This window comes from Culex pipiens, chromosome 3 (assembly GCF_016801865.2).
Source record: "Culex pipiens pallens isolate TS chromosome 3, TS_CPP_V2, whole genome shotgun sequence".
Lineage (NCBI taxonomy): Eukaryota > Metazoa > Arthropoda > Insecta > Diptera > Culicidae > Culex > Culex pipiens.
The window spans coordinates 132323929-132396017 of NC_068939.1; positions in this window are offsets into that span (position 1 = coordinate 132323929).

A 72089-nucleotide genomic window follows, 5' to 3' on the forward strand; every position below is an offset into this window, starting at 1 on the left:
TTCCCATAAAATGACATGTACCAAAATTTTTTACAGTCGAGTAACGGAAAATGGGAGAATTTTTAAAACTTTTTTAGTGTTTTTTTCGATGTAAAATACTTTTTTTTCGGAATTCTGAGTACGCCATTAAATTGGACGTCTAATTTTACATTAAAGTCTCTTTGACAACAAATTTCTATCTCATCGCCGTTTCAGGCTGCAAATTATTGAAAAACACTTCTTTTTTGCATGTTCAAAAATGGAAGGGGTCGTACAGCCCCTCCGCCACGAGATATAAAAAAAAATGGACCAGGAACAAAAGTTACCCCTTAGGACAAAGTTTCACGCAAATCGAAGAGGGGTCGGGGCAACTTTTCCCGATTTCGTGTGAGTTGGTAGAGAATTACCCATTTGTTATTTGTTATTGGGTTATTTGTTATTGGGTTATTTGTTATTTGTTGTTTGTTACTTATTATTTGTTATTTGTTATTTGTTATTTGTTATTTGTTATTTGTTATTTGTTATTTGTTATTTGTTATTTGTTATTTGTTATTTGTTATTTGTTATTTGTTATTTGTTATTTGTTATTTGTTATTTGTTATTTGTTATTTGTTATTTGTTATTTGTTATTTGTTATTTGTTATTTGTTATTTGTTATTTGTTATTTGTTATTTGTTATTTGTTATTTGTTATTTGTTATTTGTTATTTGTTATTTGTTATTTGTTATTTGTTATTTGTTATTTGTTATTTGTTATTTGTTATTTGTTATTTGTTATTTGTTATTTGTTATTTGTTATTTGTTATTTGTTATTTGTTATTTGTTATTTGTTATTTGTTATTTGTTATTTGTTATTTGTTATTTGTTATTTGTTATTTGTTATTTGTTATTTGTTATTTGTTATTTGTTATTTGTTATTTGTTATTTGTTATTTGTTATTTGTTATTTGTTATTTGTTATTTGTTATTTGTTATTTGTTATTTGTTATTTGTTATTTGTTATTTGTTATTTGTTATTTGTTATTTGTTATTTGTTATTTGTTATTTGTTATTTGTTATTTGTTATTTGTTATTTGTTATTTGTTATTTGTTATTTGTTATTTGTTATTTGTTATTTGTTATTTGTTATTTGTTATTTGTTATTTGTTATTTGTTATTTGTTATTTGTTATTTGTTATTTGTTATTTGTTATTTGTTATTTGTTATTTGTTATTTGTTATTTGTTATTTGTTATTTGTTATTTGTTATTTGTTATTTGTTATTTGTTATTTGTTATTTGTTATTTGTTATTTGTTATTTGTTATTTGTTATTTGTTATTTGTTATTTGTTATTTGTTATTTGTTATTTGTTATTTGTTATTTGTTATTTGTTATTTGTTATTTGTTATTTGTTATTTGTTATTTGTTATTTGTTATTTGTTATTTGTTATTTGTTATTTGTTATTTGTTATTTGTTATTTGTTATTTGTTATTTGTTATTTGTTATTTGTTATTTGTTATTTGTTATTTGTTATTTGTTATTTGTTATTTGTTATTTGTTATTTGTTATTTGTTATTTGTTATTTGTTATTTGTTATTTGTTATTTGTTATTTGTTATTTGTTATTTGTTATTTGTTATTTGTTATTTGTTATTTGTTATTTGTTATTTGTTATTTGTTATTTGTTATTTGTTATTTGTTATTTGTTATTTGTTATTTGTTATTTGTTATTTGTTATTTGTTATTTGTTATTTGTTATTTGTTATTTGTTATTTGTTATTTGTTATTTGTTATTTGTTATTTGTTATTTGTTATTTGTTATTTGTTATTTGTTATTTGTTATTTGTTATTTGTTATTTGTTATTTGTTATTTGTTATTTGTTATTTGTTATTTGTTATTTGTTATTTGTTATTTGTTATTTGTTATTTGTTATTTGTTATTTGTTATTTGTTATTTGTTATTTGTTATTTGTTATTTGTTATTTGTTATTTGTTATTTGTTATTTGTTATTTGTTATTTGTTATTTGTTATTTGTTATTTGTTATTTGTTATTTGTTATTTGTTATTTGTTATTTGTTATTTGTTATTTGTTATTTGTTATTTGTTATTTGTTATTTGTTATTTGTTATTTGTTATTTGTTATTTGTTATTTGTTATTTGTTATTTGTTATTTGTTATTTGTTATTTGTTATTTGTTATTTGTTATTTGTTATTTGTTATTTGTTATTTGTTATTTGTTATTTGTTATTTGTTATTTGTTATTTGTTATTTGTTATTTGTTATTTGTTATTTGTTATTTGTTATTTGTTATTTGTTATTTGTTATTTGTTATTTGTTATTTGTTATTTGTTATTTGTTATTTGTTATTTGTTATTTGTTATTTGTTATTTGTTATTTGTTATTTGTTATTTGTTATTTGTTATTTGTTATTTGTTATTTGTTATTTGTTATTTGTTATTTGTTATTTGTTATTTGTTATTTGTTATTTGTTATTTGTTATTTGTTATTTGTTATTTGTTATTTGTTATTTGTTTTTTGTTTTTTTTTTGTATTCATTTTTTTAACTTTACATTTCGAATAACTGGTCCACTGTGAACTTCTCCTACACAACGGTCTCAGTCCAAATCCATATGAATGGGTAGTTCCCAGCAACCTACACACATGCGAGCATCACACCGAACGATCCCTTCTCGGCGAGTAGAGTTGATCGCGCAGGTCTTTGAAGAAACTTTCGACCCGCGATTACTCGCTTGCATGCAATACTCTCTGTAGCGAGACAGCGAAATCATACACGGTATAAATATTGAATTTGCACGACTTTGCACTGAAGATGCTTCCTTTCTCTCCTTTCGGCGGGTTTCGGCACTCCTTAACTGCCCTCGGAGACAATTGCCCGGCCCGGGAGGTTCCCACTCTTGTTTCGTTAGTTGTTTATTTTGTTTTCTCCGCCGTTAATTTCGAGCTTTCCGCTGGACCAGAGCAGGACCCTCGGACCCAGCGAAAGCCCACGAGTTCGGCTTCAATTATCGCGGCTTGAATTTGTTAGGATAATTTGGACTAAACATGCACGCGAGGAAACTTTGGAGCCGTAGTCGTAGTTGCGCGGGTTGACTCAAAGTGGAAAATTGCCATTTGTTTGGGACCCTCGACGGCGGAGTATGGTCATGTGGCACCTTGTCAAATTAATTGAATTTCAGCGAGCTCAGCGAAGACGACGGCGTTGGAGTCACGTGGTCCATGCAAGTCCACGAGACCCCCACCTGGAACGTGTTCTATGCACTAGGAGTCCGTTGTGGGTCCCAAGTGAGTGGGTCAGAAAGATTTGTCCGACGACGTCGCGGTGCAAAAAAAAACTAGAGGTAATTGGATTGTGGCTTTCAATCCACTTGGCGGAGTGACAAATTGGCTGTTTGTCTAGATGTCACTACGATGGATGCGGCTGCGGTGGCGGGTCGTAACGTTTGAATTCGAGATGGAGTTGGTGTGATCTGGTGCGGACTCATGAGTTGGTTGGGTACTGTCGGTGGTAAACGACCAATATAGATCGTATCTTTTCGATGAAGTGATTGAAATGGAGGCAAGTTGGAGCTGATGGGTTTATATTATGACATGATTTTATCGATTTTGCTTAATAATATGCTAGCATTTTGTAATAACTAGAAATAGAAATTGAAAGGAGAATTGAGAAGGACATTCAAGTTTTAAGAAAACTAAGCTTTGTAAAAAAATAAGGCATTTTGTGATAGTATCATAATGATCATCAATTCAACGTAAGATCCTATCAACGCATCTTTCCAAGTAGCAATACCCGCAATCAATCTTCGATCGTCTCCCAGCCCAGTCCAACCCCTTTGCCGATTGCATCCAACTATCCCACAGATGCGCGTGACCCTTTCCCGGACCGGGTCCACCTAATCGTCCAGATTTATACCTAGACATAAAAAACAGATGTTTTTTCAGCTTCTTTGTCAGCACCTGAATAGGCGCACCCAAGAACGAAATAAAAAAGAAACTGCATCATCCCCCTTTTCCTTCGACCCAGCACAATTTTATTTCTCTAACATTCTGTTGCGCAAACTACCCCTTAAGACCATTTCGAGTAGGGTAGTAAAGGACACACAAAAAAAACTCATCTTCGCACACAAACAGCCACATCACGCCTTCCGGACCTATCCTCACAAGAAATGCCATCAGGCCCATCAGGGACAAGACACCACACTGCCGCCGAGAGAGTGAGTCCAGGATGGAAGGGTCCTGAAAAAAAAAACGGGATTCACTCATTAAAAAACCATGTGAAAATTTCGTACCGTCGCCTGGACGCGCTGCACAGAGGAGGGCAAACAGAAGCATGTCCTGAAAAGGACCCACGAAAAGGATGGGACGTGAACAACAACAACAAAAAAACTGCATCTCCTCCTCTCTATTCAGTCCAGAGGACCTTCTCCGAGTGCACATATGTCGACTAGAGAGAAGAAAAAATCCGATCTATTTTCGTGTGCACCGTTAAGGTGCGTTCCGCGGAGGCCTCTTCTTCTTTCATCTTTTCTCGCACGCTGAAGATTGAATGATCACCAACAAAATGTGAACATTTTCGATAAAGCCTTTCCGTTTCAAAGGTCTGCCCCTCGAGAGTGTACAGTTGCACAGGAGCAGCAATGCATCAAAGAAAATGGATCAAAATTGCATCAAAAGGATGCTCTCGATTAGGCCAACTATGGTGGCTTTGTTCGTGGTCGAAATTAAAGTTGGGAGAGAATGAAAAAAAAAAAAATTAGGACCCACAGGAAACCACAAGGATCCGCGTTTTTTTTCCTAGCGGGATTTGGGAAAGGACGTGAGAAGAGGATGCGTTTTTTTGTTGGATTTTCATTAGCGATTGAACAAGGTGGCTGCGGTTTGCTACCTGATTAAAGATGGATAGTGTAAAAAATAGTTGTAAATATAAATAGAATCAACGAAAACAGCCAGGGCTGCGGAGTCGGGTCATATTTCAAGCGACTCCGACTCCGACTCCGACTCCGGCTTTCTGGGATTAGCCGACTCCGACTCCGACTCCGGCTCCGGCTTTCAGATCCAACCGACTCCGACTCCGACTCCAACTCCGGCCCACCAACTCTAGCCGACTCCGACTCCGACTCCGACTCCAGCTTTAAAAAAATGGTTGGCTCCGACTCTGACTCCGACTCCACATATTTTTTAATATTTCAAAAGTTAGTTTACTATTATTTCAAAAACATTGATAAATAGGATTATTTAAAAACTCTTTAAGTGGAAAAAAACCGGAAAAAAGATTCTAGTTTTACAAGTTTTAGACGTTATTGAAACAGAAATAAAAAAACGCCAGTTTTGAAGGAGTTTTCAAAAGAACAGTTTGGTAAGTAAATTTGGATTTATTTACTTAACCTCAAATTTTCATTTAATTGATCAAAAGCTAAAATATTAAATTGTTATTTTTTCAATGATCATTAAAAGAAAACTGGCCTTCAGTGTTGCAAATGAGTGATAAAAAAGCTATCAATAGATTATCTCTGCACCAAAAATATCCGAGAGTATAGCGGCCGTCACTGTAGCTTGTGAGATCTCTTCTTGTGTCTCGTGATTCCCAGCGATGTAATTCTCTCTCTATCACTCCTCCCCTTTTCCTCGACTATGCGCTCTCACCGCTGAGTCTCTCAATCTCTCCGAAAACTGCAATGAGAGAACGCGAGATGGCGATTAGGAGCCGACCACGCATGACGTCCCGTTAAACTGCGTTCGCGAAATTGGTTTTGTGGCGGCTTTTTTGGTTAAACGCTGTTGCGGTAGCATGATCGTGGAAGCGGGAATGAGAGAGAAAAGGAAAATGTCAATCGCGAGTGGGTAAACACGAAAACGTGTTCGGCTATGTTCGGCGCTGAGAGTTTCAATGAAGAGAGAAGAGCAGTTGTATTTGAGGCATGAATATTCACGCGAGATAATTGTAGTTGCTGAGAGCTGATACTTTGATATTTTAACAACCCTGCTGGCCTTAATGATTTATTTAAAATATAATTTCAATTTGCTAACTTTTAAGTTGACATTTATAAGAAGCACAGTGACTATCATAGTCACCTTTTATTTTTAAATAACAATTATAAATGAAACTATTTTTTAAAGCTCCATTGAAATTTTTAGACGAACATGGACATCACGCCATGGTTGAAGAAGCTTATTATTACAAATCAATGTATCTAAAAAAATCTTCGTGGTAAGAACGCTTAAGGGGTCCTTTTCAAACATCCGTGACCTAGAACATATTTTACCACGGAATTTTGGATTGATTTGCATTTTTAATTTTTTTTATACATTTAAAAGGAGGCGCTCGACACTTCTTGCATCTTCACCTAAAACAAAGCTCGGTCGTGTGCCTCCATGAAAATATATGAAAAAACTTAGAATTGGATAAAAAACTAAAATCCACAGGATAAATATTTTCTAGGTCACAGATATTATTTTATCTTGAAATTCTGTCCTATCCTGAAATCTTGAAATTTGTTCAACGATAATTTGCAACAATAACAAAATAGTTTGCCTTAGGATCAACATTCTCAGACACTTTTAATTTTTTGTACAAAGTTATAAACAAAATGCGCATGTTGAGTTCCAAGTAATAGATTGTTATAATCGTTGAATATTTGTTGGAAGAGTTATCCTGTCAGTGATTTTTTTGTTTTCGATTTCCATAAATAGTGATTATTATTTATATTTTTTGATGTACCTCGTCACTTTTTTCCAGAACATTGATATACTTAAAACCACCAAGACATTCACTATCGGGGTATAAGATGACTGTGTGTGTACTTTTTTTTCAGAAAGAACTAGATTGAATTTGGTCAAATTTGAGTTTAAAGGGTACATAAATATTGGCAAAAGGATGCAGTCAAAAATCAATTAAATATTTCTGACTACAAAACCAATATTGTTTTTTTTAGCTATGATGATACTACATACTTGGGTAAGAGCTGATTAACAGGTTATCATTTAGTGATCTCTAAAAAAAAATAAAAATGGCAACGCAGCGCATGCAACTTGAAAAAAATATTAAAAATATAAGATGTTTTGTAAATTAATCTGTTTTATAGCAAATACTAAAAAATAAACATATTTTTTGTTGAATTTAAGATAACTCCGACTCCGACTCCAACTACGGGTAATCAGAAATTTTTGGCTCCGACTCCGACTCCGACTCCAGCTAATAAAATTTAGCCGACTCCGGCTCCGACTCCGGCTCCGACTCCGACTCCAGCTGTTCGAGTTTTTACGACTCCGACTCCGACTCCGACTCCAGGCTTCCCAAAAAGACCCGACTCCACCGACTCCGGCTCCGACTCCGACTCCGACTCCACAGCCCTGAAAACAGCAACCTCATTGATCACCCAAGTAACATTTTTTCCAGGAGTTCTACAAGAGCTCTTCAAGATAGGTACAGCATAGCAGTTTGGACCGCGGTAGGATAAAACTCTCTTCAAGTACTCCTCCAAACTCCTGAAGATGTTTTGAAGAGAATTTTATCCTACCGCGGTCTAAACTGCTATGCTGTAGCTATCTTGAAGAGCTCTTGTAGAACTCCTGGAAAAAAATGTTACTTGGGCAGTGATTTGATCATTTTTTAAGCATTACACGAAACGTCATCAAATATTGCACATGTTCAAATCAATAGGTTAGCGAGTGCATGAAATTTGGTGAAAAAATTCAAAAAAATCACTATTGATATAACAATTGTTTTAAGTAACCATTTAGTCGTGTGTGTGTTTTTTTAACTGATTAAAGCAGGTAAAAAATCAATGCTGACACGATCATCAAAAGCATGGATTAATTGATGTAATGATTATCGATAGATTCATTACAAAGGATGTATCTATGATCACATTTTTTTATGTTTAGAGATTCTTCGTGCATGGGAGATTCGGACATGACTTCTGCACACAAAAAAAAATGGAAGTTTACATTTGACGTAATACTTTATCAAACCTATTATCAAATCATGTAAACGTCTTTTCGATGTAATATTAGGTTTTTTTAATGTAAATCGATAAAATTCCCATTCGTATTCTTTTACATCTTTCGTACCCTAAAATTACATTAAAAATAACCTAACTTCACGCCTAATTAGATGCACATATCTGGAGCATCAAATTTGATGAAATGTTGCATCTAATAAAACCCAATATCACGCTCCTTAGCCACTACACGTTTGTCAGAATGGTGAAACGTCAAAACGTTAGCAAGGGTTCACGTTGCAGCGGGAATCAATTTTTCGTTCAGATTTTTTTGCAATTGTGTCGTTTACTGACTGAAACCTACTACAGTTTAAGATAAAAACAAGCAAATCGCTCATAGAGGTGATTTTAATCGATCTTGAGGTGATACAGAACAGATTGTTTTATCGATTTCTTAGATCGCGGACATGGAACGTGAGGGAAAATTTCGGTTCAAGCCAAGTTCAAGCCGCTGTTCCGATGAAGCTGGCTGGATACTTTCTGAAAACGTTTCCACATACAAAGATGTTCCCGAAGTGAAACGAAACTGTCACCTGCTTGAGGGTTGGCCAACATGCTTCAAATGGCTAGTGGAACAAAAACAATAGCCGTGATTGAAATGGAGCAATTGTGGTGATTATTCGTAGTTGAAAACAGAAGGAAAGACAAGTTTGTGTCATGAATAAACATTTTTGTAATTTTTTAAGATGCACTGAGTGATATTTGCAATAAAAACGTATTGTTTATAGACAATTTAAACACGTGTTTTCTCGTCCAATAGGAATGACAAGATTCCAATATGAATTATGTCCGACCAATATTACGATTAATGTAATTTCACACGATCTTCGAAGCACTTTGGAACGTGTAATATTACGTTTCATTTGACCCAGCTTTGCGTCTTATTTGATGCTCCAGTTATGTGCATCTAATTTAACCGAAAATTACACGCTTTTTTCGTAGTGCTCCAAAAAGGTTTGATTATGGTTATTCTAAAATTTAAATTGAATTAATTACCTCAAAATCGAACCGGGATGACATTGATAGAGATTCAATTTAAATGTTTTTTATAAAAATCAGGTATTCAAACTTTATTTTTACGTTAAATTTACCATCACTTAGGTTGTTCATATAGTTTTTAAGAAAAAAATCAATTTTTATATTTAGTTAACTATGTTTATAAGCTTTATAACAGAATACATATACATTGCAGGTAGAATTGTGAAAAAGTCGTAATTTTGCCTGAAATTCGTTAAATCTAGTTTTGTTCATAAAATTATCGATTTATATTACATTTCAAACTGGATTCGAAGCACGAATCACAAATTTTCTCATTTTATATGAAATTTGTTCAACTGAAATTGCCTAAAAATTTGGATATTTTTTTGAATTTTGTTTCAAAGACACATATCATTTAATATTTACAAAATTATTTTACCTTCTTCTAGTGGAAAATTGTCGAAAGAATCTGAAAATGAAATGAAATTATGAATAAAGCATTTTGTTGTAATTTTTTGCAAAATTTTGGAAAATATGGCTTAAAGTTTGTGTTTTGTTATAATTCAACAACACACTCCGTCCTCTTAACCTCGACCAAAGCCGATAAAACGTACTTGCGCTCTGTTTACTTTTAATGATTCAAAATTTTTTAGAAATAGCTTCTCTCGGTAATTTTTAGACTTCCATTTCAAGCTAAAAATAATTCCGTATAATACCGTTTGTAAGTTTTACAAAAAGCTGTTTTCCTACACCAGTGAAAAACTTTAATATGAATTTCTTCATCAAAATAAGTAAAACTGTGTCCATAGATTGGAGTTATTCCAGGATTAATAATTTTGGGGTGAGTTTTGGTCCAAAGCTACACATTTTGAAAACAATTACGCAACTTTGGGTTATGTGATAGTTTTTATGTGATTTATTAAGATAAATCGTCACATATGTGCGATCTTATGATATGTCTGTTGTAAAAATATAGGACGTGTCACAAGATGGCACACACGCCATGAATTAGTGAATTAATTCACTAGAGTTTCACAAGAACCAGCTGATTTAAAAATATCTATGACATAATCCTTTGGAGACAAGCACTGACAAGTACTTTTTTGATTTGAATGAAACTTTGGCCATGCATTTCCTATGTCAAAAGATGTTATTTTGCATCATTAGTTTTTCCACACAAGTCGCCATACAATTTTTTGAGACTGATCATACAAAATGGTAATTAGGGTGATCCAAATCAAGGCTTTCTCGGGGCTACCCCCTGAAATGAAAGATTGACCCATCACTTTTCATCAAAAAATCCTAAAAATATGGTGTCTTCGGGAAAGTTGATCTAAATTTAAAGAAGATTCTACATCTGAGAATTGATAAAGATTGGACAACTGTTGCACCCTCCACAGGAAGAAAACTGAAACAGTTGCTTTTCTCCATACATTTTGATTATTTTTACCATACAAACTTCAGGCGATTAGAAGGAGGGGTTCCCGTGGTCAGGATGAGCTCAAATTTGGAATTTAGCCTAGTAATGGGTCAATCTTTGATTTAAGCAAAAATATCTGAAAACTAAAACAAAAATATACCCTTCTATTTTTAACAGATTGTACATCATCACTTATAACGCGACATACCGACTCGCAGATGCATCCCGCGTATAAAAAATGCATTTTCTAAACTTAGTTTTTTCCTCCCCTTCCGGTAGTCGATTTCCTTCTAGAACCGCACCGCTCAAAAGTCCCTCGCTCTATTAGTCACGTTATCGCCTCTTTCACCCGTCCAAGTGGCAGATCCTGTCGGCAAGAAGCAGTAGAAAAAAAAACATTTAAGGAAGTAGCATTTTTAGAAAACGCTATTTTTTCTCACCACCAATCGGCAAACAAACATTTGGAACAGAATGCATTAAGAAAAAAAATCTCGAGGGGTCGCACTCCTCACGTATGGGTCCATTTGTCGGAAGATATTAAAGAAAAACGGAAAGGAACAGGAAAAATGCAGATGATCGCAATTTCCTTTTGTCACCCCCAGATTTTTTTTTTATTGCGTCCCGGGGATAGTTTGGTAAACAATGGTTTGGAAGACGCCGATCGATCGAGGGGTTGAGGGATTGATTTGCAAATCAGATTGCCCAGGCTGATGCTGGGCGATTTCTCACGTTTTTTAGTTAACGTGCCGAATGGTCGCAGGACTATTTGGGTGATTTGGGTAACAAAAAGAAAAAAAAACTATTTCTGTACATGTGATGCACCTGGAACGGAGGAAAGTATCGTGGGAAAGAAGATTGGACAACGAATATAAATTATTTTAATTGAAATCTTTAGAATGTTGATTCTAAATCTTTGTAAGATTATAAAGATTTTTTGTTGTTTTTTTCTCAAATTCTCATAAACCTTTAAGAAATGTTAGACCTCACCTACCAAAAACTAACCAACTCCTGCGCTCGAAGCAACATTGTCCCACGCCGCCGCAGAGGTCATCGTTCGTTGTCTTGCGCTACCGTGTTGGTCGTTGTAGCAAACCTGCTGCAAGACCTGCAGCAGAACAACAACATCGGCGGACTTCATGTTCTAGCTGCTGTAGGTCGTGCACTTTCCGTCAGGTCTTGCCAACGCCAAACAACGCCGTGTGGGCTCTAGAACAACAGCCATCAACGAGGCTCAACCGGGATTTCGGAGGGAACGGCGATGAGGTTAGGAGGTTCTTCCGCCACGACCACGACGACTAGCTATGACGCCCATTGCATGTAAACGTGAGTGTTACTAATCTACTCTCGTTTTTTTTGCTCTCTTCCTCTCTTGAGCCCAACTGCTCAACGGTACCGTCCCGCGCGCGATGCACCTCTTGTTGAACTTCTAAAACATTAACTAAACATGTCATTAAGGTGGAACTTCCCCCCTCTCTCCTGAGGTTGAGACTCGGACACGGACCTCCTAGCGTTCCGGGCCAAGCCACTAATAGATTTGGTTATGTCGAAGTCGTGTCCGTTTTTCCAATTTGGTGCAGCAGATTCGGCCGGGTAAGGTCTCTATTTGGTGCCTTGTGTCAGCGCGTCTGATTAGAACTGGAACTGGAACACGCCGAACTGAGGCAAGGGGGGGAAGGGGGGAAACAATCAAGCTGGACATTGACAACAGCACTTGGCTTGTCTTTCGTCCCGGTGAAGGTCTTAACTTGGCCTGTCATCACGACCACGACGACGGTGGAATCGTCGGCGTGGACGAGTGACATGGATTTCGCGCGAGTTAAGACCTCGAGACTTTGGGGTTGGGGGAACGACGCGCTCTTGTTTGACTAGTTGGTAATTATGTAATAAATGATTTTTAACATGTGTCTCTTGGCCGACCTGGTGGGACTCCCTAATGCATGATGCATGGTTTTAGACTTGCTCACCTGATTGTGTGAACGACCTACAGGCTTGAGCTGGTAATTAGATAAAGTGATTTTAAGTTTTATTAAAACCTAAAACATGTTTGGATAATAGCTCGTTGCTGCAAGCATTCTGCAATTCATTACTTTTTTACAGCTTTTTTATGATCACAATTAATATTTAATTTACTACAAAAAAAAATCAAACCATCCACATTAACGACCCCCGGGTCTTCTGTGGTCTCTATTGCAAGTTTCTGCTCGAACCTAGGAGTCCGAAGGCTTGAATGGGGAGAGCACCCAAACCTCTTTCTACTCCAAGGAACCTTCCACCCCAGTGTTTGAACTGACGACCTTCGGATTGCGAGTCCAACCGCCGCTAGCGATTCCACCGGAGTAGGCTTGGTTTGGTGTGTTGTTTGTACTTATGGCATGGAGACTACTCCTACACCTGGAATGACTTAACGACCTAACAACCAAGGCCGGGACCGACATTTTACTTCCTCATCCGATGGAAGGTTGCAGCAGATGGGAATCGAACCCAGAATCATCCGCTTACAAAGCGGACAGCGTAACCATTCGGCCACGCACTGCCAATTTACTATAAGCAATATTTAAAAAAATGTATTGATTTAAAAATTTAAGCAATAATTGATATTTTTATTTTGACAATTTTGAAAATCAATCGGAATCTAAAAATTAATATAATAGTTGAATAGTAGAATATATACCGATGCTGATGAAATTCATACCCATGTATGTTTTCATCACAAAACAAACACTTATAAATTGAATCTATTCCAAAATGAACTTTCACCTCTCCCACGACTTGCATCCCAACCATTTGGTCCGAATATTCACAGCTTTCCCTATGCCGAGAGAAGAGCAATCTTTCGTGAGAAGTTCAAGAAAAAAAAGTGTGAAAATATTACGAAAAAAACCGGAGCGGAAGTAATTTACTTTCCCAACAAACGAAGGCGGTGGCGATCCCTCCACAAGAAGTCACTTCCCGCGTGAGAAAACCGCCCTAACGGTTAGACCCGCGGCTTTTTAAGTTCGGTTTCGCGTTTCCCGTCAGAACACTAACGCAACATTCAAATGACGGTTGGACCTTTTCAATCATTTCCACCGAGCGTCCCAGCTGCCGTGGTCCACGACTTTTCGTGGAAACTTCTGCCCAGTGATCCGGGCTCGAGCATCGATGAATTATTGATTTTCCATATCGAATAGCGAAATGTATCCCTTTTTTACCCTTTTTTTTGATTAAAATTGAAAAGTGCCAACAATGTGGGACAGAAGCGAAACTAAACTGAGAAAAAAAAAATGTTGGACTAACCCGTGTCCTCTCGCGGCGGGATGAAAATTAAGACCTGGGGAGGGGTACTCCGGACAGGGAAAATGATTCATTATGTAAAGCAGATGCAGATGTTTTTTTCTAACTCGTGAGGGGTAACCAGGGATGGACCACAGTCAATTTATGTGCGGCATCACACTGGTGAAGAAGAGGAAGAAAAACATGGTAAGGAAATTTTAAACTTTTTTTAACCCTAAACGTCGCGTCCCACAGAATAGTGCGTAGATCCCAGGGAGATGTCCCCTGGTCCTTTTTGCCTTCCTCACCTTACTGAGGAAAGGCTATAAAATCACTCGGAAAATGAACTTCTTAATTCGACCTTGTAGACCCACCTTCACGTATACCTATCGACTCAGAATCATGTTCTGAGCAAATGTCTGTGTGGATGTGTGTAGGTGGGTGGACAAAAAAATTGTCACTCGATTATCTCCGGACTGGATGAACGGATTTTGACCGTAGTAGTCTCATTCGATCCGTCTTGGGGTCCCATAGGTCTCTATTTAAAATCAGCAAGTTTAGTTAAGTACTTCAAAAGTTATGCTAAAAAAACGATTTCGGCGTATGTCCGGAAGATTGTAAAAAGGGTGGTTTTTGCAAGAAACCCTATCATGTTATACATTTTCAGAAAGGTATTGAAAATACCTTTCCAATGAGCCCAAAACATTGAAGATCTGACAACCCTATCAAAAGTTATTAGTACTTAAGTGTTATTTATACACTTTTTGGAGGCCGGATCTCAGATATTTCAATGATAATGATGTCCGGGTCCATCATGCAACCCATCGTTAGTTAGATAATCGAAAGACCTTTCAAATGAGCCTAAAACATCAAGGATCTGACAACCCTATCAAAAGTTATTGGCACTTAAGTGTTATTTATACACTTTTTGGAGGCCGGATGTCAAATATTTTAGTTAAAATGATGTCCGGGTCCATCATGCGACCTGTCGTTAGTTAGATAATCAAAAGACCTTTCAAATGAGCCTAAAACATCAAGGATATGACAACCCTATCAAAAGTTATTAGCACTTAACTGTTATTTATACACTTTTGGAGGCCGGATCTCAGATATTTCAGTAAAAATGATGTCCGGGTCCATCATGCGACCTGTCGTTAATTAGATAATCGAAAGACCTTTCAAATGAGTCTAAAACATCAAGGATCTGACAACCCTATCAAAAGTTATTGGCACTTAAGTGTTATTTATACACTTTTAGGAGGCTGGATCTCAGATATTTTAGTAAAAATGATGTCCGGGTCCATCATGCAACCTGTCGTTAGTTAGACAATCGAAAGACCTTTCAAATGAGCCTAAAACATCAAGGATCTGACAACCCTATCAAAAGTTATTTGCACTTAAGTGTTATTTATACACTTTTTGGAGGCCGGATCTCAGATATTTCAGTAAAAATGATGTCCGGGTCCATCATGCGACCTGTCGTTAATTAGATAATCGAAAGACCTTTCAAATGAGTCTAAAACATCAAGGATCTGACAACCCTATCAAAAGTTATTGGCACTTAAGTGTTATTTATACACTTTTAGGAGGCTGGATCTCAGATATTTTAGTAAAAATGATGTCCGGGTCCATCATGCAACCTGTCGTTAGTTAGACAATCGAAAGACCTTTCAAATGAGCCTAAAACATCAAGGATCTGACAACCCTATCAAAAGTTATTTGCACTTAAGTGTTATGTATACACTTTTTGGAGGCCGGATCTCAGATATTTTAGTAAAAATGATGTCCGGGTCCATCATGCGACCTGTCGTTAGTTAGACAATCGAAATACCTTTCAAATGAGCCGAATACATCGAGGATCTGCCACCCCTTTCAAAAGTTATTAGCACTTGAGTGTTATTTATACACATTTTAGAGGTCGGATTTCAGATATTCTGTAATTCTGTAATTTCGGAATACATTCGTCCGGCTTCAGCTGAAGATTCATGCTGTCCCTTGCCGCGAGGAGAGGTGAGTGAACCAGTACATGAGCCGAAAAACGAAACTATTGGCACTACGCCCCCCGGGGCATGGCCTTCCTCTAACGTGGGATTTCTACTCCAGCGCCTCTGACGAGACAGGAGAAACCGGGACCGACGTTTTACTTCACCATCCGATAGAAGCTCAGTGGATAAGGCGGGAATCGAACCCGCGTCTCATAGCATCATCGGGATCGGCAGCCGAAGCCGCTACCCCTGCGCCACGAGACCCACCCACATGAGCCACCTACGACATAATTCCTCGGGCGGCCCAGGTCAACTCGAAGTTACCCCAGGCACCCCCAGTGCAGGACACATTGGGGGTAGAAAGCGGATAGAATAAGCAAAAGATCAAAGCAGGCCGCGAGGCATACTTTTAAAGTGGTTTGTATCTGCAAAGGAATTTGTATTAACAAAAGGATCAAACATAAAAAGGCGATACTAATTAATACTTCCCTGCGACCTTGGAGGTCTCTCGGTTGGACATCTAGTCGTGAACACCAAGCTTGGTATCAATCTTCGTCAGTCGGTGTGGTATTGATCACAGCTGGTGTTAGTTTGACGCTCCGTCGTCGTCTGTTGTATCCTGTGGCTGCGTAGCAAGTCAGATGCTCGCTCATTCAGTTTGAAACGAAAAGAACAAAAGAGAACACAAGAAAACATTAGATTCTGATAGTGAGTTTCAACTCAGATGTTAAGTGTTAAATAGTTCACTTCATGATTCTTTATAGACACATTATTTATTTTGCTTTCACTATCACATTCACTATTTCTTCGGGTCGTCTAATTTTCGTCGTGTTCCCCTACTTGGAGAATTCCGCATAACTAATCACTGCTGGTTCGTAGTGTAATGTCGAACATGTTACTAGCTAACACAACAGTGACACAGAAACAGAACTTCACAAGCACGGGAATTTCCACACGACCTCCCAGTGAATTAATACCGAGCTTAAACTATTTTTATACTACTATTACCTAATATGTCCAAAGCAGCTCAGCAAAACTACTGGGAGCGGTCCACAATTTAGCCCCATCCGGGGGGAGCTTATCCCTTTGTACCCTCGTGTTTGTTTCCTTTGATCAGTAGTCTAGGTATTCCAACAATGTTCAGCACAAGTTTGAATCGAAAGAAATTGCTTCAACAGCTGAACGGATCAAACTATTGCTTCCCTTGCTGAACTAACTATGCTACTGTTACTAAGGAAACAAAAGGATAAAACATCATGATTTGATGTTCTAACAGGTACGTTCAACTAGCCAGCTGCGAGACCCATCAGCCCGGCCAGGAACCAGTCCATATCTGTCGAGTACAGCATACGGTGTGGTTCACAAAATATCAAATACAGTGAACACAACACTAATGCCATACATATGGACTGGCGGGATGGAAGCACGTGGACACCTCCCCCCAGGTCGGATTTTAGATATTGTGATAAAAATATTGTCTGAATCTTCCATGCGAACTATCGTTGGAATGTTTTTTTTTTGCCGATGAGCCAGAAAAATTGAAGGTCTGCGAACCCTATCAAAAGAAATTAGTAATAAAGTTGATTTGTACACCCAAAAGAAAAATATATCTCAAAACCTGCAACATTGGATTTTTGCCCGCGTGTAAACATTTCAGCGATCTGCAGTTCTCACCAACACATATAATGCTGGCCCGTCCCCGAGCAACACTCCAAAGAGAAGAATATGTTGGTGCTCTTTCACTCACTCTTCATCAAGCTTCCATGGCGCGGTGGTAGCGTGTCGGATCAATAACCAAAAAGTTGGTGGTTCAATCCTCGTTCTGCTGAGTGTTTTTTTGTGAAATACAACCAAAAAGCCGTCGGTAATGTCGATAATTGTCGGTAACGGGCAAAAATGTCATACTCCTATATCGCAAAAAATGCATGAGGACAGATTTCATGCAGATTCTGATATACTTTCATGCCGCCATGCATCACAATCATGCGACTGCCAGTTGGGTGTAAAACATGCATGTTAAGGGAATGTTGCTATTTTTACTGAATGTATTGACTTTATGAATGTGAGGAAGGCACCAACCACCTAAAGGTGGATTAAGTAACGTTTTTTACATATGAGCCTGTTAAAAGGTCGAGATCTATGGTGCCCAGAGGACCAAAAAAAACTGACGGTGACGGTTGCATTTAGTTACCCCTATCGGTTATTAATTTTCGTATAGATAAAAAAATTCAAGCGTGTCGCGTTGTAGTGAATATGAAATATAATACATTTGACTGTCATGGTCGGTGATGCACTTTGATTTATTTTTTGTCGAGTTGGTAGTGGCTGCAATCTATCTGTATTTAAAATAACAAAGTGCGCAAGTCAATGATTTTTTTTTTGCGATGTTGAAAAAATTTCAATCCTACGTAACATTACAGTTTTTTTACAACTCTATACGATGTCCAAAAATAGTTTATACTTGTATATTGTGATCAGCATAAACATTGATATTCATTTGTATCCTCAAGTAATTTTACATTATTGAACCATCCAAACATGTCACTTTACTTATCTTTCAACAGATTTCTAAGAATAATACTATATAGTTGAGCAAATAGTTCAAAACATTCTACCTTAATAGGAATTAGTACAACATTTTTCAAAAAGAAGATGTATGTGGTGAAAACGCCTTTTGAACTAGATTTATACAGTGAAACATTTGTTTCCCCGCTTTAAAGACAAGATGAGTATCAAACTCCAAAGAAATATCGAAAAGGATTAACTCGAATTGATGCTGAAAACAACTTTTCGGCACTGTCGTTTTTGGCTATGACGATTTCTTCAAAAAATATTTTTTAAATTTTGGTAGCAGCTCTAACATTTCTAAATGGCGTAATATTGAAAATTTGACCTTTTTGAAATGTTAGTGGTGAAACCAAAATTTTAAAAAATATTTTTTCGAAAAGATCAAAAAATTCACAAATTTTTAATATTTAAACATTGAAAAAAGGACCGTTACTTTCTGAGATATTGGTACCAAAAAGTAAAAGGCTGTTTGGATGAGACTTTTTTTTTTTTTTGTAAAAACGTTTATTCAGATTTTTGAGTTACAGCATCATTTCATACATTACAATCTAAGTGGAAATCAAGTGCGGTAATTGATAGCGAGCTTTTAGGGTCTAGAAAAAAACTTTAATTTTCTTGTTCCTTTTTTTTTAATTAGCAGTACTTAAGCAATTTTAAACTAACATTATTTATGATGGTTCTGAAACCCCTCAAACGACCTAAACAGGGTTTTATGGGCTACTTTTTCCTGAAAACATAATTTATTTCATTGATTTTTCAGTAAATTACATGTCATTTAAGTTCCCTTATAATAATTCCACGAGTCCCTTTTCTTTTTCAACTCTTCTTACTTTAAATCTAAAATGTTACTAGGGATGTCAATTTAATTTAAATTCGGTTTTATTGGTGAATAATCAAGATACAATAAGTGCTTTTGAGGTACATAACAGAGTTTAGGAGAAGGGGATAGAAATAGAGAAAGCTTAGAACTTGATCACAGATTTTTATCCTTTATAGATGTGCTTGATCATCAGCTCCCCAAGGGCCAGGAATTGCTCCGCTTTGTTACGGCAGGTCCGAAACCGCGTCATCATCTCCCATGCGAGAGCAAAAAACTCCGGCAGGGTAAAGAGATCCTCCCCGGTGACTTCTTACTGGGTCGTATTGCCACTGCCGGCAGCGACCACGCTGGCGAACGATCGCCCCCATCCAGGAGGGAACGCTGAGCTGTCCGCTGGAACCGTACGATGACCAGCTGCCGGCACGGTTACGCTCGTACTTCGCTGAGGAGGGTGGGACGCTGCTGCTTTCTTCTTCTTTTTTCCCTGCTCCTCGAGGTAGTTTTTCCGTGCGCTGCATCCACGGTAGTTGCTAGTATGGTTACCTCCACAGTTGGCGCACTTGATGCGCGCCTTCGTTTGCTTTGTGAAAATTATTCAAAATAATTTAACGGATCGTACTCTGCAGGTATGTTATCAGAATAGCAAATCTGATCAACTACCTGTGCGTGCCGGCGTCCCTCAAGGAAGGATTTTGGGTCCAATTTTATAAAATATTTTTACTTCTGACTTGCCTAATTTGCCCCCAGGATGTCAGAAATCACTTTTTGCTGATAACACAAGCATCTCCGTCAAAGGTAGAAGCCTTCGTGTCATCACATGCAGATTACAAAAAAGCTTGGATATTTTCAATTCTTATTTGAAAGAATGGAAAATTACTGAATGCTGCAAAAACTCAACTTATTATTTTCCCTCACAAACCACGGGCTGATTTTCTTAAACCAAAAAGTCATCACATTATAAAGATGAATGAGGTAAATTTAAAGTGGGAGGATCAAGTGAAATATCTTGGACTTGCTTTTGACAAAAACCTTACTTACAAGGATCACATTGAAAGTATCCAGGTTAAATGTAACAAATATATTAAATGTTTTTATCCCCTTATAAACAGGAATTCTAGACTTTGTCTCAAGAATAAACTGTTAATTTACAAACAAATTTTCAGACCTGCCATGCTTTATGCTGTGCCGATCTGGACAAGCTGTTGCCAGGAAGAAAAAACTCCAGAGGATTCAGAACAAAATTCTGAAAATGATTCTGAAACTTCCTTCCTGGTTCAGCACCAGTGAACTTCATCAATTAGTCGAAGTTGACACTTTGGATGTTATGTCCAATAAGATAATTGATGCATTTCGACAAAAATCATTGCAGTCTTCAGCTGCATTGATCCACTCTTTATATAGTTTATAAGTTAGTTTTAAGGTATCCCTTTTCCATTTTGTACATGTAGGACCTCCTACATTTGAAATCACTGAATAGCGAATGCTACAATATTTCATGAATAAATGAAAGTTGCTAGTATTTAAAATTGAGGTGAAAAGTCATCGATTGTGATTGGACACACAATAATATTTTAACTGAATGAATGTACATGTAAGAGAAAATCTGAATAAAAATAAATTTAAAAAAAAAATATGTAGAGGCATGTCTGTAAATATATTTCCGGTTTTCGTGCAGAACTATTCTACCTATAGCAATGATTGGCAAACAATATGAGTAGCAAAAATGATTAACATTTGATTTCGCTAATTACTCTTTTAAACAAAAAATCCGTTTTCAATCGTTACAAAAGCATTAAAAAGTTTAAAAAGTAGTAAAAATAGGTTCTCACTCAATGCAACAATACGATAAAAAATTACAGTTTTTTTTTCCAAATTTTTAAAAATTTTATCAACTGTTTGAACTTTCAAGATCCTACCTATTATTTCTAAACATCACAAAATCATACCAAGACTTACCGACCCCGATGGGAACAAATCTGCGCAACCTCCCCTTCCCAAATCGAAAGGTCAGTCCAAGACCCCCGGTCTGACCTCGGTCGTCCCATGTGGTTCACTGTAGCTCCACTCCTCGTTGCAACCTCGCAAGCTCTATTACTGCCATTTGATACAGATTAAATGGATGTTTTATGAGCCGCCACACAAGCCGGGCCTCTCCGAATCGTAATAAAAAATGAAAGCTCTGGCAAAACTGGCGGACGAATTTAAATCAAATCACGAAGTTGATGTTTTCCCCCCGCTCGCCAAACTCGTTGAAATCGTTCTGGGGACCCTGGGAAGATGGGTCCGCTCTTGGATCTTTTCAGCCAAAAAGGTTGAGCAATCCGGTCGATTCTTGATTCAAGTAAGTGGGCTTGTGCAGCAAAACGCCAAGACCACACCGCCGAAAATTGCTAATCCACGTGTTAATGGTAGCCACTTGAGTGTGTGTGGGAAATCGTTTAAATCTTCTCCTCTTTAAGCCCAAACGCCTCTAAAAACATTTGTACCATTCGGCTTAAGATCTGTTTTACAATCGAAACAACATAATAAAATTGTTTTGCCCTTTTGAGGACAATAATGGCAAATGCAATATCGATGAAATCACGCGCCTTCTTCGCGGCTTGTTGATCTTGTCTTTCGGTGGGCGACTTGGCCGCCGCAAGAGAGGAACCCCCGGCTCACAAGACGAAGGGGGCAGCGGCTGCAGTCTGAACATGGTCCATGGAGCTTCGAAGAAGAGGCTGCACTGCAGCCGGTGGATTACACAGGCATCAAAACACGAAGAACAATGGCTCGAATCGATGTTTCATTTGCATAAACACCAATCGATGCACCATTAGAAGTGGGACCGGGTGAAGGCTTTTCACTTGGGGGATTGTTGTGGGTGGCAATGAAGAGGTTTTGCTAAGAAATTTTCAAAATTTCGGGGTATTGCTTTTTTTTTAATCAACGTTCACTAAACATTTTATGTTTTGATATCAGACATTTGCTTTCATGAGTAGAAATGATTGTCTAATTTGCAATAGAATTTGTATACCTTTTTAGAATTGGATCACAGTAATAATGATAAATCCTTGAAAAAAAGTTTGGAGCTAATCAACCATGTGAGACTAAAATTTGATAAAACTTAATTTATTTTGAGGAATTGTCCAATGCAGTGAATTCATTTATGAGCAATTCTCTACGAAATCGGTCTTTTTTCTTAAATTTTAATTTTTGTATTTTTTAATCCGACTGAAACTTTTTTTGTGCCTTCGGTATGCCTGAAGAAGCCATTTTGCATCATTAGTTTGTCCATATAATTTTCCATACAAATTTGGCAGCTGGCCATACAAACATGATATATGAAAATTCAAAAATCTGTATCTTTTGAAGGAATTTTTTGATCGATTTGGTGTCTTGAAAAAGTTGTAGGTATGGATACGGACTACACTGAAAAAAAATGATACACGGTAAAAAAATTTTTGGTGATTTTTTATTTAACTTTTTGTCACTAAAACTTGATTTGCAAAAAACACTATTTTTATATTTTTTTATTTTTTGATATGTTTTAGAGGACATCAAATGCCAACTTTTCAGAAATCTTTGAGCGAGTTATACATTTTTGAATCAATACTGATTTTTTTCAAAAAATCGAAAAATTGGTCGCAAAAATTTTTCAAATTCATTTTTCGATGTAAAATCAAATTTGCAATCGAAAAGTACTTTAGTGAAATTTTGATAAAGTGCACCGTTTTCAAGTTAAATCCATTTTTAGGTGACTTTTTTGAAAATAGTTGCAATTTTTTATTTTTTTTATAATTAGTGCACATGTTTGCCCACTTTTGAAAAAAATATTTTTGAAAAGCTGAGAAAATTCTCTATATTTTGCTTTTTTGAACTTTGTTGATACGACTCTTAGTTGCTGAGATATTGCCATGCAAAGGTTTAAAAAAAGGAAAATTGATGTTTTCTAAGTCCCACCCAAACAACACATCATTTTCTAATGTCAGTATCTCAGCAACTAATGGTCCGATTTTCAATGTTAAAATATGAAACATTCGTGAAATTTTCCGATCTTTTCGAAAAAAATATTTTCAATATTTTTAAACCAAGAATAACATTTTAAAAGGGCGTAATATTAAATGTTTGGCCCTTTTGAAATGTTAGTCTTCATTTAAAAAATTTGAAAATATTTTTTTCGAAGTGGTCGAATGTTTCATATTTTAACATTGAAAATTGAACCATTAGTTGCTGAGATATCGACATTAGAAAATGATGTGTTGTTTGGGTGGGACTTAGAAAACATCAATTTTCCTGTTTTTAAACCTTTGCATGGCAATATCTCAGCAACTAAGAGTCGTATTAACAAAGTTCAAAAAAGCAAAATATAGAGAATTTTCTCAGCTTTTCTAAAATATTTTTTTCATAAGTGTGCACTAATTTAAAAAAATGAAAAATTGCGACTATTTTCAAAAAAGTCACCTAAAAATGGATTTAACTTGAAAACGGTGCACTTTATCAAAATTTCACTAAAGTACTTTTCGATCGCAAATTTTATTTTACATCGAAAAATGAAGTTGAAAAATTTTTGTGACCAATTTTTCGATTTTTTGAAAAAAATCAGTATTGATTCAAAAAATTATAACTCGCTCGAAGATTTTTTGCACAATCTGGAAATTTCTGAAAAGTTGGCATTTGATGTCCTCTAAAACATATCAAAAAATAAAGAAAATTAAAAGTTGTGATTTTTGCAAATCAAGTTTTAGTAACAAAAAGTTAAATAAAAAATCACCAAAAATTTTTTTACCGTGTATCATTTTTTTCAGTGTAGTCCGTATCCATACCTACAACTTTTTAAAGACACCAAATCGATCAAAAAATTCCTTCAAAAGATACAGATTTTTGAATTTTCATATATCATTTTTGTATGGCCAGCTGCCAAATTTGAATGGAAAATTATATGGACAAACTAATGATGCAAAATGGCTTCTTTGGGACTGCTCTTATATTCTCCATCTTTATCGTTTTTATCGTTTTTTTTTTTCAAAAGGAGAATGGGCAAATTTGTATGGGAGCTGGTCCAAGGATGTACACGAACGGGAGAAACGTTATTCGAAAGATCTCGCCGAGACATAAAAAAAGTCTTCTGGACGAACTCTCTAAACCCCGGGGTTCAAAAATTTCAAGTTGTTGATGTTTGAGTATTTTGGGTTAAATCGAACAAAAAATCGTATTTTTGCTATTTCTAAAATCACTCATAAAATCCTTATTTTACTATGGATTTCGATCATCTTGACTTCATTCGACGCGTATCATCAAAAACTATTAGTTTTGATATGTTTTAGCATGATTGAAACATGACTTCTCTTGTCTTTATCCGTTTGAACCGTTTTTGCAAGAGGCTTACCATAGAAACAAGTCGAAACTTGTAGATTTTGAAAACGGATCCTACCCAGACTGCTTCAGTGAGTATGGAAGGCTACAGCGCTATGTTGTGACAACTTATTGGGATGTTCTGAGTCATCAGAGAACTCCTTGGAATTAATACCGGTGGGTCTACCACCGTAACAAGCAAGAGGTCAGTGATTTTTTACCACTGATCATAACCGCTTAGCTTCAGTGAGTATGGTAGACTGCTGTGTTGGAATGTCTTGGGTCATCCTAGGACTCACTGGAGTTAACAGCCACAGTTCATAACTCCAGGGAGTCCTTTGGTGATCCAAGACAGCCCAAGTCATTTACAAAGTAGTCAAACCTACTCTGAAGCTATACGTGTATGATCCGTGGGCAACACCAGTTGACATCTTGCTAGTTACGGTAGTAGACCCACAGATCTTAACTACAGGGAGTCCTAGGATGATCCCGGACATTTCAAAGAAAAAAAAAGTAGTCTACCATACTCACTGAAGCTATGCGGTTATGATCAGTGGTAAAAAATCACTGACCTCTTGCTTGTTAGGGCGGTAGACCCACCGGTCTAAACTCCAAGGAGTTCTCGGATGACTCAGAACATCCCAATAAGTTGTTACAACATAGCGCTGTAGCCTTCCATACTCACTGAAGCAGTCTGGGTAGGATCCGTTTTCAAAATTTTCAGGTTTCGACTTGTTTCTATGGTAAGCCTCCTGTAAAAACGGTTCAAACGGATAAAGACAAGAGAAGTCATGTTTCAATCATGCTAAAACATATCAGAACTAATAGTTTTTGATGATACGCGTCGAATGAAGTCAAGATGATCGAAATCCATAGTAAAATAAGGATTTTATGAGTGATTTTAGAAATAGCAAAAATACGATTTTTTGTTCGATTTAACCCAAAATACTCAAACTTCAACAACTTGAAACTTTTGAACCCCGGGGTTTAGAGAGTTCGTCCAGAAGACTTTTTTTCATGTCTCGGCGAGATCTTTCGAATAACGTTTCTCCCGTTCGTGTACATCCTTGGACCAAATCTGCCCATTCTACTTTCGAAGGATGCTGAAAAACCCAAGTCAGATTCATACCTTACAAAACAAATCTCATTCTATACCCAATTTATTAGATACACGTAATTTTGTGGAAACTTCGTGATGTTCACATATATGATAACTCACCAGAAAAACGCAAATCTTTACCAGTTGCATCCGAGTTCAAGCTTCCCCCAATTGATTAATGGTATCAAATCCAACGCATTCCACTGCACTAGCATGAAATCACAGTAAATAAACAATTTCGGAATCGCCATGATCTATTCAGTCAAATCCAAAGTCATCCCGACATCCTCAATGTTGAACCAGCTTGCACATCTAGGCCATTTCCATCAATTTCGATCAGTTCCAGTTGGTAACACGGACGAACCGTTCGCCGCCAAATCTCGGACTCGATGCAAAAAGGTGCATTCGGAGGTGAAAGTGCAACGTCACTCCGGGGATCGGACAGGACCCCTGGCAGGACTCCGCTGTGAGTCCAAGCCCTGGCGGTGGCAAGCTGGAATTGCGCATTATGAATTCATCGATATGGTCAGTTACGGCGGGAATCAAGAAACGACAAAAATGTCCTATGATTGATGACACTTTCTTCGGCGATTGGTCATGGAATTGGCAGTTTGGTGTGCCCGAAAAAGTGCTCGATCATTTGATTGATTCAAGCTGCGATTCGAAGGAGGACAAAGAACTGGTAGTCCATGTGGGACACATTTTGGGTGGATTTGTCCCAAAATTGGGACGCTCGGTCTGAAGAGTCCGCCAAGGGTCAGATGGTTCCCAGAGCGATAAGAGCGTTGTTTTCGTTAAAGTTTTCGGGATTACGTGTGCAAGGGCCTCTTCACGAAGGACAACAATGCTGCTGCCGACCCAGGGAGGACACCACCTTCCTCTCTGGGTCCGACAGGATAATCCTTATTATCGACGTACTTATTAGCAGGGTATAATGACACCCTCTACAAGCAGGTCAGAAATTCTAGCCGAAAAGGATGTTGAAAGGTGAGCTTGAAGTGCGTCCCCGAAGTCCTGAAGACGAGATTTTCGTTCGATCATGCGTAATACGGCGCAGTGTTCCGTCGCATGAGGACAGGACGTTGATAAAGATCAATTACGTACGATCTCTTTCAGATGTAAAATGTTGTCACCAAATGAAAAAAGGACGCAGTTTGTTTGCATTTCGCCGAAAGTGGCACTCGAGAACCTATTTGGAAAAGAATTAGAGTCCAATATTTTTGTTTGTGTACTCAAATGTGGGACCTAATCTTCGAAAAGTTTACGCTTTGTGATTTCTAATGAGTTTAGTAGTGAAATCTTCGTTGAAGATTGACCATTGTACTCGAAGAAGCTTTGTTCACAGTTATATGAAGTTTACTCTCGTTAGAATTTTTCCCATATTTTGGATGGCAGATTATTAAAAAAAAAACATTTCGACAAGAAAACCAAATCCAATTAGCATCAAACAAACATTGATTGCAAGCATTTGAACTAACCTCTCAAGCCAACGACCAGAACCTCACCGCCTACACCAAAACCGTGTCCACAGAGATCCACCTTCAAAGCCCCACACCGAAGACTGGACCTCACTTGTCGGCCCGATTCGTGATCCAATATTTTCACGCCTCCATAAATGGCAACAAATAACGCCATTAGTTAAATCCACCGTTGTACCGTCATCGATTAGCCGCTGAAAAAGTTCGGGGTCTAGTCTGGCAGATGATGCCGTCGTAAAACTGAAAAATTCGCTTCAGACGAAACTAACTCTCACTTGTTGGAGAGGGTTTTTTCTAACATAAAAATGTGCCAGCAAAATGCAATTGTGCGCGATCTCAAACGAAGACATCCCTTCTTTCCAGCGAGTAGATCGTGTTCCGTCGTCTAGAAGAAGATGCTGAAACTGTTCAAAGTCTGTTTAGGGTATATGAGGAGTTGTTATAATTGACTTATTCGATGAGTTGTTTTTTTTTCCCTGTAATAAATGCTTACTCTGAAAAAGTTAAGTCTTTCATCAATTAAAAAAGTTAGTCTAGAAATAACGTCAGGTGACAGTTGATCTGTTGGATGAGGTTAGGTCAAAGTACCTTTTTGCGATTTTTGCCATCCTCATCTGACTGAGAAAAGGCTATAAAATCACTCGAAAAATTAAATTATAAATTTCAACCTCCTAGACCCACCTTCACGTTTACATATCGACTCAGAATCAAATTCTGAGCAAAATTCTGAGTGTGCAGTGGGATGTTGATCGATTGCATGTTAAAAAATTGCATTGGCTCAACTGATTTTGTCTGTTTTTGTCGCATTCGGGGTTCCATAAGTCGCTGTTAAAAATTATAAAGTTTAATTAAGTGCTTCAAAAATTATGCGAAAAAAGGGGTTTTGTAAGATTCCCCGTCATGCTTTTAATTTTTAGAAAGGTTTTTAAAAGACCTTTCTAACTCGTCCAAAAGATCGAAAAACTGACAACCCTATCAATAATTATGGTCACTTAAGTGATAATTTAACACTTATCAGATGCCGGATCTCAGAAATGTTGATGAAAATGTTGTCCGGATACCGAGTTGGATAAACACGACGAGTGCTGAAAAAATCAAGTTTTGCAACGAGTTGCTTACAACATTTTTTGCAGTTCCAAAAAACGCTTCTTGAATTAATTTGTATGTCAAACATTCATGTGTAAATTCATCGTTCAAAACAAAAAAAAAATATCAAAAATGTGACTTTTCGATACTAGTGTTAAAAAGTTAAACTTTTCAGCACTGGTATTGAACGGTATTTAATTTCCAATCAGTTATTTTAGGTAGTGAAAAGTAGGTCGTTTCGTTTCTCCAGAAGGACAGGAAAAGTTGACAGTTTCACATCGGAATTACAAAATAGTAGTTTATGCAACAAGTTGCAAAAAGAGGATTTTTTCAGCACGGGTCGTACATTTATCCAACGAGGTTCACCGAGTTGGATAAATACGAAGAGTGCTGAAAAAATCAAGTTTTGCAAAGAGTTCCATACAACATTTCTTGCAATTCCAAAAAACACACACTGAGTGAAATTTTTTGTCAAATGTTCATGTATTTTGTCAATAAACCGTTTAAATCAAAAAAATATTGAAAAGTGTTTCTTTTCGAGACAAGTGCTGAAAAGTTCAACTTTTCAGCACCCATTTGAGTGCTGAAAAGTAGAACTTTTCAGCATTTATTATGAAAAGTGTTGCTATTCGATTCTGTTTTTTTTGGTACAGAAAAGTAGGCTATTTCGTCGTTCAAAAATGACAGGATAAGTAAGTAGTTTCACGACGGAATTGCAAAAATGTAGCTTTTCGATACTAGTGTTGAAAAGTTAAACTTTTCAGCACTGGTATTGAACGTTATTTTAGGTAGGGAAAAGTAGGTCGTTTCGTTTCTCCAGAAGGACAGGAAAAGTTGACAGTTTCACATCGAAATTGCAAAAAGGTAGATTTAGTAACGTTTTTGAAATATATTTTATAATTCCGTAATAAAAACACTAAGTTTTATTGTCATTCTATGTTCAAGTAGGTTGACTAAACTCATGGACATTTGAATTAAAATTTCATATTAAGGTTGATTTTTTTAATTAAAAAAACTGTTGAGTGGAGCTCGTGGCAAAACTTGATTTTTCAGCACTCGTTGTAACAAATATGTACTGCTCCTGCTGAACAAAATCTTCTTTTTGCAACTTGTTGCATAATCTACTCTTTTTTATGTCTTTTCGCTCGGCACCCATAGAAAGTGCTGCCATTTAAATTTGAGTTTTTTTTTCATTGCGCCCTAGGGGCTATGCACCACGTTGCATTTTTTTCGAACTTGGCTAATTCAGGAGAAAAATGTTTGAAAACAAAAACTCTTATAAAAACCATAAGTTTCCATTTTTAATGCATTTGCATGGCCCAATCCCACTCCCAGACAAAATGTCACAACTGCTGACGATAAAAATAAGAAAAAGGTTTTTTAAGTAAACATTACCTTCATTCAACACAAATGACCACATTGTAACAATAGAGCAATTCCAGCTCAAATCAGGATTTTTTTTGGTACTTTTGTACCCGACCCTCTCTGATTTCAATGAAATTTTGTAGACATGTTATCCTAGGCCTATATAAGCCATTTTTGTGTATATGGAGCCAATAGTACTCGAAAATAATATTTGAGAAGGGCGCAAGGTATTTTAATATTTTTGTATTTTTAATTTAAAAATGACTGTATCTCGAAGCCGTTGCGTCGTATCAAAAAGTGGTCAAAGACAAACTTCTAGGAAATTGGACGGGCTTTCTGAAAAAAAAAAACGCTGGAACAAAAATACACGCCACATCTATGAGATTTTTGATTTTTAAGTCTAAACTTTAATTTAAAGGTGATGTCACGATTTTTTTTGTTCAAAATTTTTGAGGAAATAGCCTAAAATGTTACCAAAAGACTGACGAAAAATTCAGAATGGTATGTCTCTCCTAAAAAAATACAAAAATCATTTACTAAAACTGATTTTTGAAAAGTGGTCTAAGCGTCAAAATTTTTAAAAACCGGTAGTGGGAATCGATTCTCCAGACAATTTTAAATAAAGTCTCCATATTGTCCTATGTTCAATGCTTGGGAAGATACAGCGTTTTTAAAAATAAAAATGTTGAAAAAACGGATTTTTTGTGGTTTTTGGAAATTTCTTTATGACAGACTTGGTTTTTCAGTCTACAAAAAAATCTTTCAAACTACAAAAAAATCCGTTTTTTCAACATTTTTATTTTTAAAACCGCTGTATCTTCCAAATAATTGGACATAAGACAATGGTCAATATGAAGACTTTTATGTAAAATTGTCTGGAAAATCGATTCCCACTACCGGTTTTTAAAAATTTTGACGCTTAGACCACTTTTCAAAAAAACAGTTTTAGTAGTTTTTTTTAGTTTTTGTATTTTTTAGGAGAGACATACCATCCTGCATTTTTCGTCAGTCTTTTGGTAACATTTTAGGCTATTTCCTCAAAAAATTTGAACGAAAAAAAATTGTGACATCACCTTTAAATTTAAGTTTTATACTTAAAAATCAAAAAATCTCATAAATGTGGCGTGTATTTTTGTTTCAGTGTATTTTTTTCAGAAAGCCCGTCCAATTGTCTTTTACCAATTTTTGATACGACGCAACAGCTTCGAGATACAGTCATTTTTAAATTACAAAATACAAACATATTTAAATATCTTACGCCCTTCTTAAATGTTATTTTCGAATACTATTGGCTCCATATACTCAAAATGGCTTTTATAGGCATACAAAGTTTCATTGAAATCGGTAGGGTCGGGTACAAAAGTACCAGAAAAATTCCTGATTTGAGCTGGAATTGCTCAATATGATATTGGATATCTAAAAATATTCGAAAATTCGTATCAGAATAGAGGGTTTTCTGATCGGTTGGTTGACTTCAGCCGATTATGGTAAGTATTTTTTTTAATGGCTACGCTTTAAAAATTGACAAGTCCGTTAGTCATGGGTGGACAATTTCTTCAAGATATTTTCTGAGATTGTTTTTTTTTACTTTTTCAAAATATATTTTTTTTACTGAGATTGAATCACAGCTGATTTGTGCAATTTTCAAAACTATTTTTATTTTCATTATCCGGCCATTTTAAATGTATATTGTAAGCTATAGTCAATATAGTCTAATTAGGGAGGATAATGTGAATTGAACATAATGGTATCATCGAATAGAAAACTTTTTAAAATAATGTTAAATTGTAGGTCATTGATATTGGATTGGGAGATTGAGTCAATGTGTTTTTTAAGGATTGAGCAATTTCTCAGGTTCTAATCAATAAAACTAAATTTTGCTTTATTTTGTAATTTTCGCAGCTGACTAAATTTTGGGTTCGTTTCTGGACAAAAATAACCTCTCAGCAATATAGGGAAAAGTGGGTCAAGTTTAACAAACTAAGGAAATGCTCGTTAAAACCTATTAAAAACGTAAAAAAATCTGTCCGATTTTTTTTATAACCATCTTATTCCAGGTCTTGACTAAGACTTTGATAGAACTAGATTTTAAAAAATCCTATTTTTCAATGTAAAAAAATGATTTCGAAATTTTTGATTTCCCCTATGTTCTACTCAACTAATGGGGCAAGCATGAAACAACATGTTAATTTTGCTATCAATTGAACTGCTAACATTAGACACATAAGATCACAATGTATTTGAAACGTTTCTCTCATTTTTAGATTAAATAATAATATTTCGCCAAAAATTGATCGTTTTTAAGAAAAAAAACTTTGATGATAAATAGTGTTTTTTTTAATATCACTATATTTTGTATGGACATTTTTTGCAATTTTTTATCAGTTTTTAAGTACGTTCTTGTATTTATTTCCCAATACAATATGTTGTTGCAGCAATTTGTTTTTTTCCTTAGTTGGTCGTCATCGATCATGGCCATTCATGGTCACCCGCGACAGACACGGACGACGAAACAAAGAGAAACGCAAAAAGTAACTTTTTCAAAACTTTTTTTCGTAAAATCGCGATAACTCGTGATGTTTATAAGCAAACCCCTTATGTCTACATCTCAAAATTTTTGTAATTGTCTGCTCTACAACTTTGTAGAACATTGTTACACTCTAAAAAATAACCCTGCAAAGTTAGAAAAAACACGAAATTTTAAAATGAAAAATTTTGTTCTAAATGAAAAAATGACCCTTCTGGGTCAATGTAGATTCGAAAAGTACATTAAATTTCCCATAAAATGACAAGTTCCAAAATATTTTACAGTCGAGTAACGGAAAATGGGAGAATTTTTAAAACTTTTTTAGTGTTTTTTTGATGAAAAATACGTTTTTTTTTTCGGAATTCTGAGTACGCCATCAAATCGGGCGTCTAATTTTACATAAAAGTCTCTTTGACACCAAATTTCTATCTCATCACCGCAGGCTGCAAATTTTTGAAAAACACCTCTTTTTTCGCATGTTCAAAAATGGAAGGGGTCGTACCGCCCCTCCGTCACGAGATATCAAAAAACGGACCTCGGATTCGTGATCAGGGACAAAAGTTACCCCTTAGGACAAAGTTTCACGCAAATCGAAGAGGGGTCGGGGCAACTTTTCCCGATTTCGTGTGAGTTGGTAGAGAATTACCCATATACATTTAAAGAATGATTGAAGAATGAATGATTATCCAGGGGACACCAATACATTTTTGACAGAAAGAGCCTGATTAGGCTGGCATGAAAATGCCATCCACTAAACTTTTAAAATCCCTACAGAAATGCATGAGTGGCGAAAAAAGTGCAACTCTCAGCGGAGAGACGAGCTTTTATTGTTATTGTTATTAGTGCCGATTGTGGTGCACTGTAGCAACAGACTTCCTCCACCCCCACCCACCCCATTCATCGAATGGTATTAGCTTTGGTGGATATTTTTCCTCCTTATATTTTTGCTTTTCTCAACATTTATCCACTATTTTGAGGTGGCCTCCCACCCACACCACCCTCCGTTACGAATGCCGCCGGGTCGCTATTTTTGTTATTAAATTTTTATTTACTTTTGTTATTAGGCTGAAAGTAGCTTTTTTTTGTTGTTGCTGTTAGCTTCTTCCAAGCTGAATCACGTTTTCGTTGCACCAGTCGAGATATTGACTTTTGATAAGCCGACGACCAAGACGGCGTGGAGGTGCCTCATCTCCGCTCTCCAGGTTGATGACGACAGAGTCTGGAGACTCTTCTACCTCTCTAGGCTCAGAGGTGAAGAAATATGGCAGGCAGAATTCGTTCGTTTGGGCGCTATTTCTAGCCCCCCCCCCCCCGGTCGGTCGGGAAACCGTCGTGAGCAGACGGCACCCGGCGAGGATGGCCCCTCTTGCAGGTCGCGAAGGGTGTTTAGTTTTATTAGCTTTCTTTTTAATTGGAGTGGACATAAAGAAGGAAAGGTCATGCTTCCGCGAGTCGGGAAGGCGTGAGAGAATTCCGCCAAGTCACGGACTTTTGCGCGGTTGACGCTGATGATACATGGTGAAGTCTCCCGCCGGGCACGACTGTGGGACGGGAAACTAGATCGGGACGGTAATTAACAGATTTTGGGGGGAAGTTGTAAATTATTGGTAGTTGTCAATGCTTGTAATATTAATAAATTATATTTATTTATTCCCTTTTTGAAAATTCTGTTGATACTTCAAACCACTTTTAATAATTTTTTTTAATGCCTTTGCATATTTATAAAATACTGGACTTTTAATACTTGTATTTTCCAGTTTCTTGTTTCTATTTGATTTTTTTAGACCTTATCACTATTAATCTTTTGATTTTTTGTAGTTATACAAAAACCGTTCGCAAATCCGAATTGTTCCTCCCGACCAAATCCGCTACACCGCTTATTTCCTTCCCATTTTCTGCGAGCGCGCGTGTCACCACCACGTGGTCATCCGGGCGCGTCGTCTTCTTCTCCAATGCGTACCGTAGATCTTCCAGGCGAGAGTGAGGAAGCGGAAATAATTGCGCAACAAAACACAACACAACAGCACAGCCAGCGGAGTCCATCGTTTTTCTAGCCACGAGCCATGGACTGAAGAACTAAAGTCAAGACAGCCTACGCGACGCCACATTCAATCCCATGCTGTACCGACTTGGAGGAGAAGAGTTGGCTCGTCCAAATAGCTCAAAAAGTCAGCGCATAAAGTACAGCTACTATGATGATTATTCACTCATTCATCGTGAAGAACTATCGCACAAATGACATCGCAATTATCGTCATCTGGTCTCCCTTCTGCGGCTCCCCTCCCTCTGGTAAGAACCGACCATGGAGTCCCATTATCGGCGGCGTCGTGGCCGCTTCGGCAGGTACATGATGGTCTTTTTTTTTGCCTGCACTTGAAAGTAAGGCTCTTGTGCGCCTATCCACTGATCTACTTAATCTGCGGCGGCAGCGGCGACGTTACTCCGTCCTTTCCCTCAACGACTGGAGGAGTCGCGTTTAAGGCAAAAGAGCCGCTATTTTGAGCGAGCGAACCCAGCGGACCATGTTTTCCTCGGAAGAGCGTTTTTCTTTGCGTAGAACCATGTTGGCAGGAAGGCAGGAAATCAAGCAACCACGGCTATAGTATTGGGAGAGATAAGCGGTGTGTCTCTGAAGGCTAATCTCCTGATGGTGGTGACGGCGATGGCCAAGGTGCGAAACGTAATCATCGCAATAGTTACCACTCAAGAGTAAAGTTTGAAATCCAAGTTGATTTTTGAAAGGGGTTTTGAATAATTAAAAAATATATATAATTAAAATCCATTTCGGCATTTAGTAGAGAACTGCTCCTCTACAAAAATTACAGAATCTTCGGCATCTTTTATTAAACTGGTGGATTCTTTCCGTGTTATGGTGGAGTCTGTGATCTGCAGAGAAGCGAGTCAGACGTGCGTCCCTCACACACCAAAAAAAAGTGCTAAAAAGTGCAAAAAATGCCTCACGGCAAGAAAAAGAGGCGATCCTCAGCAGCAGGATCGGCAGACTTGAAGAAGCTAAAGAATGCCGAAGCGCTACCTGCAAAGCCAGGCATTTTGAGCAAGGACGCTCAAAATTCGTCTGGAAACCAGTTTGCTACCCTTCCTGTGGGCGTGAGCGAGAAGGAAGAATTTGAACGACGGGAAAACCCATTTTTGTGAAAACATCGTCATCAGATTCGGTGCGGAAGTGGCTGACCGGGTTTATCAAATCTGGTGCTTTACGAGCTTCCATTCACTTGTGTGCTGATGGACTCAAAGTTCTGCTACCTACCAGAAAGGATTACAACTACGTTCGGGATTTCCTGAACAACACAAAGATTGAATACTACAGCCATGACGATCCAGGTAAACGCCCCATGAAACAGGTCCTCCGAGGCCTGTACGACATGGATGTGAGTGTGCTGAAAGAAGAGCTCAAAACTCTTAAGTTGAACGTGATCGAAGTCTTCAAGATGACGAGACACAACAAGGACATCAAGTATCGTGATCAACTGTACCTGGTTCATCTCGAGAAAGGATCGACAACGCCGTCTGAGCTGAAAGCAGTTCGGGCAATTTTCAACATCATCGTGACTTGGGAACGTTATCGTCCAGTGCACCGTGACGTGACGCAATGTTCGAACTGCTTGCAGTTTGGACATGGTGGAAGGAACTGTTTCATCAAGAGTCGTTGTGCAACCTGCGGAGGCAAGCTTGCAACACAATCAAAGAGAACATCGAAGCGAAATATAGTTTATAAGTTAGTTTTAAGGTATCCCTTTTCCCTTTTGTACATGTAGGACCTCCTACATTTGAAATCACTGAATAGCGAAAGCTACAATATTTCATGAATAAATGAAAGTTGCTAGTATTTAAAATTGAGGTGAAAAGTCATCGTTTGTGATTGGACACTCAATAATATTTTAACTGAATGAATGTACATGGAAAAGAAATTTGAATAAATATAAATTAAAAAAAAAATAATAATAATAATAAAAAAAAATCGAAGCGAAATGCTTCAATTGCGGCGGGGACCACTCGACCAAGAATCGAAGTTGCCCAAAACGTGCTGAGTTTGTAAAAATTCGGCAGCAAGCGACGACGAGGCACCAACCAAATCGTCGTAAAACACCACCAACTTTCACGGACGTGGATTTTCCAGCTTTGGCGTCGCCAGGAGCAGGATCTGTTCGAGTGGTTCCAAATCAGCGGCAAAAAGCTGCAGAAAATACAACACCTCCTGGCTTCAGTCAGCAACCGAGGGAAAACCAACCAGCATCAACGGATGAAGGCAGCAGTGTCCTGTTTTCACCACAAGAACTTCTGAACATTTTCATCGAGATGACAACAACACTGCGGGTTTGCAAAACTCGTGCGGAACAAGTAAGAACGCTTGGAGAATTTATCTTAAAATACAGTTCGTAGTTTACTCGTTCTAATGAATTTGAATATTTCAATGAATTCACTTTTTTTAGTTTTAAGTTGAGATTAGTTGTTAAAGTTATTTTTTTCTTTTTTAACCCGAATGTATTCGATTCAATGCAAAAATGTAAAACAATTGGCAGTAAATAAATGGAAGTGAACAGTTAATAATAAAATGAAAAGTACAACAAAGATGAAGAGCATTTAGCCACACCACTTAGAATGTAAATGAAATGTAATTATTATGCGAATGTTTAATACAGACATATTTAATTTAAAAAAAAAACCGTGTTATGGCTGCAGCAGCACAATAAAAGCAAACAACTCTCCAATGTTTATACATATTTGCAAAGATAATTTATTTTTGTACTTGTACCTGTAAGCTGTGCATACCGTGAAAAAAACAACATCTTTAAACTGGAATGCGTTAAAATTTGAATTTTTACACAGTAAAATTATTTTGCAGATATTGAATTTTAAAAATAAGATCTAGTATTTAGAAAATTCACATTTTGAAAAAAATAAAATTACAAAAAACATGACAATAATGACTGATTTTATTGAACTCATATCCCATTTGGACCACAAGATTTTCACGAAACAAAAACATGGTATCCATCAATATTTAAAATATTCTAGAAAAAAAATTACATTTTGATTGTTCATTGGAAAATATCTTAGTTGTAAAAACTACACTTCACAAGATTATGCATCCAAGCTTTCAAAACAGTAAAAACAATGTTGATAATATTACATCTGGGAATGGTGATAGATTTGTTGCCAAAAAATGTGTTGTTTCATTGTGGTTTGGTTGAACGCGTTATCCCTTTTAATTCCACTACACAGAAAACAAAATCATGGTAATATTACATCTGGGAAGGGGTAAATCTTTTATGTCAGAAAAAAGGTGTAATTTTACCTCTGGAAATGTGTAATTTGACCACTTTTCTGGTGTAATGTCACTTTTTCAGTCTAAATTGAGGTAAAATTACATCATAAAATAGGTTCAACCTTCCAAAATTACAGCTTCCAAATTTACATTATTTTTTCTGTGTATATATAGCGGAATTAGAAGAAAAAACTCGTCTCTTTGTATTCATAGTGTTGTTTCAATCAGAGATTTTCATTAGTTTCTGTTGAAAAAAAAAACTCAAAAAAGCGGTATCAACCATCCAAACTATAACCTACCAAAATTTACTTTTTGTATTGTGATTTTGACAGATTTTGTCAGATATTTATTTTTCTGCCAATTTTAAATAACTGTATGATAAAAATGAATGATTTTAATTAAATACGAAAAATTTATAAATGCTAATTTTCATGAAAATGTAAATTCAACCTTTATGCAGTCAACTAAATCCATCTCAACTAAACTATCTGAATTTTAAAAAACTTTTGAACTAATTCATAATCTCCCTCCCCTTCCTCATTCATAATTGCCTTATCTTCGTATGCCAGATTTTTCCCGATTTTCTAGCGGTACTTGGCCAGGTTTGGCATCGCACTAAACAAAAAATAAAAATTTCTCAAAACTAAATAGATGTGACTCTCTACTCACTGCAAGCATTTTTGTAGCTGTCAAGTGGCATGCAAAAAGCTTATTTAAAACTATAAACGCATAACAGAGCATTTAACGCAGCCAAATAGCAAAGCTCAAATATGGTGCTTAACAAGTGGTCTGATTTAATGAAACTAAATGCCATCTTGGTAGGAAATACAAAATAATGAAAGCATAAAAACCAGAGGTGACTGTGGGTCAAAAAACGATACCGCTCGTCATTTCATAAAAACAAACTCAAAATCAGGTAATTTTTTTGAAAATATTCGCAGTTAGGCCGTTGCATTTTTTTTTTTAAGTTTATGTCGCCCCCCCTCCCCCCTTCAAAAACGCTCCGAAAAATCAGGTAGCAAAAAAAAAACTTCAAAATTTTAAAGGATACAGCTATCTAATCAACAGAAAACAATTTTTCAACAATCTGTGATCGATCAAAAATATTTTCAATTTTTGTGGAATTCCAAGGTTCATTACCACAAAAAGTTTTTTTCAGCGAAAAAAAAATATCTCCAATACTCCCCCTTGACTTTGGCCAGAATCGAGAGACATAAACTTCAAAAAATATTTGCAGCGGCCTTATTCATTTTTCAAAACTAGTGCCCATGTTTGCCCACTCATGAAAAAAATATTGTTTAAAAAGCTGAGAAAATTCATTATATTTTGATTTTCCTACAAAAATGTTCAGCATTAAATTTCTAATGAGATCTCAATTTTGGGAATATTTGGATGGAAGTAGCGCAACAAAACCGTATAAAATTGGGGTTTCCATACATTTTTTCGATTTTTCCCATACAAAATTAACCTTCGAGTTTCAATGCGTTAATGTTGACTGATTTTACTCGTATTTGGCCCAGAGTCCTAACATATCTCAAGGAACAATATTTAGCGAGGTCTTTTTTTAAAAAAGTTCCATATTATGGACACCCTAATGGACAGCTGCCAAGTTTGTATGGAAATTTATATGGACAAACTAATGTTGCAAAATGGCTGCTTTGGGCATACCGAAGGCACCAAAAAAGTTTCAGCCTGATTAAAAAATGCAAAAATAAAATTAAGAAAAAATTGCTTATAAATGTTCTAAAAGTTGAAACTTGAATTAATAGCAAGTAGCATCTGCGCTTAGAAAGGGTGAAAAGTGCATTAAATATTTTAAAAGGTTGATTATTCAAGTGGCCAAAGTGGCCAAAAAACGTACCACAATTTAAACAGCTTACAGAATTCGTTCTAGAAACGTGATATTTTCTGCAAAGTTTTCTTGAGATGTTCCTACGCAACTTGTTGATCAGGATTTAGTTTCATTGATGGGAATCTTAGAGATTGCAAAAACTTTAAAAAATCGTATCGAAAATTTTTCAGAAAGACGAAGACTTTTTTACAATACAATTCCTTTTTGGCAGGTTTTAACAAAGGTTTGTGGTTTGGTTGAGCGTTTTAGCAGAATGCATTACTATGAATACAAAGAGACGAGTTGTTCCTTTTAATTCCGCTAACAAAGGTCTAATAAGAGCTTTGAGGAGTGAGTGAGGATTAAGGTAAAAAAAGCAATGAACTCGTATGAAGGTTTAAAAAAACCATGACAACCATTTTCGGAAGTCCTTTTGGGTGTTAAGAGAGGGTTTATCGAGGTTCTGAGGAGATTGCTTCTACTCAGTGGCTTTAACATGAGTTTATTTTTAAAACTAACGATAAAGCCTGAAATGCCATTTGAGTGGTTAGATCCTGAATCTAGGATAATTTCCCAGGCGAAATCAGTTGGTACATGAATTAAAAATTGCAGCATTTTTAAAACGGGCGCAATTTTGAAAATTGGAAAGGTTTTCTATTTTGACTACAAACGTTCAAAATTTCAGCCAGATTGTTGATTTTTTTAGGCGTTTTCTTTATTATTTATTGTGAATATGATTTTCAGTTTCAAACATCTTCATTATCACCCCTTGCATGATTGTCGATCTAACATGAACAATTGTTCGCACCATGCGTAAACCTCACATGCCACATGCACATGTTCTTGAACCAATTAAAACTGTACTGTCCTGGAAACCGTACAGGTTAATTTCCCATGACATAGAGCTACTTTATTGTGCCGACGAAGAAAACATTTTCGGTCGATTCTTTAGACCACCGAAACAATTCAATTGTCTACGTGCTCAGACAGAGCCCTTCCCGAGATCTTCCAAAGGTCTCCAACAACTCACAATATTCCATACAGACCCATATTGTCATCATCATTGTAATTATGTCCATCAGCGCCGCCGTAGATTGTTGTCGCCGCGCTTCAGGTGAAATCAGTGGCCGCGAAAGAAATGGTTAACCATTGACTAAGCACAAACACCACGGGTACACCCTAAGAGAGGAGCCTTCGTCCATCGAATCTCTTGGAGAAAACTGACGACGTCGCATTAAGGTATCTAGGCAAAACGAGTGCGCACACTGCTCGCGCTCACTTAAGGTGGCCACAAGTCCGGAACCGAACAACCAGATGTCGCCGGAGTGTAGTGCGAGCGCGCGCTCTGGGTTTGTCCAATTACCCCGGGAAGCGGGAACCTGCCACTAGGCTCTATGGTCGGTGATTTGAACAAGTTGGTCGCTTTTTTTTTTTGTTGAGTTGAGTTGTCTTCTATATTTTAATATTTTTTCTTGCTCAGATTTGGATGCGCTCTATAAGACACTGGCTGGCCCAAGCTGGTGTGACAGTCCCGTGTCGCCGTTCATCGCTGGTTGTGCACTTTAATTTCTAACTGGAAGGAAATTATGTGGCAAATAAGTGCGGCACGACAATTGTCGCAAGAGCCTCTGTACGGAACATTAACATTACAAGATGTCAAAAAAGATGTATTGTTTTGGCAAAAGAGCTAATCTTTTGACGTCCACTTTTGAATCGGAACAATATTTAATGTTAAATGAAGTGCCAATTTAAACTGAATCTCAATTCAAACAATATGTAAGAAATATGGTTGTAGTCAAAAGGCACACCACAGTAGGGCAGTGCTATCTGAGACAAGTAATATTAGAAATTTTTTTACGGTGTTGAAAAAATAACCACATCAAACATTGAAACGCCATTGATTTCCCTGCCGCAGTTCACGTGGGCAGGGTTATGCGAGATGCATAAAATTCATGACCAGCATGTTCGGTCACGGCGTTCATCGCTGATGCAGTACCAATCATGCTGGTTCAATTATAAATTCAGCTTCCATTCGGCGCGTACGAGACGTACTCGTGCCCAAAGCGAACCCATTAACATTGATCCAGTTGCATACATTTCGATAACCCCCATATAATGTTGTAGCTGGCAGGTCGGTCGTAAAGCCGATGGTGTGTGACACAGTTGTCACCCTTCGTTGTTCAGTATCTTCTGGCCTGTCAGAAACCTGCCAGAAAACATCGAACTAGTGAGGTTTTCCAAAGTGTATGATTCATCCACCAGTTCGGAAGGTGTGGTGTCGCCCAAGCCCTCGTCATATTTTCCCACAGGGCAAGTATGCATTAATTCTCACTCTGCACACACATATGCATAAAACTGGCAATAATTTTTGCCCACCAAATGAATAATTTATATTAATTCTTTGTACGAATCCATTGCACAAACCGACACAGATTGTGCAACCCCTTCTCAGTCGCTGCAGCCGTCGAAGAACTGTCCCAAAGATGCAGCACTTTCAATTTCTCACAGACTTCTTGCGGTGGGAGAGTCTGAGCTGCGTGTACTCACACAACCAGTCAGTGGTGGTGGTACGCCTTCTAACCCCGTCGAACTGGTCGTGGCAAACGTCAACAAGTCAGTGACGTGTGCGCGGCGACACACAGGAACTGAACTGCATGGGCGAGGTGATCACCTGGCTGAGCCTGGAGATGATCGATTATAGCTGGCTGAAGAAGAACAACCGCCGAGGCATTTGGACGCGCAGTGCTGACGATTAATTAAGAAGCATCTTTCGCCGCTGGCTGGCTGGCTGACAGACTGACTTGGGACTGGCACTTACGGTAATGCACTAGCTGCAGTAGATCTGCAGAAAAAAAGGGTTTGTGTGTTGCCGTCGTTAGGGACACCCCCGCGCAATCACAAGATGTGGTAAGGTTAGGATAGGCTGAAGATGATCACGATAGTTGTAGAATGCTGAATCTGAAGATTCGACTCACATAGAAATACTGTCTTAAACTGTTTGGATGAGAACCTCTTTTCTGGTTCAATATCACTTTTTCAGTCTAAATTGAGTTAAATTTACATCACAAAAAGGCAATACTAAACCTTCCAAATTTACACAATGTTTTACTGAAGATATGAAAAAACATAACAATATTTTTAACAACTTTCCAAATATTTCTTTTTGGAAACTAGGCCCTAGTCATGCACATGGAAAGGATTTGATGAGTCTTCACGTGCATTTTGAGCAGATTTTGTCGAAGCAGTGTTGAGATTTCGTGGCACTCATTTGTTGAAACTGCTAACATCAAATAACTGTATCCCCTTTTAAGCACTCTTCAATTATAAGTAGTTCTGGAAAAATCATGATTCGAATTCCCGGACGCTTCGAAACCCGGACACCTCATCTTATTTTATCAATTATTTGGATATAAGTTCGCATTATGAATGTCAAAACTGTATTATTTGATGAATTCTAACATCAACATTCATTTAAAGTTTGTTTGAACGCTGTAGTTAATGTCAAAACAATTCAATAAAACAATATTATAAGATTACCAAAAATGCGAAACATTTTACGTGAAATATTTCATAGGCGTCCGAAGCACCGGGAAGGCAAAGCAGAAATTCATGGTTTTGATTTCCTTAAATTCTAGCAAATTTTTATATAAAATATCGATTGCTTTGATGTTAACAGCTTATTTGAGACCTAAAGAATGCCATTCACTAACATTTCAGTCCAAATTTGTGCGATTCATTATCAAAAACGAGTGTCCGGAATTCGAAGCAAAAGTGTCTGGATTTCGAATCAGCTTTTATTAGAGTCCGGGATTTGAAGCACAACAAGTCATTTTAATTTTCAAATTCTGATGAAAATTTGTTAGAAAAGATATATTTTGCATGCATTCTCTTAAAACTGACTGACTACATCCGGATGATATTTCTTCATTTCCAACTTATTACATGATTTTTTGTCAGCTATAACGAAAATGATATGCTACTAAGTGTCCGGATTTCGAATCATGACGTTATATTCTTTCTAACAAGAGCAGTTCTTAAGAAACGATACATTGAGCAATTCCAGCTCAAATCGGGATTTTTTCTGGTACTTTTGTACCCAACCCTCTCCGATTTCAATGAAATTTTTTAGACATGTTATCTTAGGCCTATAAAAGCTAAATTAAGTTCAGATAAGTTTTATATAGAATTTCATGAGTTATATAAACTTTTATACTAAGTAGTTAGTAAACTTTATATTCAGTCCCAATTATTTTTTAAATCAGTCAAGGATGCCTATTTGGAGTTGGGAGGCTAAATTTATGGTGATTTGTCAACAAATAACTTTATTTATGTTAATTTTTCGAAAGGTGTACAAACTTTTTTTGCAACTATTTTGATTTTTGTAATAGTATTTGTTATATAACTTTTTATATAAATCATCTTTTCATGAGCTTTTTGTAACAAAATGTTTGGCATGGGTTTCTGAACAAAACGTAGTAGGGACCATCCACAAACCACGTGGACACTTTTTTGGAAATCTCAACCCCCCCCCCTAAAGTGTCCACGTGGTTTATGGATGGCCCCGTACTAGGTTTCTGTAAAATTTTAAATTGTTTACATGTTTTATCACAAAATGTGCATAGTGCCCAAGGGGTGTAAATACTTACTGTAAGTTTGCCATTGACAGCGTACATCCAATTGAAACAGGTTGGGCTTACAGATATAAGCTTTATTACATTGCTCATAACTGAAAATTGAATATATTTTTCAGTGTGGTAAAAACCTGGATAATAAATAAGCTTATGTAAATAATAAAACGAGAAATGAGCTGTTCTTTAACAAGAATCAAAAGAAAAAACTAACTTAATCCACCTATGTGGTTGGAGCCTTCCTCACTTATTACCATCAATGGCTGTACACAAATTTCATCTATTTTTTAGATCTGGATTAAAAAAGAACATAAATATCACTTAAGTGGCCATATCTCGAGACAGGGTTGCCAGATCTTCAATGTTTTGGACTCATTGGAAAGGTCTTTTGATAACCTAACCAACGATGGGTTGGATGGTGGTCCCGGACATAGTTTACATACATTTAAGTGAGATCCGGCTTCCAAAATGTACATAAATATCACTTAAGAGGCCATATCTCGAGACAGGGTTGCCAGTTCTTCAATGTTTTGGACTCATTGGAAAGGTCTTTTGATAACCTAACCAACGATGGGTTGGATGGTGGTCCCGGACATAGTTTACATACATTTAAGTGAGATCCGGCTTCCAAAATGTACATAAATATCACTTAAGAGGCCATATCTCGAGACAGGGTTGCCAGATCTTCAATGTTTTGGACTCATTGGAAAGGTCTTTTGATAACCTAACCAACGATGGGTTGGATGGTGGTCCCGGACATAGTTTACATACATTTAAGTGAGATCCGGCTTCCAAAATGTACATAAATATCACTTAAGAGGCCATATCTCGAGACAGGGTTGCCAGTTCTTCAATGTTTTGGACTCATTGGAAAGGTCTTTTGATAACCTAACCAACGATGGGTTGGATGGTGGTCCCGGACATAGTTTACATACATTTAAGTGAGATCCGGCTTCCAAAATGTACATAAATATCACTTAAGAGGCCATATCTCGAGACAGGGTTGCCAGTTCTTCAATGTTTTGGACTCATTGGAAAGGTCTTTTGATAACCTAACCAACGATGGGTTGGATGGTGGTCCCGGACATAGTTTACATACATTTAAGTGAGATCCGGCTTCCAAAAAGTACATAAATATCACTTAAGTGACTTAAGTGGCCATATCTCTAGACAGGGTTGCCAGATCTTCAATGTTTTGGACTCATTGGAAAGGTCTTTTGATAACCTAACCAACGATGGGTTGGATGGTGGTCCCGGACATAGTTTACATACATTTAAGTGAGATCCGGCTTCCAAAAAGTACATAAATATCACTTAAGTGACTTAAGTGGCCATATCTCTAGACAGGGTTGCCAGATCTTCAATGTTTTGGACTCATTGGAAAGGTCTTTTGATAACCTAACCAACGATGGGTCGGATGGTGGATCCGGACATAGTTTACATACATTAAAGTGAGATCCGGCTTCCAAAATGTACATAAATATCACTTAAGAGGCCATATCTCGAGACAGGGTTGCCAGTTCTTCAATGTTTTGGACTCATTGGAAAGGTTTTTTGATAACCTAACCAACGATGGGTTGGATGGTGGTCCCGGACATAGTTTACATACATTTAAGTGAGATCCGGCTTCCAAAAAGTACATAAATATCACTTGAGTGACTTAAGTGGCCATATCTCGAGACAGGGTTGCCAGATCTTCAATGTTTTGGACTCATTGGAAAGGTCTTTTGATAACCTAACCAACGATGGGTCGGATGGTGGATCCGGACATAGTTTACATACATTTAAGTGAGATCCGGCTTCCAAAATGTACATAAATATCACATAAGTGACTTAAGTGACTTAAGTGGCCATATCTCGTGACAGGGTTGCCAGATCTTCAATGTTGTGGACTCGTTGGAAAGGTCTTTTGATAACCTATCCAACGATTGGTTGGATAGTGGATCCGGACACAGTTTACATACATTTAAGTGAGATCCGGCTTCCAAAATGTACATAAATATCACTTAAGAGGCCATATCTCGAGACAGGGTTGCCAGTTCTTCAATGTTTTGGACTCGTTGGAAAGGTCTTTTGATAACCTAACCAACGATGGGTCGGATGGTGGATCCGGACATAGTTTACATACATTTAAGTGAGATCCGGCTTCCAAAAAGTACATAAATATCACTTTAGTGACTTAAGTGGCCATATCTCGAAACAGGGTAGCCAGATCTTCAATGTTGTGGACTCGATGGAAAGGTCTTTTGATAACCTAACCAACGATGGGTTGGATGGTGGATCCGGACATAATTTACATACATTTAAGTGAGATCCGGCTTCCAAAAAGTACATAAATATCACTTAAGTGGCCATATCTCGAGACAGGGTTGCCAGATCTTCAATGTTTTGGACTCGTTGGAAAGGTCTTTTGATAACTATCCAACGATTGGTTGGATAGTGGATCCGGACATAGTTTACATACATTTAAGTGAGATCCGGCTTCCAAAATGTACATAAATATCACATAAGTGACTTAAGTGACTTAAGTGGCCATATCTCGTGACAGGGTTGCCAGATCTTCAATGTTGTGGACTCGTTGGAAAGGTCTTTTGATAACCTATCCAACGATTGGTTGGATAGTGGATCCGGACACAGTTTACATACATTTAAGTGAGATCCGGCTTCCAAAATGTACATAAATATCACTTAAGAGGCCATATCTCGAGACAGGGTTGCCAGTTCTTCAATGTTTTGGACTCGTTGGAAAGGTCTTTTGATAACCTAACCAACGATGGGTCGGATGGTGGATCCGGACATAGTTTACATACATTTAAGTGAGATCCGGCTTCCAAAAAGTACATAAATATCACTTTAGTGACTTAAGTGGCCATATCTCGAAACAGGGTAGCCAGATCTTCAATGTTGTGGACTCGATGGAAAGGTCTTTTGATAACCTAACCAACGATGGGTTGGATGGTGGATCCGGACATAATTTACATACATTTAAGTGAGATCCGGCTTCCAAAAAGTACATAAATATCACTTAAGTGGCCATATCTCGAGACAGGGTTGCCAGATCTTCAATGTTTTGGACTCGTTGGAAAGGTCTTTTGATAACTATCCAACGATTGGTTGGATAGTGGATCCGGACATAGTTTACATACATTTAAGTGAGATCCGGCTTCCAAAATGTACATCAATATCACTTAAGTGGCCATATCTCGAGACAGGGTTGCCAGATCTTCAATGTTTTGGACTCGTTAGAAAGGTCTTTTCATAACCTTACCAACGATGGGTCGGATGGTGGACCCGGACATAGTTTACATACATTTAAGTGAGATCCGGATATATGTGAAAACACATTTTTATACATAACTTTTGAACTACTTATCGAAACTTCAATCTGTGTAAAACTCGATCTATGGGACCCTAAACCAAGTCGAATGCAACAAGTTCGGGTCAAATCGGTTCAGCCAGTGCCGAGAAACATGAGCTAGTTTGTTGGTCACATACATACATACATACACACACACATACACACAGACATTTGTTCAGTTTTCGATTCTGAGTCGATATGTATACATGAAGGTGGGTCTACGACGTTTTGATTCAAAGTTTATTTTTAGAGCAGGATTATAGCTTTACCAGTGAGGAAGGCAACAGTATTCAGTGTTTTACAAAGCTATCACCGAAACTGCCTTAGGTTTTTTTTATATTTGGATGGATCAGTTGTCGCAGTCGTGCTAACTTGTTGTACGTGCATTTTGGGCCAAATTGAGTTAAGAACGTCATTTTGTGTAGCACACAATGCCTCACCTTTTGACCTTCACAGATCCACAAAATTCGATTTTATTCCTGAGATATTCAACGAAATCCGAAAAAACTCCGTGCATTTTTGTCACTTTACATATAAAAGTAGTTTATATCTTGTCGTGCTATCTTGTCACTTCCTGAAAATTGATGTAAGTGCGACAACTGGCCAAAAGGATTTCAGGTCAGAACGCTTTTGACGCACGTACAAGTTAGACTACCGTAAACAATTGTAATTATAACTCGGGACTCCAGCAATCAACTTCAACCAAACTTCGGGACAATGCACATATTGGCCAGCCAAACAAAACGTGTTTGTTATTGTTTACAATGCGTGCTTTCGTTTTTGTTTATGCAAGGTCAAACATTAAAACGTGTTTTTTCTCGGAACGTTGAAATGGCGGGTGCGACAAGATAACACGACAACGTCGATGTGTAGCATTCAACAGTCAGAAACTACACAACTCGACATTTGTGCGGTTCAATTTCATCATGGTATGTTAGATTTGGGCTCCCTTAACACGCTCCAATCGACAGAATTGAATTTTAGTTATTTCTGTGCCAATCAATCAAAATAAAAATTTCGAGTATAAACGTTACGGAAACAACTTAAGCAACCGTCCGCACCCTCTTATGTTTTCATTTTGAAATTACGTGTTTTTGTAATATTGCAGGGTTACTTTTAAGAATGTAACAATTTTCTTAAAATTTTCAGTATGAGTGAAATAAAAAAAAAGGGGTTGGATGTATTCTTTACGAGTTATCCGAATTTACGAAAAAGTTTTTTTTTCAAAAAGTGATCATTTTGAACATTATTCGTTTTTTTACATCTGAACTCAATCGTGTGCCTTTGAAAGTTGTTTTTCGGAAAGTTTATCAAAATTTGAACAAGGATGACCCTTTGAACATTTGTTGTTGCTCGATTTGTGCTTGAATGTGAGGATTTTTTTTTAAATAAAGAAACAAATCAGATACTTATAAAGGTTTAAAACTTCGAAGAACTGGTCAAAATTGTCACCTATTCAAAAGACTTGTTGGAAAAACTTTGATTACTCGCACATGCAAATATCTGAAATTACCTCTAAAACATGATGTTTAATCATTTTTGTTTCTGTATGTTTCTTCTAATTTGTAGAGCATTAATACACTCTTAAAAATAACCCTGCAAAGTTACAAAAAAAAACTAATATTTAAAATACAAAAAATATTTCTCTTGGTTATGGCCATCAAATCAGGCGTCCAATTTTACATAAGAGTCTCTTTGACACCGAATTATTATTTCGTCAAGGTTTCGAGCTAGAAATCATTGATAATCGTGTATTAGTAAAAAAACGAAAACGAGCATAGTTTTACGGAAATCCATGAGGGGTCGACGCAATTTTTTTTCGATTTCGTGTGAGTTGGCGGAGTATGACCCATCTAGAAAAATTTTACTTATAAATAATATTTAAGCCAAACAAGAGAAGTCTGATAAAAAGGAATTGGCAGGGTCGGTTCAACTCTAAATTCAAAGGTCATTGGGTTGAATCCCGGTGAGGAAAGAGGCTTGTCGGGTCAGATGAACCCATAACTTGCAAAGAATTCACCTCTGTCATGTATGGCTACTGCCATCCTTCCAAGCCCCCACAACGTGGATGTCATGCGTTGCAACGAGGGCGATGAAAGGGCAGCAGCGTGTCGCGTACAGCGTGGCAAACCTTTACCATAACTACTGAGCGCAACAACTAGGCAGCACAGGTGAAGAAGACCGTGCTCCGTAGTCAGCGGCCGCCGCCGGTGATGAGTGAACTATGGGCGCTACAACTAGTCTGGTGCACCAGCCTTAGTTGTCCCCCACCTTCTTTTCGCCAGGTCTGCGTTTGTTGATGGTAGATGGAAAGCCTCTTCAAAAACGACAAGGTGAACAAGTAAATCGTAATAATTGCTATGATCGAGATGATGACGATTACAGTTGTTCGGCTCGGTGCGATACCGCACGGCCTGGGGTGTGAAAGAACTTGAGCTATTTGAGGTGCAGCGATGCGTGGTGTTGTTTGTGTTTGCTGGGGCCTAAACAGAAAATTTTGAAGATTGTTGAAGATGTGGACACTTGGATCTAGATTTTTGGCGCTCATTTTCCGCACAATTTAAGTTGTACACAAAGTGACATCTATTGCCCAAGCTGTGGGTACAGTTAACTGTACCCAACTTCAGACACCTCGGCGGTGGTGACTCATCCATTACCAGAACTGGGGAAGAAAAAAAACTTTGGAGGCAGATCTTTTAATTGACCACGCAAATCTTACAGCGTGGTAATGATGCAGTACCTCAGGGCGTAACTCTCCACCAATATGCCACGGAAACTCCAACTCATTCACAGTTTGAGTAACTTGCTCGGGTTGGGTAGGGAAGCCAAATCAACTCTCGGGCCATCAATAACCTTTTCATTCATGAAAATATCACTAGATCGCATCGCGAACCACCGCCGTCGCAGCACAAGTTTGCAGAAGTAGTTCCATAGTGCACTATACCGAGAGGGGGCACAAACCAGAGGAGAGAGATGAGTTGGTTAGTTAATAGATCGAATTATGTGTAGGATTGTGTCGTCGAGTCATCGCTGCGAACTCCCCTCCCTTGTGTCACACGGGGCTGGCTTGATATCAACCAAGAGTCGTGCAAAGTTTAAAGATTGAACTGGGAACAATTTTTGCATCGAGGAATGATGTTGGGATAGGATCGAATACCCCGAGGAAGAAGATGTTTCATGATTATCATACTTTTGATTTAAAATTTTGTTAAAATTATAGAAATTGAATTAGTATTTTAACACCTAAAAGTGAACTCAATGTTTCAATCAAAGCATAGTTAATATTTTAGACAATAATTTGAAATTTTTGTACCTTCATTGACTCAGACTGGAGGGTCTTTCCCTCGCTGACAGATAAAGTTCGATTTTTTGTCATAATTAGACACACAAACCGCAAACAGTCCCGAGCCCAACCCATCGACGATCATCGCCCGAGATGTTCCCTCAATCTGTCTGCCCACCTGAACTGCCCATTCGTCGTCGTAGGGAACCAACTCACTCTCATAGTTCACATCATCGTCTTGCATCGTCCAGCCGAGGGCATGACCAGATCCCGTGGCCTCCCGTGGCGAGCCCGTTTTGCTCCGTCGTGAACTGGCAAAACTGTCCACGGTCGTCTACGCCGCCTTGCCGATCGAGGATGAGATGAGTTTGTCGCCGTTGTGCTGACGTGCCACAATTTTTAAGCAAAATGAGCAATTTCCTTTTTAGTTATACCATAGTCTGCTGTTTAACTCCACGATGGGATAAGACATCATAACCCCGACGAATTGGGGATTGGTCGATCCAATCCATTAGAAAAACAACCCAGAGAGTAACCCACAGAACAGACAGCATGTTGTGATCTCGGCCTTCGACAGATTCACTATCGACATTTCCATATTCATCATCGTATCACTCATAACCCTGGACGCAGCCTGGAATTGACGAGATGATGGCCTGCCTGCATCGCGTGCCTTTGCCGTTCTCCTGGTGGGCACGAGTCTACGGCCCAGACTCCATCGATCTCCCAGGAGACGTCCAAAGGGGGAGGAGGAGGAGGTTCCGAACCTTTAATCACATTATTTTACATACAATGGACATTTGACTTCATTGTGTCATTTCCTCTACACGTTTGCAAAGGGACGATTCGAAGACGCGCGCGCCGTAATAATCGAACGTCAAGAACGCCAACAACAAGAACTTCCCCCGGGCAGACTATCGACGCTACAAACAATGATTATGACTTTCTTATTGTTGAACACCCAAGATTGTCCTGCACCCACACGATACGGGCTCACCCTTGGTCGCTGGGTGTTCTGTACGTGATTGAGTGTGAACTGCCCATCAAGTCGCGTTGAGGAACACGGGATTGTTCTAACTGAAAGAGGTCCAGACGGCTTTGTTTTTGAACAAATGGACCCCTGCGAGGGCGGCGCCTGGTGTGGTGAGGGAGGATTGGTCTTCATGGTGTAATTTGTCTGGTGTGGATGTTAAGACCAAATTCATTTAGAACCCCGATCGTACAGGACTTCAAGATCAACGCGAGGTTCCAAATTACTGTAGGCTTAAGATTTCATGCGATTTATTGTCGTTATTTTGCAATTGAGTGCAGTATTTTCGGAATTCTTTTACAAGACTTTCTAAAACAAACAACAAACAACAAACAACAAACAACAAACAACAAACAACAAACAACAAACAACAAACAACAAACAACAAACAACAAACAACAAACAACAAACAACAAACAACAAACAACAAACAACAAACAACAAACAACAAACAACAAACAACAAACAACAAACAACAAACAACAAACAACAAACAACAAACAACAAACAACAAACAACAAACAACAAACAACAAACAACAAACAACAAACAACAAACAACAAACAACAAACAACAAACAACAAACAACAAACAACAAACAACAAACAACAAACAACAAACAACAAACAACAAACAACAAACAACAAACAACAAACAACAAACAACAAACAACAAACAACAAACAACAAACAACAAACAACAAACAACAAACAACAAACAACAAACAACAAACAACAAACAACAAACAACAAACAACAAACAACAAACAACAAACAACAAACAACAAACAACAAACAACAAACAACAAACAACAAACAACAAACAACAAACAACAAACAACAAACAACAAACAACAAACAACAAACAACAAACAACAAACAACAAACAACAAACAACAAACAACAAACAACAAACAACAAACAACAAACAACAAACAACAAACAACAAACAACAAACAACAAACAACAAACAACAAACAACAAACAACAAACAACAAACAACAAACAACAAACAACAAACAACAAACAACAAACAACAAACAACAAACAACAAACAACAAACAACAAACAACAAACAACAAACAACAAACAACAAACAACAAACAACAAACAACAAACAACAAACAACAAACAACAAACAACAAACAACAAACAACAAACAACAAACAACAAACAACAAACAACAAACAACAAACAACAAACAACAAACAACAAACAACAAACAACAAACAACAAACAACAAACAACAAACAACAAACAACAAACAACAAACAACAAACAACAAACAACAAACAACAAACAACAAACAACAAACAACAAACAACAAACAACAAACAACAAACAACAAACAACAAACAACAAACAACAAACAACAAACAACAAACAACAAACAACAAACAACAAACAACAAACAACAAACAACAAACAACAAACAACAAACAACAAAATGAAAATATTTTTTCATTTATGAGTGGTTCCCTACGATTCCGCAAATTGACTATTCTTTGTACTTTGTGATTTGGATGAAGGAACAAAAAATTTCGTTTTTATGTAACTTTTTACAACTAAGTATTTTTTTAAATTTTCGATTTTATATATTTTTTTGATATAAATCGGATATTTGGACAAAACCATTAGAGCAATTCTCTGAGATTTTGGTCATTCGGTTTTTTTTGTATTTTTTTAATCAAGCCATAACTTTATTGGTGCCTTCGGTATGTCCAAAGAAGCCATTTTGCATCATTAGTTTGTCCATATAATTTTCCATACAAATTTGGCAGCTGTCCATACAAAAATGATTTATGAAAAATAAAAATCTGTATCTTTTGAAGTAATTTTGATCGATTTGGTGTCTTTAGCAAAAATGTAGGTATGGATATGGACTACACTGAAAAAATGATACACGGTAAGAAAATGGGCACAAAAGAACACAATTTTTTATCTATTTTTTTATTTTCTGATATGTTTTACGGAAAATCAAATAGTTGGCATTCAGAAAGCATTTCAGAAATTTTTAGTATGTGCAAAAAATCTTTGACCAAGTTATTAAATTTTGAATCAATACCGATTTAAAAAAAATATCGAATTATTGGTCGCAAAAAAATTCAGCTTCATTTTTCGATGTTAAATGGAATTTGCAATCAAAAATTACTTCAGTCCAATTTTGATAAAATGCATAGTTTTCAAAATATGCATAGTTATATAAATGTTATAAAATGACATGTTCCAAAATTTTTTACAGTCGAGTAACGGAAAATGGGAGAATTTTTAAAACTTTTTTAGTGTTTTTTCGTTGAAAAATACGTTTTTTTTCGGAATTCTGAGTACGCCATCAAATTGGGCGTCCAATTTAACATAAATCCCTGTGGAACATGTCCCTGTTGCACCAAATATCTATCTCATCACCGTTTCAGGCTGCAAATTTTTGAAAAACACCTCTTTTTTCGCATGTTCAAAAATAAAAGGGGTCGTACCGCCCCTCCGTCACGAGATATCAAAAAACGGACCTCGGATTCGTGATCAGGGACAAAAGTTACCCCTTAGGACAAAGTTTCACGCAAATCGAAGTGGGGTTGGGGCAACTTTTCCCGATTTCGTGTGAGTTGGTAGAGAATTACCCATATAGATTGATTATTAATTTCTTAAAATTAGTGCCCATGTTTGCCCACTTTTGGAAAAAATGTTTTGAAAGGCTGAGATAATTCTCTATATTTTGCATTTTTTAAACTTTCTTGATACGACCTTAATTTGTTGGTATATTGCCATGTAAAGATTTAAAATCAGGAAAATTTATGTTGCCTTAGTCTCACCCACACAACACACCGTTTTGTCGATATTTCAGCAACTAATGGTCCGATTTTCAATGAAATAAAAATGAAACATTCCTGAAATTTTCCGAAATTTTTCGGAAACAATATTTTCATTTTTTTTAAATCAAGTCTAACATTTGAAGAGGGCCAAACATTCAATATTACGCCCTTTTGAAATGTTAAAAATCACATTTGAAAAGCAAAATTGAATTTAATATCAATCGTTATATCAGACGAGATTAGAAAATCAGATTTGCAATCGAAAAGAACTTTTTATATTTTTTAATGAATTATGCCATTTTAAAGTTTTAAATGACCAAGCATATTTTTTTATTTGTTTCGTTTTATTATGCATTTTAAAAATACTTCTTGAAAGAAAAAATCTTGAACAGCTTGAAAATTTCCAACAATTTTCTCTCTGTAAATTTGAAAACCGGACAATTCGTTTTTTTAATATCAGCCTCTTAATAAATTTGAATCGATCAAAAGGATTTTTTTAGTGTCTCTTTATTATCCTTTAATTTTCAACTGACGGTATTTCGCCAAATATTGGTTCGATTTTCAATTATATAATATGAAACTTTTGTGAAATTTTCTGATCTTTTCATTAAAAATATAAAAAAAATTGGTCTGATTTATGGAATCGGCAAAATTTTAGATTATAAGACTACTTCAAAAGTAAAGCTTGATTTTTAAATTAGTTTTTTAACTATTCAATAAAATAAAATTATTCATGATTTTTTATAATTTGATCTGATTGATGAAATTATGATTTTTTTTGTAGACTTTTCCAAAGCAAAGCTTGATTTTAAAATGTTGATTTTTTTTTATTAAAATGACCAGAAAATTTCACAAAAGTTTGGACCAATAGTTTGCGAGATATTGTCTGTTGAAAATCATAGGATTATTCGGTAATACTTAGAAAAACTAATTAACATCTAGTCGAATTCTTTGTGAGCCTGTATCTCAGAAATTTATTGCCCGATTTTCAAAGTCTTATAGAGAAAACTGTAGGAAGATTCCTCAGCCTTTCAAAAATATTTTTTCAGGGGTGCTTTCCTTTCAAGAAGTATTTTGAGAATGCAAAAAAAAAAATATTCCTATAACTAGAAATAACTTGAAAACAATACATTTAATTTAAAAAAAATGTTTAGTACTTTTCGATTGCAAAATTTATTTTGCTTCAAAAATGATTGTTAATAACTTTTTGTCCAGGATTACGATATTTTCAAACAAAAAAAAAACGATTATTCATAAATTCATGACACTATGGCTCAGAGAATGTCTTTTGTAATCACCTAAATCATATCAACAATTTCGAAAATAAAAAAAAACTTTAAGGCTTCATCCATAAAGTACGTCACGCTAAAATCGGCCAAAAATTTACCCCTCCCCCCCTCCCCCCCTTTGTCACGCTTTTCCTGTTATAAGCAATGTCACACTTGCTCAGGGGAAAATCATCACTCCAAAATTTAGTCGGCAGGTGACGCAAGTCTCGCCAAAAATTGTCCAAGTTTGAGCTTCTTGTATTAAATTTAATTCCCCACAACTTTGTCCAAGGGTGCAAAACGATACGAGTTGATCTTGATTTTCGATGATTTTTTCGTTAAAGGTATTTTCTTATATACTTTCTATTTTCCCCTTATAAACTTTCATGCCGATTTCTTTTCATCGCATTGCTAATAACTCATCAGGCTCAACTTGGATCTTCTTGCACCCTTGGACAAAGTTGTAGGGAATTGAAATTCCTTCAAGAATCTCGCACTTAAAAAAAAGTTTGGGGGCGACCTGCGCCAGCTGATGGAAAAATTGTGATCTATAGGGACCCTTACCCCTTAACCGAAATTGACACAGTATCATATTTTTACCTAAAGAATCGAGCCGGGGGGTATCTCTTGAGATTTTTCAAAAATTTCAATTTTTCTTGTCACCCTGCTGATCTCTCAATTTGAGATAATTAAGTTTAGGTTAAATAGATGCAGTTTTCTCTTTGTAGTGTGTTTAAGATTTTGAACTTTTTTGTTATATTTATATGTGAAACATAAAAAATATTTGTTTGCGTGTAAATCAACTGTTGACGTTCCAATTTTGAATGAAACTTCGATTTGTAACAATCCATCGTCCCACGAAAACACCTCAGCTAAGTTACACATTATTTCCCCTCCAGCCCGAAGCAATATCAGAAGCCGACCACTTGTTCTCCGCTGGAACTTCTGGAAAACTGCCAATACAGTGTCAGTATCAGTGTCAATTTGGACGGCCGAGCGCCAACTCCCGAAGTGCGAAAGCCCTGCGCGATGAGTTATTACGGCAAATTGAATACCTCTGCGGGCTATTGCGGGAGCACCGATCATTATTGGACGGCTGGCGGTTGTTCCAGGTCGCGCTGGGACCAACCTGGTGCGGTTTCCTCAGCCATTTCTCCCCCTCGAACCAACGTTGAATGATTACACATTTGCTGCTGTTGCAGGCTCACTAAGAGTGGTTTCGGTTGCCGCAGCAGCATTGATTGAAAAAGTGGGTGTTTGGTGTTGGTGCAAAAAAGAGAGTCTAACCACAACATCAGCCATAACATCACAACATCAGGCCGGCAGATTAAGCGCGCTGACTACTTTTGCGCGGACTATCTTCGGGTCGGGTTGAAAAAAGGAGGGCAACAAGAAAGGAGCCTCTCAATGGTAAATAAATCAAATGGACAATAAACTATAGTTATTATGAGGTGTCTTGGTGCCTGGACCTGATCGGTGGAAAATTATCTCGTTTTTGTAGGAGGGAAATTGAGAGGGAAATGAATATAAAGGGCTCGTCTTTGATATTTTCAAAATTTTACTAAGAAATTACCCGATTTTGGAAAAAAAATTAGAATATTCAATATTATAAAATAATTAAAAATATTTCAGAAAAGCATTTTATTGCAGCGATTGATTACAAAATCTGGTTTGAAAACTCACATTGGTAAATGTTGATAAAATAAAAAACAAGTAAAACGAGAAACGATATACATTAAGTTAGTATTTTTAGAATAACTTTAAACAAAACTGCCAGTCATATTCACCGCGATGAAGAAAATTCTGTGCCAAAACCCTTCTAAAACTGCAACAGATGGCTACAAACGATCTCCATCAGCAAGCCTGCGGTCGGCCAGAAGAGGAGATCGATGGGTGTGATTTTGTCAAACCTTCTCCCTGAACCTAGCCCTAAACTACGCAATGTCCAACACCCTGCTGTCCAACGTTAATCCAACCTACCAGGCCCGATCAATCGATTAAGTGGTGGGGTGGCAGAAATCAATATTGATTTCCGAGGTGCATTTCAAATTATGGTTGATGCTATCGTAAGTGTTAAATATTGCACACCTTCGCTTCCGACGACGGAGGAGGCTCTTTTGTTGTTGCTGATGATGGTGTTGTGGCTAGGAACATCAGGAAGCCTAGGTTTAAGTCCAGGCGAAACCACCCATTATCACATTAAATTTATTACCCCTCGACCCCGCGCACTTTTTGGTCTCCTCCACTCTGGACCATAGCGGATAGGGGAGATTGGACAGGTATGCACATTTAGATTTTTGTGTTCAATTTTAGCAGAATTCCGCTAAAATCAAATGACACATTCTCCGGCAATGTACACCTTGGGATGAATTTTTGAAAAGCGTGTATGAGCTATTTGGATATTTTTCCTCGATTCTAGACTACTTGAAGCTTCAAAAATCATGGTTTTCATTAATTGATCATTTGAATATCATTTTGTACAAGTTGGTTAAGTTTTGCATCAATTCGTGATAAAATCATCGATTAAAAACATTTTTCTAAAAACTTCTGGTTTTCAGCGAAATAAAATCCAAAAATTATTCTTTTGATTGCATTTTGTAGGTTTTTAGATGTACTTAACGGAAATGTCATGGATTTGTAGTTTATCTTAAGTTAAGTATTTTTTCGAACTAGTGTAAGTTTACCATTTTATTGCGTTGCAACGTCACGAAAAAGGGACAGTTGTTTATGCCAACAGAAAACTAAACATTCAATCATTTTGATATTTTGGATGCTCTTTGTACTTGGAAAGAGCTTTCAAATGCAACCTAGAGCGACTAAATTGGTTGTCTAGATCCAAAGTTACAACAGGTTTAAGTTTGCGTTGCAACGTCACGAAATTTTAAATCATATTAGTCACATGGCAAAAAAGGTGTATGCGTAGTTGGTTTTTGAAAATAAAAGGATACTAAATATTATATATTTTTATATAATGTTTCCGAGCATATTTACAGAAGAATTGTACATGGGTCATTCACAAATTCCGTTACTTAAGTTTGTATGCAACTCGAATAAAAGTAGGTATTTTATGAAACTTGTTGAACAAATCAAAATAGACCGATAGACCAGGGGTAAAAATTCTAAAACTTTCTTAAAAGTAATCACGTGGTAACTGAATGGCTCCTTTATGATAAACTGATTTACGTGAGGGTTCATTCTAATACAACGCAACGATTTTTTTATCCCACACCCTTACGTAGGCCAAATTACATTAAAATTCACTAAACAATAAAAATCATGTGATTCGATTGTTTTTTTTTTACAAACTTTTGTCACTTTATTGTTGGACGAACCCTTACCTAAATAAGTTGTATGCATCGTTTAGTTGTTCGCAATTAAATATGTTATGTTGCGCAGGCAAACAGTTTTATTATTTCCTCAAATTTTATTTAAAAAGCACAAAAGTCAACAAAATAAGTTACGTTGTTTGCAGATCACCCCTTAGGGGCCATCAACACACGATATGGGCACTTTATTCATAAATTTCAGCCCTCCTGAAAACTTGAATTTCCCCCTTCCATTCTAAAACTTCCACGTGTTTTGTAAATTGCTCAAAACCATTAAAATATTAAGGGAGCGTTCTTGCATTACGTAACAAAACATTTATATTTTTAGACCCCCTCCACCCCCTTGGAATACATTTCCGATACATTTTTTTGTATAAATCTTGGACCCCCCCCTTGATATTACCCCGTTACGTAATGCATGGACGTCCCATTACATGGAAAGAGGAGAGGAGAGGGGGGGGGTCCTTCGTGATAATGGAATAATACAAATATTTATTTTTACTTTGAAACGCATTGTAAAACTGTGTAAATCGTACTGCTACTGTGAAAGCGATATAGGGGGAGGGGGGGAGGGGGTCTTACATGGGCGGGCCAGTCAATTCACATGTCCTTGTACTGTGTATTAATGTCTTATAATAAAATCTTAACCTAAAGTTGTTCAAACTAACAAAAACTACGATTTATTTTGAAACTAAAATTTCGTGACGTTGCAACGCAACGAAAACCCCTGTTTTCAAAAACAAAGCGTTGCAACGTCACGAAATGTAAGTGGTCTTTAAAAATCGAGGTTTGATTTTTTCGTAAAACTAATGATTGCATTCGATTTGTTGGTCAATTTTACATTAAAAATGGAAGGAGAACTCAAAATTTGCCGTTTAACAGAGCAGAGTTAATGGCAAAACATAAATTGGGTCAGGATTGAGAAAAAGTCACGCGTTGCAACGTCACGCTACATATTCCCCTCTCAAAAATAGAATATTTACCTAAAATAATGTTTCAACACTGCTTCTTATAGGGAATTTAATGCCCTTTCCGAATCTGTAATAACATATATACCTTTTTTTATGTATTTTTTGAGTTACAGCCGAAATACTAAAAAAAGAAAAGTCAAAGCGATGCAACGTCACGGCGGAATGTGTCAAATAAACTTACCCAGAGAAAAGTCAGTTCCCAAATTCGGTATTCAAATTAAATGGCACGTTTTTGAAAGAGGTACCATGGAATTCAAAGACTTTGTTCGTGGTCCCGCATTTCATGAACGCCGGTTCACATTTTTGGAAATTGATTTTTCACCCTGCATTGCTCGGGAAGTAAAAATATGTGTCTCAGCAAAAAATTACAGATAATTTGCCGACATTATGTTTGATGCATCTGATTCCAACATTTGGTATCCTGCCTTATTTTACAAATGTTCTCTCTAAAACAGTCTTTCATTTTTGTACTTCCAGAGAAAGGATCATTTAGAATTTTGATTTTGATGCTAAATTAATGACCATGTCAGAATATTTGCCGGGACCGTGGTGTAGGGGTAAGCGTGATTGCCTCTCACCCAGTCGGCCTGGGTTCGATCCCAGAAGGTCCCAGTGGCAAATTTTGATACGAGATTTGGTTGATCACGCCTTCCGTCGGACGGGAAGTAAATGTTGGCCCCGGTCTAACCTAGAAGTTAGGTCGTTAGCTCAGTCCAGGTGTAGGAGTCGTATCCCTGGGTTCTGTCTCGGTGGAGTCACTGGTAGGCAGTTGGACTCACAATTCAAAGGTTGCCAGTTCGAATCCCGGGGTGGATGGAAGCTAAGGTGTAAAAAAAGGTTTGCAATTGCCTCAACAATCAAGCCTTCGGACACCTAGTTTCGAGTAGGAATCTCGCAATCGAGAACGCCAAGGCAATGCTGTAGAGCGAATAATTTGATTTTGAATTTGATTTTTTGTCAGAATATTTGACAATAACACAAAAATACAAAAATTTGGTTATCCAATTCAGGAAATTTGACAGAATTCCTTATGGAGTGTAATGAAAAAAAAAAATATTTAAATTATTTTATCTTTACAAAATAAATAAACATGTCTAAATTGGTCATAAGATGGTTAGAGATATTTGGTCAAATCTTTAAAAGCACAAAACTACTCAAATTTGGCTTACCAATTTAGAAAAAATTTAACGATGTTGTAGTATTTCAGGGGGTATATGAATAATTTGAATTCCTATTAAAAAACAAGCAAAAAACGTTACTTAATCCACCTTCAGGTGGTTGGTGCCTTCCTCACATTCATAAAGTAAAGACACTACACATCCTCCAAAAAATGTATAAATAACACTTATTTTTTTTATCAAATTATCTGAGATCCGGCCTCAAAAAAAGTGTATCAAAAACACTAAAGTACTTACAACTTTTGATAGGGTTGTCAGATCTTCAATCTTTTGGGTTTGTTGGAAAGTTCTTTTGATTACCTATCCAACGATGGGTCGCATGATAGATCCGGACTACTTTTTTATCAAAATATTTGAGATCCGGCTTCAAAAAAGTCTATAAATAACACTTAAGTGCTCATAACTTTTGATGGGGTTGTCAGATCTTCAATCTTTTTAACGCGTTGGCAAGGTCTTTCAAATACCTTTCTAATAATATATAGCATGACGGATTTTCTTACAAAAACCACCCTTTTTACAATCTTCCGAAGTTTAGCTAATATCGTTTTTTTAGCATAACTTTTGAAGTACTTTTCTAAACTTCATTATATTAACTAGGGTCTTGTGGGACCCCAAGACGGATCGAATGAGACCAAAACGGTCCAAATCGGTTCAGCCAGTCCGGAGATAATCGAGTGCATATTTTTCGGTGCACGGACTCATATCCAGATACACGCACAGACATTTGTTCAGAATTTGATTCTGAGTCGATAGGTATACGTGAATGTGGGTCTACGAGGTCAAATAAAGAAGTTCATTTTTCGAGTGATTTTAAAGCCTTTCCTCATTGAGGTGAGGAAGACAAAAAAATAATAATTTTAAAACGTTTTTAAAAAGCAAAATAAATGATCATCTCAAAATTTGTCAAGACTATCCCATAGTTTCAGAGATATTTGGTAAAATATTAAATATCACAAAACACCAAAACATAACAAAAATCAATTTTTGTTTAAATTTCAATGTAGGTATATCAATAAGTTATAAAATCAACTGTCATTTTTTTCCATTTCGAATGACAGCATTCATTTTGAAATCTCATGTTGATGGTAAATTTATGACCATGTTAAATTTGTCAAATTTTATTTATAGTTTAGAGAAATTTGGTAAAAAAATTAAAACACTGCGATATCAAAATTTGCTTTTTGAATTTCGCAAAAAAATTGCTTTTTAAGTCTAACTCACAATGTTCCGATTTTCAATGTTAAAATATGAAAAATTCGTGGAATTTTCCGATTTTTTCGAAAACAATATTTTTAAATTATTGAATCAAAACTAACAATTCAAAAGGGCGTAATATTGAATGTTTGGCCCTTTTAAAATGTGTATTTGGATTAAAAAATTAAAAAAAAATGTTTTCGAAAAGATCGGTAAATTTCACGAATGTTCCATATTTCAACATTGAAAATCGGACCATTAGTTGCTAAGATATCGACATTAGAAATTGAAGGGTTTTTTGGGTAAGACTTAGAAAACTTTAATTTTATTCTTAATTTTCCTCTTTCTTTCACGCTGTGTCTCAGCAAACCAAAGGTCTTCAATGTTTCTTTGACGAAATTATACGAAGTTTTCTGAACTTTTCGAAAATCATATTTTCAGGAATGGACCACACAGTGGTCAACCACTTTTAAAAATCTAAAAAACCGGAATTTTTCGGACAAAATTTTACTTTGAATGGCTTTATTCTGAAAATGGTGTGCCTAATAAAAAAAATGAAAAGTAATTTTCGATTGCAAATTCGATTTCACATAAAAAAATGAGGTCAACAAATTTTAAGTACGAGATTTAGTTTTTATATTTACAACAAATCACTTTAAAAAAAATCATAACTCGTCGGCAAAATTTTAGTTCATTCTTCTGAATGGCTCAAAAGATGCGGGGTTTTGTCCCCTAAATCATATATTTTTTTCTAAAATAAAAAAAAAACGGATTTTGGGGAAATGAATTTAGGCCGTTGCAAATATTTTTCAAAGTTTATGTCAACCCCCCCCCCCCCCCCTCACCCTTCTCCCTTCAAAGTTGGCCTGAATGATTAGGGGACAAAATTTTTTTTTTTCGAAATACTTTAAAATTTTCATGAAGTTTAATCAACTGAAAACCAGTTAAAATGCATTTCCCTGCGTTTATATCATATTCAGCATGTTGGAACTCCTTGATATTTTCAAAACTAATGATTGGAAAGAACTGTACGCCTGTAAAGTGCATTTTAAACCACTTTTTCATCCAAATGTTTAAATCTAGGCTTGTATTTTCAATTTTTATATTTTTTTATTTTAAACACATTTTTATGAAGATCCTTAAATTTTACAGAAGTGTAATTTCCAAAAGACGAACAGAAATTGGAAAATATATACCCAAACGTGGCTATGACTTGAGAATGGTAGAGTATTACGGGGCAAAAGTGTGCAAGGGGCAAAGCTGCGCATCAGCCTTTTAAATACCTAATATTAACCTTAAAAGCTAATATTTGGGTTTTCAACTTGTTTTAGGTTCAATTTTATGTATTTACAAAAATAAAGTGAAAGAAGTTTGTGAAAATTATCGGGAAAAGTCAGTTTTGGGCCATTTTGATCTAATATTTAAAGTTTACAAAATAAGGTTTAAAAAATTTCAGGTTCACGAAATCTTTGATACCATTTAAGAGAATAAAAAAAAAAGAATTTTTGAAATTCCTCTTCTTCTTATTTTTTACCATCATTTTTCCTAATTAATATGCGTTTCAAAGGTGCGCACTAAAATTTTCATTCATTTTTGTATGAAAAAAAAATCAAACATATTAGATAACTTTTATTTCCGATAAAATTGATTCAAAATCATTAAAAATGGAGTTTCTGCCAAAATAGGCTCCCAAAATATAACTTATGTGAAATTAGGAAGGTTTTTAACCCCAAAAATGAAAATTTATTTATATAAGTACTACTTAGGCTGGTACAAATATTTTTAAAAGTTATTGTCACCCCCTCCCCCCCCCCCCCCCCCCTTCAAAATTGGCCCGAAAAATCAGGGGGCAAAAAAAATATTTTTACAATAAACTTCAAAATTTCAATGAAAATTCAAGTGCAACCCGCTGAAATCAAATTAAAATACATTCTCCTGCGTTTAAAATCATTTTTAGCATGTTTGGGTTTATAAAAAAATCTTAAGATTTTTTGAAAATTTTCGATGCAAAATCTTTTTTTTTTCGATACAATTTTTGTTTTTGACAGATCTTAGATTTTTTGAAAACTTATGATTGCAAAACAACTGAACTAGTGTAAAATGCATTTTAAAACACTTTTTTCATTTAAATGTGAAGACTATGGCTTGTTATTTAAATTTTTTTTTTGCCCCCCCCCCCCCCTTGACCACGGCCAGGGCCGAGGGACAAAAACTTTTTTAAATATTTGCATCGGCCTTATTTAAAATAAGTTACTATACCATAAAATTATCTTGATTTGAAAACTTAATGTAAAGTTAACTTTTACACAAATATTAACTGGAAAATCACTTTGCTCCGCATAGTGCGCACCTTTGCCCAACATATCGGCAAAGGTGCGTACTTCATTTTTTAGAGCAATTGTCTGATAAGAGTTCCATTTGGTATATACAACGAACCAAAAATGTTGTATGGTCACCGGCGATTGCCATTAGGTGCGCACCTTTGCCCCACTCTACTCTACATTTTATCAAAAAAAATTAAGTACTTTTCGATTGCAATTCAACTTAGTTTTAAAGAATGATTTTTTTAATGTTTTTTTTTTCAACATTTTCAAAAAAACAAAATTTCGACGTCGTCGTGCTATCTTGTCATACCCGCCATTTTGACGTTCCGAGAAAAACGCGTTTTGATGTTTGACCTTGAATATTCAAAAACGAGAGCACTCAATGTAAACAATAACAAACACGTTTTGTTTGGCTCACCATTCTGTGCATTGTCCCAAAGTTTGGTTGAAGTTGGTTGCTGGAGTCCCGAGTTATAATTACAAATGTTTACGATAGTCTAGCTTGTACGTGCGACAAACGCATCCTGACTTTCCTGGCCTGAAATCCCTTTGGCCTTTTGTCGCACTTACATCAATTTTCATGTAGTGACAAGATAGCACGACAAGATTGAAACTACTTTCATATGTAAAGTGACAAAAATGCACGGAGTTTTTTCGGTTTTTGTTGAATATCTCAGGATTTAAATCGAATTTTGGGGGTCTGTGAAGGACAAAAGGTGAGGCATTGTGAGCTGCACAAAATGGCGTTCTTAACTCAATTTGGCCCAAAATGCACGTACGACAAGTTAGCACGATGGCGACGATTTATTAATATACACTATGGCTCAAAAGCTGTCTTTTTTAATCCACTAAAACAAATGAAAATAACAAATACTTGACTTGGGACATTAAATTTTAGTGATGAAAAGATAATTGAAAAAAAGGATTTTGTTTTGGTCAAAATTCTTGGATTTGATTCTCAATTTCGACACTTTTTTATGGGTGAACTTTTTGGGACATTAATCCTTAGGATAATTATTTCGGATATTTCGGGATTTATCCACTCCTTTACTACCAACCGTGCTCTCAATCCTCCCGTTTGCCGAAGCCTGTTGTGGGTACAGAAATAAGCCTATTTTAGAATTTTTATTCTTGCAATTCCCTTAAACTTTGTAGGGGCCATCCCTATAACCGATAAAGGCTTTTTGCGATATTGTTTTGTCCATTCAAGTTTTCACATACATTTAAAAGCTGTCCATTCCATTAGAAAATGGAATTTAAATTTTCTAGAATCTTTATCTTAAAACGAAATTTAAAATGAATGGCAATGTTGCAGGAACATTTTAAACAAAGTTAATCATTCAAATATTATTGAACACAAAAAATCAATTTACACAAAAAAAAAAAAATACTTTTGAAAATTTTCATTTGCTGATTGTTTAAAATGAGAAAAAAACGTCAACCTTGAGCTGTGACCCAGCAAAGGCAACGATTACTTGGCAGTGTTGTAATTTATTGAAATAATCTAGATTTTCGGGAAATTTCGGCAAATTTTAATAAAAAATAGTACTTTTTGGAAAAGTTTTGCAAAAAAACTCGGCTTGCAAGACTAAAAATACTTACTGGGAATCCTGACTTGAAGGTGATGATTTTCGACAAGCGTGCTGGATTTCCTTTTTCCAATACAGAGCTCATGAGTTTGATTTTTATGTCTCCGGCAAAATTGTAGGTATCACTAGCAATATATATCGTTCTAGAACTAGTTTCCCAAGCATCCCCTATCAAACACAACTTCCGCTGCATACAGCTGAAAATAGTGCACCAGCAGCAGCAGCTTCAACTATACCGGACCAGGCACCTTTTCTCTAGCCGTAATTTAGGTGCAATGGATCTCCTCTGGACTGGCCACGGCTCCAAGTGGCTCTAAACTCCCGAGAGCAGCTCCCAGCTTTGCGATAATCAAATTGATTAGGATCGGTTTAAGGGAGTTAGTCCCGGGAAGCTGTTACTCAGAGCAAGAACCTGCTGGCGGTCTGTTTATGAACTGTACTATCAGGGCTTTGCTTCTCCGTGGACGGGTGTCCTATTAGGCGTAACGGTTTGGCCAATTTTGCGTGGCAGCCGTGGTGATTTACCGAATTAAGCAGGTGCCTTTTTAGCTGAGCAGGAAAGTGTGCCAAACAAAGAGTGGAACAACGGTTTTGGTTGAGTTTGGTAGTGGGTTTACAGTATGTGTTAGACTTGAGGTAGCTGTTCTTGAAACTGAAATGAGTTCTGTGGTTACTGAACTCAATGACTTTCTTTACTTTTTTTTTACTTTCCTTTTAAAGATTCATGTCCCCCTTCCAGCCTGGACAAAACTTTTCACTAATTTAAATTCAATTGACGCTCACCCCGCACCATAGAGCTCGTCCCAGTGCACCACATATTCTCATTAAATCTGTTTTAAGACAATCACGAAAAGAACGAACTTAGTTCAAAGTTCCCGTCACCCCTGCTGCAAGCCTGGAGATGGTCGCGGTTGATGGAACCGCGCTCTGCCAACGCTGGCCTCTGTCACCGTTGACGTTCCTCGCCTGACTTGGTCGTCCCGAGAGTTGAAAGGGAAAACTTTTTCGCAGCACTTTACTTGGGGGGTTTTTTCGTCTTCGTCGTCGTCTTATCGGACCTGCCCGATCGAAATGCCACATCTTGGGGAATCAACCATCCGCGACCTCACCGTCGTGGTCGCAGAGTCTAAGTCATGAGGGACAGATTTAGCGCCAGCCAGTCAGCCTCCGGACGGGGAATGCTCATACGCGATTGCCACTCTCCAAGAGGCGAAAAATACGTGAGCAACCGCGGGATGGCACCACCATTTGTCGTGACCCTCATCATTTTTCCCGTCTGGCAGTGGTGCCAGATTCGGGGTTTTGAAGAGTGGAAGTCTTGAGGATTTGACGATTTGCAAACAAGGACTTGGAGACTTGAAGACTTGAAGACTTGAAGACTTGAAGACTTGAAGACTTGAAGACTTGAAGACTTGAAGACTTGAAGACTTGAAGACTTGAAGACTTGAAGACTTGAAGACTTGAAGACTTGAAGACTTGAAGACTTGAAGACTTGAAGACTTGAAGACTTGAAGACTTGAAGACTTGAAGACTTGAAGACTTGAAGACTTGAAGACTTGAAGACTTGAAGACTTGAAGACTTGAAGACTTGAAGACTTGAAGACTTGAAGACTTGAAGACTTGAAGACTTGAAGACTTGAAGACTTGAAGACTTGAAGACTTGAGGACTTGAAGACTTGAAGACTTGAAGACTTGAAGACTTGAAGACTTGAAGACTTGAAGACTTGAAGACTTGAAGACTTGAAGACTTGAGGACTTGAAGACTTGAAGACTTGAAGACTTGAAGACTTGAAGACTTGAAGACTTGAAGACTTGAAGACTTGAAGACTTGAAGACTTGAAGACTTGAAGACTTGAAGACTTGAAGACTTGACGACTTGACGACTTGACGACTTGACGACTTGAAGACTTGAAGACTTGAAGACTTGAAGACTTGAAGACTTGAAGACTTGAAGACTTGAAGACTTGAAGACTTGAAGACTTGAAGACTTGAAGACTTGAAGACTTGAAGACTTGAAGACTTGAAGACTTGAAGACTTGAAGACTTGAAGACTTGAAGACTTGAAGACTTGAAGACTTGAAGACTTGAAGACTTGAAGACTTGAAGACTTGAAGACTTGAGGACTTGAAGACTTGAAGACTTGAAGACTTGAAGACTTGAAGACTTGAAGACTTGAAGACTTGAAGACTTGAAGACTTGAAGACTTGAAGACTTGAGGACTTGAAGACTTGAAGACTTGAAGACTTGAAGACTTGAAGACTTGACGACTTGACGACTTGACGACTTGACGACTTGAAGACTTGAAGACTTGAAGACTTGAAGACTTGAAGACTTGAAGACTTGAAGACTTGAAGACTTGAAGACTTGAAGACTTGAAGACTTGAAGACTTGAAGACTTGAAGACTTGAGGACTTGAAGACTTGAAGACTTGAAGACTTGAAGACTTGAAGACTTGAAGACTTGAAGACTTGAAGACTTGAAGACTTGAAGACTTGAAGACTTGAAGACTTGAAGACTTGAAGACTTGAAGACTTGAAGACTTGAAGACTTGAAGACTTGAAGACTTGAAGACTTGAAGACTTGAAGACTTGACGACTTGACGACTTGACGACTTGACGACTTGAAGACTTGAAGACTTGAAGACTTGAAGACTTGAAGACTTGAAGACTTGAAGACTTGAAGACTTGAAGACTTGAAGACTTGAAGACTTGAAGACTTGAAGACTTGAAGACTTGAAGACTTGAAGACTTGAAGACTTGAAGACTTGAAGACTTGAAGACTTGAAGACTTGAAGACTTGAAGACTTGAAGACTTGAAGACTTGAAGACTTGAAGACTTGAAGACTTGAAGACTTGAAGACTTGAGGACTTGAAGACTTGAAGACTTGAAGACTTGAAGACTTGAAGACTTGAAGACTTGAAGACTTGAAGACTTGAAGACTTGAAGACTTGAAGACTTGAAGACTTGAAGACTTGAAGACTTGACGACTTGACGACTTGACGACTTGACGACTTGAAGACTTGAAGACTTGAAGACTTGAAGACTTGAAGACTTGAAGACTTGAAGACTTGAAGACTTGAAGACTTGAAGACTTGAAGACTTGAAGACTTGAAGACTTGAAGACTTGAAGACTTGAAGACTTGAAGACTTGAAGACTTGAAGACTTGAAGACTTGAAGACTTGAAGACTTGAAGACTTGAAGACTTGAAGACTTGAAGACTTGAAGACTTGAGGACTTGAAGACTTGAAGACTTGAAGACTTGAAGACTTGAAGACTTGAAGACTTGAAGACTTGAAGACTTGAAGACTTGAAGACTTGAAGACTTGAAGACTTGAAGACTTGAAGACTTGAAGACTTGAAGACTTGAAGACTTGAAGACTTGAAGACTTGAAGACTTGAAGACTTGAAGACTTGAAGACTAGAAGACTATAAGACTTGAAGACTTGAAGACTTGTAGACTTGAAGACATGAAGACTTGACAATCTTAAATCAAGAAAATTTGCAAACTTCTAATTTCAAGATATTATGGCAACACTGCCGTCACTGACTCCCGTACCGAGAGTGTTTTAAGTTCAAGTGATGGTGTCCTTCCAGATGTGCATGTACTGGCTGGCCCCTTCTACTACGACGTCGTAATTCTTTGAAAACTTTTCCAAAACCACCACCATTCGCTCTGTCTCGTGACATATGAGTTCATCGCATTAGCAAAAACTATGCCCACTTTCCACGTGCTGGCTTTGGTTTGGGTTGGCTCAGCTTGACTGGCCAAGATTTGGACTTGGAGATGAGGACGAAAAAGTTTTCGGGGTAAAAACAATAGAGCAGTGTTGTTCTAATTGAGTTTAGGTATAACATTTCTTTGTTTTTCCCCCCTTGATGAATGGATAAAACTGTTGGAAATCTTTGTTCAAAGTCAACGGACGTTGATTCAATTTGAACAATCTGGCATCATCGACTTTTTCACCTTGAGATTTTCAGAGTCATTCTACAACCAAATAACCTAGTTTCCCACACCAGTAAGGTCACCAAAACACAACTCGCGACACGAAAAAGGATGGGCCCTCCCTGGCCTGCCCAACAAACATCAATTACCTGCAACAAATCCAGCTCAAACGTACCCTTTTTTGGGGGCGAGGATGGGACTGCTTTTGGCCTTTTCCCACTCCTCAAATCGAAAACTGCAATGCCTTACCCGCGGACGGCCAACACATTCCACGCCGAAGACGAATCACCGACCGCGGTTGTCGCCGGGATCCATTTTTTTTCCTTTGGCGTGTACGAATTCCTTCGCAAGGAATTAAGTTATTCACGATCTGTTTCAGCACGCCGTTGTCGTCGCTGGAAAGACTACATGATCACACCTTAGTGGCGAGGAGAGTTCAGAGATGAGCAGATCTGAGATTTTTAAACATATTTTTAGTTATGATGGTTGTCATGTTATGTTATCAGAGCAAAGAAATCTATTTTAAAAAATAGGCAAACCTCTTTTAAGACCTAAGCTTCCGTCCACCTCGGGATTCGAACTGGCGACCTTTGGATTGGATTTGGATTGCCTACACAGTGAAAAAAAATCTGTGTAAAATCGCATGCAAAAGCATGCACATCACCTTTGTGAGCAAAAGCATGTAATATTATATGCGAAAAAGTGTACATAAAAAGCATGTACAAAAGAAAAATAAATAAATTTTGTACACCCCAAAAATAACATCAATCTGTTGAGAAATATATCCAGATTACCAAGTCCGCGCCCCAACCATCTCGGCTATCTCGCCGCTGTGAAGTTAGCTGGATCAACATCGATGTAGCTGTATGTTCCCCATACATCGTATGCAGCTAATTCAGTATACGACGTACGGAAAACCTACTGGTACATCGGCATTGGACACATCATTTACAAGACGGTGAGACAGCCGAGACGGTTGAGGCCTGGACTTGGTAATCGGGATATGACTCTCAACAGATTGATGTTATTTTTGGGGTGTGCAACACTAATTTATTTTTCTTTTGTACATGCTTATTATGTACACGATTTCGCATACAATATTACATGATTTTGCTCACAAAGGTGATGTGCATGCTTTTGCATGCGATTTTACCATCGGATTTTTTGCTGTGTACCAGCTACTCCACCGAGCTAACGACCTAACCTTCTAGGTTAGACCGGGTCAACATTTACTTCCCCGTCCGACGGAAGGCATGGTCAGACAAATCTCTCCTCGAAAAATGCCACCGGGACCTTCTGGGATCGGACCCAAGCCGACTGGGTGAGAAATGAGAACTTAAATTAGCTAAATTTTCTAAAACTAAGTGATATAAATGATTTGCCTTTTTTTATTTTGTGTATGTTTGTTGCATACAATATTTCTACTTCAAATTACATTATCACGTTTGTTTTGTGGGTTATGCAAAACATTTTGAAAATGAAGAAATAATATTGATTTGTAATTTTAATTGTTGTTCTAGCAACCTTTCTTACTGATTCTATTTAAAAAAAATTGGTTAAATTCTAATGATTATCAGATATACTTTGAAATTTTCAGTTTTCTCTTTTTGACAAAATCCAGGTTAAATTTATTCTATCAAATATTTGATTATAAAAAAACATTTATTTCGAATTGAAAAGAATGAAATCGATCAAAACACTTATATCAAATACATCGTCAGTTGTGTGCTATCTTGTGACAACGACCATTTAGTACTTTTCGAGAAAATCGATTTTTAAAGTTTATTGGTAAATAATTTGAAAACTATGAATGATAGAGCCAAACTCGGAAGCAATCGGTTCGTATACTATCGCTTAACAAACGCTCCAAGTTTCGACTAATTTGGTTACACCAGTTAAAAGATACAGTTAATAATGTAAACAAAAATCTGAAAAGCACGTGTCACAAGTGTGTTTCAAAAGTAAAATTATACTACGTGTCACAAGTGTGCACAGAATTCCCATACAATCTAAAATAAGCTCAAATCAATGTTTTAATCGACTTAATCAGTATATTTTTATAAACAAAAGGTTGCATTGCCTTTAGAAGGTATGTGTGTACATAAATTTGTGAAAAACAAGAAAATTTTTCCACATTTTCCAACAACATGTATGACGTGTCACAAGTGTGCACAATCATTTT